The 72,089-nt window shown below is 44.6% G+C and overlaps 1 protein-coding gene across 4 annotated transcripts; it reads left to right on the top strand.

The window, feature by feature from the left end:
* The first annotated feature begins 43,377 nt into the window (after positions 1-43,377).
* On the top strand, positions 43,378-67,521 carry LOC120905940 (myelin transcription factor 1-like). Of its 4 annotated transcripts, none has more exons than XM_040317296.1 (14): positions 43,378-43,804; positions 55,440-56,146; positions 57,135-57,207; positions 57,284-57,324; positions 57,411-57,599; positions 57,693-58,827; positions 61,308-61,510; positions 61,609-61,816; positions 61,930-62,094; positions 62,176-62,238; positions 62,326-62,474; positions 62,537-62,626; positions 63,030-63,448; positions 65,401-67,521. In XM_040317296.1, exons 2-14 carry the CDS (start codon positions 55,558-55,560, stop codon positions 66,400-66,402), a joined length of 4,326 nt encoding a protein of 1,441 aa, XP_040173230.1. In that variant the 5' UTR covers positions 43,378-43,804; positions 55,440-55,557; the 3' UTR covers positions 66,403-67,521. The 4 variants fall into 4 exon arrangements, with proteins under 4 accessions (XP_040173230.1, XP_040173229.1, XP_040173228.1 ...); XM_040317295.1 differs by having other exon boundaries at positions 61,903-62,094; positions 65,404-67,521; XM_040317294.1 differs by having other exon boundaries at positions 61,903-62,094.
* Positions 67,522-72,089: the final 4,568 nt, after the last annotated feature.

Below are 72,089 nucleotides of genomic sequence, written 5' to 3'. Positions count from 1 at the left end.
ACTAGCTATGAATTTCCCACCTTTGAGAGGAGTTAGTGTTATGCCAAGCTACAGGGACCGTCGTTTGTTATAAGGTCTTCAAACGCTTGCACATCGGCAAAAAGTGAATCAAAGTGTGTTTGTTAGCAAATTGATAAATAATAAATTGGATGCAGCTCCTATATTAGAAACGGTTAACATTTATGCACCTGCTAGAACACTTTGATCGCTTAATTTACTCTATACACGCACACTTTATGGATCTAACGATCCTTTATTATCAATGGCAAGGCAATGTAACGACTGGATTGATCATTTTAATTTTAATCTCTCGACTGATTCGTATAAGTCGAGCCTCCTATTACTACTCAATTTCGGTGATAATAGTCGTTTGTATAGCAATCAGCCTGAAGCTTAACAATAAGTTCGTTTAATAAGTTGTCGCAGCACAAATATGCTGGACAATTAAATATGAATAAATAAATCTATTAAGAAATAATTGCAGATAGCAAAGCATACTTTTAGGCGCGGTACAAGCTCAACAAAGATACATTGTATACCTTTGGAACCTTAGAAAGGCCATCAAAGTAGAATATTTAATGACTCCGTTGTAATCAATAACAGATCGTATTATACGAGGATGGTAAATTACTTTACTATTGGCTGATGAAGTTTCAATCCTTTATTTTTTTGTGAATATTAAATATGAGTTGCACTGTTCTTTTCTTGTTTAATTTAAAAGCTAAAATGCTAACATATAAAATATAATGGCACGATTTCTAGAAAGCTTGTCTCCACTAGGCGCCTCAACCTTCGCGCCTAATGTCTTACCTGCTTACAGCTACAGGGACGGACCAGGAGGGCAGAGGTCAATTAGCTATTAGTCACAATCCAAAACGGCACGGGTCGTGTTTCAGCGCTGCCAGCATACGCTCTTCTAGGTCGCCATACTACGTTTTGATGAATTCGACCACATAAATTTGTCCCGCATTCTTACAACCGGCTGGCTGTCTGGCGGTGTATTGGCCCCATTTTAACGTGCGCCGAATGGCCGAGCGGTAAGCCGTACTCCTACGTACACCAATCACATCACAAAACGGGGTAGCGAACGAAAGGGGTAGTGTACGTGTTGGGTCGCTGTCATGCGTCCCTACCGGTCCCCTGCATGGGTAGAATTTATTTTGAAGAACATCTTGAAACTAATTACTTTAATTCCTGTGCTCTCGGGTTGCGTGCGTTTGCGGAAAATCGGATGGGTTTTCGGCAGTGCCGAGGGGTGTGGGTCGATAGCAGAAGTAGTTTGTTTTGCCTAGACCCATGTCCGATAGTGGCGTTTCTGTAAGCCCTAAAATTATACCCCAATCTCCACCACCCCTCCTTGTATGTGTCCGCCGCCCACAGCATCAGAGTGAAAGATGTTCGCAAAATACTTTAATCTTATTTCAATGAATCTTTGCCCCGGCGTCCCATGCCCGAAGACGTTGCGTGCTGGCGCGCTCCTGGATGGTGGAGGCAGAATAAGGACGGTTTTAAGAAACTCTCAACTCTGTCCAGAGACCAATGCAGCCGGGGAGAGAGCGAGGGAGTTTGAGAGGTCAAGTAAAATTTATGATCATTGGACACCTTATGAGCGCGGCAGGCGAACACGTACCGCAAGGTGATCAAAGCAACATGGCAACAACTGAGGCTCCCCCTCCGGTTCCGGAGACACATAGTTGAAGTTTGTGGCCTGGTACGCTCCAAGACGCCTTGGAATGTTGGAAACCGCTCGAAACTCGGGTAGAAAGATGCGTTATCGAGAGCGTCTTGACCGGACCGGGGACAGTTTCTTTCGGGACGAAGGGGTTGACCATCGTTAGGTCTAATGTCCACTCTACCGGCGTGCGTGTTGTATTCGGCTTTGACCTTTCCGCGGTAGGAGGGCGGACTGCCTTTGGGACCACAGCTGATGCTGAAGAATTTGATAAATGTCCATTCGGCCATTCTCGGTGACCAATTTGCCTCGGGTTAAGTTAGGACAAAGTTAGGGACCAAACCGCAGATCGAAAGAAGGAGCAAGAGTGAGGATTATTCTTCTTTAAAGCATCGCTTCGATGGCGTTCAGTAGTTTCCAAGGTAAAATCTATTTTATTTAAAAACAATCCCTTTCTTCCTCTACTAAGCGTAACGTTCTACACAGTCATTACAGATTTTCGAGACTTGTTATGTTTTCCGCGGCCGAACAGTCAGACGCATCCATAGGATGCTTGAACCCATGACGGGCATTTTTAAGTCGTGCTAGTTGAAGAATAAACCACCCAACCGTCCACTTTTTCAATGGAAATACCCACACGACACAGGTGTCAAGTGCAAAGTCGTTCTTAACCACGCGCCACTACCACCGTCATCATCATCATCAACGCCATCGAAAAGATATCGTCAGCTGCTGTCGGGTTTCTAGCATAAATTACACATCTTTATTGCTGTCATCACTTGCCGCGAGTGTGGACTGTCCCATTTGCAATATTTCGCTACCCCTTAGCGCAGAGTCGACTGCCGGTTTGCTGGCGGAAAAATTCGAAATTTGCCGACAATTCAGCGCGAGCTCGCGCGTTACGCACATTACGCTAAAAGTGTGCACGTCTACACGCAGCTTGGCTCCCCTCAGCAGACAGGTGTATTGCTTTTACCACCACTCTTAGGATACAAATGATATACTTGCAGCCAAAAAAAAAAGAGTGTTAAGCGACGGAAACCCATGGAAGATATTGCTTAAAACAAGTGTAGTGTGGAAGTATTTTCAGTGAAAGCTTCTGCACGACGCCACCGTTGTGTTGAGCCACTGTGTGAGGAGGTAGTATTTACAAGAGGAGAGTGTTTTTTTTTTATTTTTGTTGTTGGCCTCATTCGCTACGAGGTGAGTGTATGTGTCAGCAGCCAAGCACCCTAATATCATTAGCGTTTGTCGCCTTCCTGTCATCGCTTCAGGTGGAAGAAAAGCAGAACATATAAAAAAAAGAATATCAAATTTGTGTATATGAAAAGTACACCACATCTGACGAAACTGAGCAAACAGTGTTTTAATGCGAAGCTGTTTGAACTTCTTTTGTATTTAATGAATTTAATGAATCGAATTGGTTTATGTTGTGGTCAAAATTTCGCAGAAATTGTCATTTCACATTTATTATTCGGCCCATTTCTTTGAATTATTTGAAACCAATAATCTGGTAATGAATGGCGGAAGTAATGGATTTTTTGTCATTTTTATGGTTTTGTTTAATATGCTATATAAACATGAAGAAATTGAAAAACAAATTACTTCTTTTAAGCAAATCTATTAATTTGATAGTTCACGAGTCAAATTGATGCAATTTGCTCGAAGAGCGATGAAATGCCTAGAACTTAATTCATTCAAACTCACCAAAAGGACATAAGAATATGATCCTGTTTCACTGATGGATATTAAAAAAATCATTTTAAAGACTAAATTTCACTAACGACGTTTCTAACTGAAAAACTAAATATTCGATAAACGCTGATATTCGAATTGAACGTAATCTTCAGAACACAATAAACAGATAACTCGGCATCAGAAAGTACATTGCTTCCTTTATAAGTTTGCAAGTTTAACAGTTATTCAATACTCAGAAGATGTTTTTCAACAAAATAGTTTTTGCAAATACACTACAGCTGTTGAAAAACATCCACTAAATGTTGAATATTGCTGTCAACATTGAAAACTGAGCCAAGAATTAGTTTAAGCTGACCGTAATGCATACTATTAGCAATCTGTTTTTTATTGATATACAGGCATCTTCGCTAGGTGTACTTCATTATTAATTTTTAAGAACTGTTTGAGAACTTTGCAACTTCTTACACCTTTTGCACTCTGATAAATCGTTTTGAAACCATATATTTCCTTACGCAAACAAATATTTTATAAATGTTAACAAATGGAAGCCCTACTCATATTTTTGCACGCAAGTGTTGAAAAAGCGATTATCTTCTGCAACAGATTGAAATATTCCAGCATGCGTACACGAGTGGGTGAAAGCAAAGCAAAGTAAGTCATAATGCTTCACCAAGAAGCTGAGAGGCAACAAAACATTTGCGCTCAAAAAGCATCGCAAAAATCCCACCTCGTGGCAGAGCTCGTTAATTTTGAACTAATTCCTACCAAACAAACACACACACACACACACATATGCACACCCTTCCAAACATTCGAACCGTTGCTGGCTGTTGCCAACGGTCGGCGAGGGGTGCACGGAGAGTTTTGACAATCTATTTCGGTCCTCTCTCCACCCAGAGTGGCACAGATTTTCGCGTGAAAGTATTAGCATATCATTATGCGATTGCTTAATTTTGAAGGATTTATAGAGTGCACCGCGTGTGAGCCCGTGTTGGTAGCGGAGGTTCACTTTCTTCTTGCCAAGCTCCATGTAGGAGGCAGGTGAAATTCGACTGTTTGTGTAAGAGCGCGTAAGAAACGCTGGAGGAGCGATGGAGATGACGCAAAACAGAAGGGGGAAAAAACAAAGTGCAAATGGAACATAGTGTGTTAAAAATCCGATGGCATGTGGCAAGTTGTAACAAAAACAGTTAAAGCAAAAGTGAGGGAAAGGTTGGGCGGAAGAATTAAGAAGACAAAAGTGGTACGGTGAGGTGGCTTAATGCGTTTTTCATCATGTGTACATCGAAGATCGAAGATTTGGCTTCTGGAGTGCGGAAGGTACGAATTGATTTGCATTTTGATTTGACTGTTCTTCCTGGTAAATTCTGCCGGCGTTTGTTTTTGGTTCGATTTTTTTTTATTGTTTTCAAGTAAGCTGGCGCCTTACAGTATGCAATGTGTGTTACAAAAGTGTCTTTACTAAGATTTTATTTTTTATTTTTCGTTTGAATCGTTCATGGTTCCGGCCGTGATTATGCATATTACTATTTTCATAAATACAATGTCTTTCCGTTATGTTCATGCGAATAAGTACACATAGTCCAATGGTCCATTTAATTCTCTCACACAGCTCTAATGTTTCGTTAAATCCACTCCATCCCTTTCATTGCCCGACTAAAACGAGGGAGAAAAATCTACCTCCTATTCTGGCCCGCATAAATTCGCCAGCATCAGTGCTGGTACGTGGCAACCCTTTTTATGCCAACTCTCTCCATCGCCCACCCCGCTCTCTCCCCGCACCACCTTCATAGGTTGTCCTCGCACAACCGAGAACCGCATTTCTTTTGATGTTTTGATCTGCAAAAATCGGCCACTCCGATTACGAACGATTAAACCCGTTTCCTGGCCGCAACACGACGGTGACGACGACGCCGACAACGACGAAACAGAATCGTTTGGATAGGGCAGAAGAATGACAAAGGAGCTGCTGGTGGACGTGGTTTGCGTACTGGTGGTACGATAGAAAGGACGACACTGCCAGCTTTAGCAGGCGTAAAGGGGGCGAACACCAGTCTCACCGGAATTAGGTCCGATTACGTTGCCTTCGGAGAATGCTCAGCCACTTTGCCACCAGCGTCCGACAAAGACGTTTTGCGTTTGGTAGTAATGCTCCCGCGGCCTGTTCAAGACGCTGGCAAGTAACCCGATCCACCACCGCCGGGCAGTTCCGTTTTTCCCCCGTTTCTTGGTTTAGCGACGCGTCAGCACGGTAAGATTTACGTGTGCACTTGCGACAAGGCCGTAGCTATTGTATAGTTGTTGTTTTTTTTTTTACTTTGCTGTTGTTATTTGTGCCCAGCGACCAAGGCGGCATCTTCACTGCACGATGGTGTTTTAATTACTCTAATAGGATAGTCATTAATGGATGAGCGAGTGTCTTGCAACAAGGTGGCAAGCCGAAAGACGCTACTGCGAGGAATGGCTAGGGCGTCCGGGAACCACAGAGCTCTCGCATCCCATTTCCCAGCTCTCACTGGTGGTAATTTATCTAATGACTTTGTCATTTATCAACAATATTGCCTCGAGTGTGCTCACTTGCACGGGCCCGATTTGTTGCAGGGGAAGGAAGATGTTTTTTTTTCTTAGGCAAAGGACAAATATACAAAAAAAAACAAAGGATAAGGAGCATCCTAAGTAGAGATATATCTAAAGCCGGTCAGGATTGTGCAACCACCAGCATGGTTGCGCTTTTTGATGTGAGCAGCAGCTCAAATTCTGTATTGATTCGCTTCCTAGGCGTGGATTGCCTGGATTTTACATTACTGTGATTGTTCCTTTAATCGTTCGCCATTGCCACTTGAAATAAAAGGGGGGACACGGGCATCGTTTGTTGTAAATTATGCATTACGCAAATCCACTGCTACCAACATTACCTGCCTGCCGAGTTTGTTATGCATATGGTTTGCCTCTTTAGTTGATGAATTGTAGCGTATGCAACGAGTCGTCTGATGCTCGCAACTATTAGCAGTACTTTGAAGTTTTTGCTCTTTTTTATAGGGAGTATGAGTGTTTTTATTTGAATGGTTAAACTATTTTAATTTACATCACTACGCAATCTAGTCGGGATCATTACTAAAGAAACTGTTGCATACTTTTAGGTGACGATCTCCGATAGGCTAACATTTTACATTGACTTCAGCCTAAAGTTATGCAATCCGTTCTACGCTACTAATTAAAACATCCCGTTTTTAAGTACACTAAGTATAAGCTTAAAAACCCTATAGGAAGAGTTTATTGCATACTGTCAGGCGTTCAACACCGTCTACAAGCAACCTCAAATGCAGCGGAGGATGTTTTCCTTCTTTGCATTGCTCGGGCTGTTCTTCCTGAAACCTATTTGCAAAACAAATTGCCATGTTTTAGGCGCAATATCACACGTTTATCGGGTTCATGTCATCTATCGAACATCGAATAGTTCGAAATTGTTCGATCTGATTGCTTAATAGAACGACTACATTTTCCGAAGCACATTCAAACACAATTTCCCTCTTCCGGAAGCGTTTTGCCCTACCTCCCTTACCAACGGGGCTAAGATCGATTGCACCCTTCGTAAACGGCCATGAGATAAAATAATACATTAGCCCGAACACCCCAGAGAGCCGCGAGTGAAAGGCCCCCATAGCCACAGCAGGACGGAGACCCCATAAAACCATCCGCCACGGAATGGGTGTACGTCGAAAGAAAGGCCTCATAAACGGTTAGGAAAATCATGATTCGAGACACGCAACAAACACCATCCGCGAACCGTTCGCGCCCAAAGATGCAAAACCAACTGCACCCGATTGTCTCTTCCTCGCAGGCGAAGCCGCAGGTGAAACTTTCGCATGTTTCACGGTGGTTTGGTCGAAGCTGACGCGGCCCCACCAAACGGCTTCCCGGCCGTGGGCACCCTTTTGTTTGCAGCGCCTTATTCATGCCGTTCTTTGCCCGCTGATGCCATTCCGTGATTTGGACCCATCTTGTATCTTGTGGCGTTTATTGGAAAGCTCGGGGCGGTCTTTTTTTGTTGCGTTCCTTCCATCGTGCCCCAAGTGGACACAAACGGTTAAACCACGAAGCCGCTAACGGTGCGCCATTAAATCGGAAATTATATCTATTATTAAAATAATGATCGTAATTATAGAGGTCATAAATAAATCATCAATAAATCGTGCGTTGCCTTTCGCCACCTTTTGCTACCTCCATTGGGCTTTGTATGCTACGAACACGATACTAATCACCCGGGCGTTTTGCGAACGGCCAGGGGTTTTACCCTTCTTTCCACCCAACGCCCTGCAACAAAGGGTGGACCAGGAAAACCCAATCGCATCGGTGTAAAGGAGAATCGCACCTTGCTGCGAAGTTTCATCAATATTTGGTGCTAGTGTTCCTTTTTTTTTCGTCCTCCTAAGGAATGAAACCATACGCCCCTCGCGACATGAACGCGGCCGCCGAAGCACATAAACTCCCATAAAAATGTGTAATTTATATCGACAATAAAAATAATTGCTTCGCAGGGAAAGGGTTCAATCTTTTTCTTCACGCTGGCTTCGTTCTCGCGAGTGGGATATTGTCACCAGGGTTTAGCAAAATGAGCAGCGATAGTGTGTTTTTTTTTGTGAGTGGAGGTCAGATATACAGATTACTTTTTATTGGACTAGTATGAGTAGTAACTAAAAATAAAATAATTTATTGATGTAACAGATATTTTGTAAACAAAAAGTTTACAACTGTATGAAAACCACAATCCGCATTCCTTTGCAAATAATTTGATGACATACTTTCACGATAGCACCTGAAAGATATGCAATCTGCATAACAATTTAGTGCCCCCAGCCGCAAAATCGGGTTTTCGCCGCGATTTTCGACCAAGCGAAAATAAAAATTATGCCATTTGTATGGGGTGAACACACACACACGAATTATGGTTGTTGATTATGGGTGGGAAGATTATGGTTATGACTTCTGTTTCACTCTCGCTCACAGGCGATGATGTTCCGTCGCTTTCTCACCAAGTTATTGGCGCAAATCTGTGGTTGTTGCTGCTCTTTCTCGCACGTGAGGCAGTTTTCTTTGTCCTTGTTTTTCCCGTGTGTGACATTGGCTGCGAATCCTCTTGATGCGTTAAAGGAAGTTACGTTAATATAAGGGTAAATTGTTAGATGCAATGGCTCTGGCACACCAAATGATGTACCAATTCGTGCACGTTTATGTGCCACATTGCACCTAAAGCGTTTTGTGACTAGCACAACCACAAACACAGTATTATGATGTTTGTAGATTTGGGACATATTTTGGTAAACTTTTTATGCGGCCGAGCAACAATTAAATGCCGCATGTTGTATACCCTTTAAACCAAACGGCAATCTGCTGCAATCTTTTCATCGTCACTCTGGTGCTCTCTTCGACCAGCGCCCCTACTCATTGAACGCATGCTGTGATGAGACCGGTTCCTACGAGACCGAACGAGATCGATTCTTATCCGGACCATTCCCCAGATAGCAAGAACCGACTATCCGATAGCGTGATTTTAGTAAGGTTAAGAAGTCGTTTCAGCCCTGTCTACAGCATTGTTCGTTACGTCAAAGAAGAAGTAGAAAATTTGTACGGGAGGTTATGAGCTTGCAATGCCGCATGCGGCCTCGGCACGAGGGGGATGGCGAAATAACCTGTACAACAAAGAGAGCAGGGAGATGGCAGGGAGTTGTGGGGTCTTATCGGCCACGGGCTGCAATCGACCAAGTGGTTCCATGGAGCGCTGGTATGTGGTCAGCGAGTGCGCTAGGTAGTTCGGCAGGCGCCAATCCGACCCGTGGGTGCAACGAGTTCGAGCCGACACAAATGAACTGGATCGTTTACGGATGGTTCCGACAGAGAAGGATTACGCTGGATCCTTTCCTCGGGGCCCGACGCGGCCGCTTAGTTTGGTTTGGCCTCTGGTTAATCCGCCCCTGCCCGCACCTCACTATTGTTTGCCTTAAGGCTTACGGCAAATACAGTTTACATTTGTTATTCTAAACTATGCTAGCATTATTGAACAGCAATACGAAAGAAAAGGAATGGGAAGGAAAGAAGGGGAAAGCGAGTAAATAAATGGGGAGCTAACAAGAGCGGAAGGAACCGGAGGACCAGGAAGGGTGATAGTCGAAGAGGTGAGATGAGAAGATGAAAGCGGGGATTGCGTGTAGTAGCGTTTACTGTTCCGAAGCGACGATGGGTTCTAAACAATGGGGGACGAGCGCGAAGCGAACTGGAGGGAGCATACAGGAACGGGGAGGACATACAGGAAGGAATCAACATGCATTTTTTGAAAATCGATGTTCTTCCTTCTGTATTGTCCAAATTGTACACATCAATCTTATGAGCTGCGGATCGTACAAAGCTTCTTCATATTTTTCTTATTTGACACAGCAACCATTGCTTTTCTGTCTCCCTCAGCCACTCCTTTCTTCTTCTTGGCGCAACGACCTACGCGGTTATGCCGGATAGTTAACCGTTGCTACGAGAGACGGTCCATACGAGGCTTGAACTCATGGCGAGCATGTTGCTAAGTCGTACGAGTTGACGTGACCTGTTACTAATTAGTTTACCCATAGCGAGACAGGCAGTCCTGGGCCACTAGGATCAAACGGGGCTTGAACGCAGGACGGTCATGTTGTTGTGTTGTGTTCGGGTAGTACGACAACGAGGGGCAGCTAAATCTAACCAAGCCATCCATAAAATGCGGGGACGCGTGGAGCAGCTTTGTGCGTGAAAGGATCGGCTGCATCACCGGCATTTGAGGCTCCCGGGGGCCGTTCGCCACAGCCAATCCCCGAGCGCAGCCGCAGCGCTATCGACTATGTATGCAACATAAACGCCACTTACGCATCCTGCGTCAATCGCCAGGACAGTGACGGGCTAGAACACAACTTTCTATGCCATCCTCCAGGCAGCGACATGGCCGCGCAGCACCATCCGCAACGATGATGCGTCTCCAAAAAAGGCGAGAGCAGGAGCAAGCCAGGCAACGCGAGCGATGCATGCGTCAGCCAAGCCGGGACGGGTCGCTCCTCGCTTACAGCATCGAGCGAGAGGCGGGGGAGACGTTTCTTTTTCTCTTCCGAACAGTAGACCCCGGTAATTAGGATTAAAAGAGTACACCATGGTGGGTAAATCCTAACCTTCAATCCGGTGGGAGGGAGAGAGGATGGGAGGGAGGGGTGGGAGAAGATTGGAGGGTTTGTACATTATTAAAGAAAAAAATAATGGATAGACAATAAGTGTTCAATGATATCCCTCATTTTAATATTTGACCTTCTTTTGACTTTAACTAAACATTGGTTGGCTTAACATGAGCGGACTAGTGCATTGAATGATCTTTTGTTTAAATTGTTTTTTTTTTCACAAGTGCAACTAACTGCACTAACAAATAACATAAAACCAGTACGAAGCATGCATTCAATCGATCCGGAAAATAGCTCGAACGGTAAATCGATTCCATCCAAACGACAACTTGCGCGTTGATCAAATCCAGATTCGAACGACGGCGCTCTAGTCAACGCGCAATGCATCAGCAGCCAAAAAAAACGGGAAGGAAAAAAACAATAACCCCAAGTCAAGCGTGCTCACACAAGGTCAAGCATTTGCCAATAACTGCTGGGAAAACGAAGGAGGTGGGGAAGGACGTCACTGAAAACGCGTATGATCTGGTAGAACGGATAAAGAAGACAGCAGATAAGCGATATCACTCCCACCACCATCGTATGAACAGCTGGTGTGATCGCAACTACCGACCAGGAAGGAGTAAGGGGGAGGACAAGATTAATTTTTTTCTAGCCATCCATAATTTTTTTTTTGTGGCTGCTATTCGATACAACAACCCTGGGAAATCCGCCACAATTTTTGCCATAAAACCCGTCTAAAAAAGTTCGCTTGGTCGAGTAACCTCTTAAACCGGACGTCGTGTGGACGTCGGGTGGACGTCCACACGACGTCCACACGACGTCCGAAATCTTCAATTTTGCGGCTAGGGGCAATGCAATCAACGAATAATTATATACATTTAGGCGTAGTCAATATTATCTTCCGAATTAAAAATTAAAACATCCTCGTTTCTCTTGTTGTAGTAAAATTAAGTTATTTATTAGTGTTAGGCACTGGTGCTGCGGAATGCATACTTAGCTGCAACAGCTTATTCTAATTACAATTCTAAAATATGAACCCATAAACGACTACAAAAATCCAGTTCCTTTTGTCACGCAAGTTGATTGCAACCATTAAAACGTGCCGGTACGGAGGCGGGTGGGTCGGTCAAATTGGTGCAATAAAAAGTGTGTACATCAATCCAACCACAGCCACTGTACGAGGTGCGAACACATTAACGTGCCCTCTTAATGTCGCTTCGCTCCTAAGTAACGCTCTCCCATTACTTCTTACATCGTGCGCGCACTATTGATCTTCCGCGATATTGTTCACGCTTCGAGTGAAATAAATGTTGCCCGCACCAACCCTCCATAAGCGTCTGGCAACGGTAGAGCAAACGGTTTCTGGAAGGAACGTTAAACCAGCCCGAGTGAACAAAAAAGCAACAACAACAACAAAAAAACATCAACAACAATAACCCGGAACGGGCAAAAACCGAGCCAATTGTCTCCTCGTTTGCCCGGCGTTGGTTTAATAGCACTGCCAAGCAATTTTCATTTTCCGCTTCAAAATAATGCATCCACAGCGTGGGAGGGGTACAGTGTAAATTCTTCCTCTTTTTTGTGTGTCTTTTCACTGTTTTTTTTTGTTGTGTTGTGTTTGCATGTCCCACTGCATGCAACGGGCACTTCTGGACCACAAGGACCGCGCCTGACCCCGAGGTTCGGGAACCGTTTTGGCGTTTTCGGCTGCTGGAGTTATTCATGAAACGGTTGTATATTTTATGAACTCTACTACAATTCATGCGTCCCACCGGGGAATAAACCCCGAGCCGCGGACTGCACCGCTAACAAGCAAACGATAATTATGTTGATGCTGCTGCCGAGTCCGAGCCGCCGCAGTCAAGCACAGTGTTCCACCACACGCCGCTCATCTCAACTAGAAAGAGAGAGAGACAGAGAAAGAGAGAGAGATATAGATAGAGAAGGATAGCGAGAGAAGGTTGATGAAGTGAGGGTAGGGGTAAGAGAGGCGGCGGAGGTTTTTGCACCACGACGACGTCCAGGATTTTGTTACGGCGGTAGTTTTGCTTTGTGGCTACCCCGTCCTCGCTGGCTCGCTCGCTCGCTAATCCGAATTAACTTTCTTTCCCTCAGCTAGTGTGTGCGATGTGGGCTGTACAGTGATGTGGGGTAGAAGAGTGTTTGACGTCCCCGTGGGACTCATTCTGCAGCGTTATCGACAATAATGAAGAATTCCGGAGTGCTTCGCCGTTGCGAGACTGGCGGGAAAACGCTAGCGAAGTGGTAAAGCGTTAGTTTTCACCTCCACAGTCGATCGATTTGCAGGGCCAGCTTGAAGGAATGAGTTTCTTTTTTCCCCCTCATGATTACAAGAGGGAGACGAAGATGGTGTAAAGAGAAGCAGGGAAGGTTTCAAAGAGATGAGAAGGCGACAGTTTAACCGTTCAAAGCACAAGCACAACCCAACACAAGAAAATATACTTTCCGGTTGATTTCAAGCACTTTGCTAATTCAATGCTTAGCGATTAGCCTACCTTGCAGGCGAAAATGGTATCAACTCGTGTTTAACACACTGTAGGCCTCGAATGAAGGTTCCGTATTAGCAGGTGTCGTTTTCCACTTCTACCGACTCATTTGGTGGACTGGGCTGTATTGGTTGCCATCCGTTTGCCGTATTTTGACAGCAACAATCGTTATATTCCGCCGGTTTTTTTTTTTGTTCTCCTTCCTCGCCCGACTAATGGCGGACTGGAACTTGCCAATCCAAACCGTTTGGTTTATGATGCCAATGGGATGAATTACCGCTAACAGCCAGTGTGTTTCCCCCGTGGAAATGCTTCCCGTTACAGCGGCATTTCCCTCCCCCCGGCCGTACTCAATTTTCGTCCCTTTCCTTGCGGGCAGCATTGCTGTTTGCTTTTAGACAGGAGGGGGATACACATAAAAAAAATAAATCCCCAAGAGTAGTCAGCACCAGCAATGGAAGGTGTGCAGTGAGGAGCGGGGAGATTTTTTAAAAATTTCAGCAGCAGGTCAGCCGTCACACTGCTCACCGAGACGGCTGCGAACTTTACGACCGGTGCAGCTGTCGCGCTTGGAGGTAGCGCAACATGGGGCACTCGGGAGCCTGCTTTGCTGGCTATGCTTTTGGGAGGTAATTATCAGCGAAAAGAGTGGAGCCTCATATTTTTTTAGGGGCAAAACAAGTTCCGGGTTCTGTAGGGTGTTTTCAAGCTGCACGCAAAAGCGTTTTTAAAGAACTTACAAAAATAGTCCAGTGAAATGATTGCGTCATTTCAAACGGAATAGAAAAATTAATGTTCCCTAATATAACAAACCGATCGGCAAGCCGTATACTTCAACAGGGAGCAAAGGGCTTCTCCCCTTTTGCGAGTAAAATCTAGACGAGCATTGCGCGATAAGAAGTCGACCAGGTCGAGTGCATTTGTCGAGTGTCAAGTACACGCAAAAGCAGCCCCGCAGTACACATTGTCAAGCGTTGCGTAAATGCGCAACAGGTAGCCGCCTTGGGTGCGTGGCGTTATTGCCGTACGTATGGGTAATAAAATGATTAAAAACCGATTACGCGTACGCGTAGTGTGCTCGAGATGGATTCATGCATGAGGGGTTGAGGGTGACCTATTCTGTCGAGCACATCCTGCACACGCAAACTGCACCCGCCGGGACCGAACGATGGCAATGTGTACGCATAATTTCCTTTCTCGATACCACACATTTGAGCTAAAGTGCGTGTTTTGCAGCCAACGTATGCCATCGTAATGGGGTGCTCTATACGTAGAGTGCATTTTGTTTTCCTTCTCCCTCTCTCTCTCTCTCTTTCTATTTTTCTCGCTCTGACTCTCATGCTGTCTAAGCAGCTTAAGTGCACTCTGCACTCGACTGTAACAGTTTCGCTGCAAGCAAGGGCAATCGGTGTGCAAAACCTTCATCGGTTCATCGGTTGTGCGAAATTGATTGCTTACGAGGGTACACTTTCGTTTGATTTAAATGATTGATGTTTAAATTAATTACCACTCGGCTGCACTTAATCCGATGCAATGAGCTGCGGGAGGTGTTCGTTGGTCTGTTAAGCTGTTTGAAGAGCGGCACAGGTCACAGAGGGCATACACTGTAATGTAAACTGCATAGATTGTCCATGTACAATGTTGTATTTAAGCTCTTCAGGTTAGTGATTTTTATCTTGCTCGACAAGTTTTTATGAGTGAACAAAAAAAGCAAAATAAAAATACGTGTCACAAATTTGTTTTGCTTACGAATTTTCATAAACTGTTGAATTACCTTAAAGTGTATTGCATACTAAAACACCATACAGATATTACATTTTAAATTAGAATTTCTAAATTTATGTGTTGCGTCAAATCTTACCCCATCTAAATGTTTTATCCCTTTGCATACATTTTGGCGCTTTCTTCTATAGAAATATATCTGTGAGCAACGAACAGTGACAGATAAAGATACATCACCAGCCTTTGCAGCACATTGCTGCGCTGCAAGGCCACAACGTCGCTCGGTAATCGACAATTGATGATAAAACGGAGTTGATCTCCTGTTGACATGTACTCGCGTAAACTTCCCTACCAGACGGGCGCGCTGGCGGAGAGACTTAATATTTGCTTCGTTTTAATGAGTAGCACCCTTCACTTCGCTTCCCTGGTGCGAGTGCGAATCAGCAAGGGGGAGCCAGCAAGCGGGCAGTCCGGGGGCACACATAGCGTGTACGAGTTTCCATCATACACGTACCGCCGTAAGGAGGATGTAGAGTAGGAGTACATAATTCACACTTGCGTACGCCACTGCTCGTGGGTAAACATCCGCTAGGTAAAGCAGGAAGAAGCAGCGGAGCAGCTTTCTATATCCTCTTCGCCAATATTTCTTCGCCCACTGCTGCTAGCAAAACGTGCAAAGCTGTACAGGAAGAAATTTATTAAAAAACATAGAATAAAAATCAAGGAAAAATCGCTTCCAAAAACGTTACACAAGTAACATGCGGTGTGCGGCAAGCCAACGGTAGCAGCTTTGGAGTAGCATCCAAGATAAAGAGAGCACGGGAGAGTGAGAAGGAGAGGGGCAACCTGCTGGAAGTGAAATTACCAAATCGCCGGGGCGTGGAACATAAGTGAAACTCATAAATTTCCATTAGATCTTACTGCGCCCGGGAGTTATTTGTTTCATATTTTTCCTTCCATAAATTAAGCCCCGATGCGCCCCGGAGTCGTTTCAACCGCGCGCGGCGAGACGACGGAAGTGAAAGCAACAACAGCAAGAAAAACGCAGCGACGCCGAAAAAACATGAGTGCAACATCTTGGGCCTGGGTGGGGGGAATGTAAGGGGAGCGACATGCTCACAGCAGGCTCTCACGCATGATGGAGCCATCGGGCCCGGCCCGGATGCTCGTGATGTTTTTATTTCGCGCACGGTCGCTCGATACGCACTCCACGCCAGGATTTTCTTGGCCGCGTTACTGTTCGGCAGAGTTTCGACGGCGGACCTGCTGCTTGCCGATTTGCGTTGTATGGTTTGGAGTTTTATTTGCAGGCACCAACCATTATTGGCTGCCTGATGATGCGTTGAGCAGAGCATCTTCGCTAGTGTTTGGGATAGATTTATCGTTTTCGGAGCACAATTTAATTACGTTTAGTCTTAATGTGAAAAAAAAAAATTTGCACAATTTGAAATCTCAATCCACGATGATGCTGAAGAGAAAAAAAAACATGTCTAATCGAAAAAGAAAAATTATCAAACGATAAGCATACGGATTCTGCTCAATAGTATTCGAACGCTTTGGGAGAGCCTAAATTTAGGCCGTTTTACAAAAAAAAAATATTTTTTCTAAAAACACCTATAATACTGACAGTCAAATTTGCTTTTTGCTTCAAAACATTTTCCCCGGCTTTCCAGTTATTCTCATTGGCCCAATTTTGTTTAAAGCACTCGAAAAAAAAAATCAAATATCGACCACGCGGCCCGGGTCGGATGAGATTTTAAAGTCCATGAGTGAGTGAACCGGGCGGTATGGCGAAACAAACTGCAAAGCACCGCAAACCGCACCGAAACGCACCATCGCTTTCAAGGTCAGGTCGGGGAAAGTTGGACGGCCACCTTCATGCCGCAGCCTTGCCCGGAGTTTAGGAGTTTAGCTGGGACCAAGATTCATCGATTTTCGAAGTTAAGTCACCGAACGCCTACAAAGCCCCCCCCCCGGCTGCAAGGAAGTTAGTTTCGGGCGGCGGATCCAAGGCGCGCCGACGACATCGTGGAACGTGTTATGATGCGTCGCTGCGAGCGGGATACGAAACGGGACTTCAAAACGCATAGCAGCAATAACAACACAAAAAGGACACGTTTAGCACCGCTGGCCGTGCTGAGGGCTGGTAGAAAGTGAACCTTCACTTAAGAAGGGATACGGGGAGAGAAAGAGAGATAGAGAGAGAGAAACAGCAACATAGCAAGGGAACCATAGAAAAGTTGTTCGCCCAGACTTGGGCCGGGGATTTTCGAAGGGGGTGCTGGTGAAAAGTTTTTAATTTCATGCTAATTAAAGTTTCACTCCACCTCGCGCCGCCAGTGAAACCACCACACGTGTCACGCTCGCTGCTGTCGGTTAAGGTAGAGTGAGGCAGCAGCAGCAACAACAAAAAACTTACACAAAAACACACCGGATGAACACGTGACAGAGTCGTATTTGCTGGAGAGTGCGAACCAAAAAAAAAAAAGAAAACAAAACAAAACAAAACACAACTGGCCTCATTCACGTGAGATTTCGGCACCACGGCATCGATCGCGTATCTGCGTACGAAGGTGACGTCAGACAATTGGAGCCTGAACAGGAACGTCATCAGTTGCGACGTGGTGACGTGGTGATTATCCCTCGCTTCCCGCCTAAAAATTGCCGACCGCGTTGCGTTTGGCGTCCCGTGTCGCCTGCGAGTGCTGCAATCCGCACGGCGTGGTAAAAGTTTGCCCCTTGCACACACACACACAGCGGGCCAGGGACGGGGTGGCTTTAAGGGGTTTTGCGGCAGAATTAATTACATTATCTTGCCATGGTGCGAAATTGGGCCTCGTTGTTGAGTTGTCGTCTGAGCGTGGCCGTATTTTGTTTTTTTTTTTTTTTGCTTTGTTTTGTTAATGTTTTGATTCGCATCAAACATCAGACGCACACACATTCGCACGTCGAGAGTGCCAACAGCTGAGAGAAAGACAGAGCCGGGAGTGTAAAGCGTGTCCTTAATGTCATTTTTATGTTCACGCACTTTACGCACCCATACAGACTGCTCTGCCGCGTTTCGCCTTCTCCATTATGCGAGGAAGCTGGAAGGAGGCGAAGGAGAGGGGCGCGACAAAATATGAATAGGGAAAAAGAAGGCCAGTGACAAAAAGAAATGGGGTTTAAGCAAAAACCTACCGCTCGTGTTGGGGATAGCATTAAAGTTGCGATATGAATTGGTGTCGTTTTTTTTTAATTTTTACATTATTTTGAAAATATTACTTTGCGCGGCTGTACGCGTGGAACGATATGAATTTAGAATAAATAATTTAAAATAAAGATTTACACCAATTCATTCCACAAAAAAAAACACACACACGCACACCCCACCAAACACTCATTTCGAATCTCGTTAAACGCCCCATCTTCAGCGTCCTCGACCTTTCCCGTAAGCGGATTTTCTGCATGACATCAACACAGTGCGGAAAGCGAGTCGAGACCGATGCTCGAGATAATCTAATACGATGGTTCCGGGCTTACGAAAGATCATCATACTGGCGATGGTGTTGATGATGATGATGATGGTGATACCCTGCGCCAGGCAATTGTGCTGCAATTGGGACCGGCTCGACGGTAATAGGGTGCGAACAGTCAACAGTCCGTTGTCCTCGACAGTGTGTTACGGTGATGGTTTTTTTTTTTTTTTCGTTCGTCAACATTTTTATTTGCTTGTTAGCTCCCCGTGGACAAAAAAGTCAATCTTTCCCAAATAATGTTTTTGGGCGGCAATATGGAGCAGGAGAAATTTGTTTTTCTACTTACCTTCCAATTTGGTTTCATTTTTAGACTCTCTTCAAATCGCTTGTAACATACCTTGTGTTGGGCAGAATGCATACCATCAGGCGTTTGACTCATTGCGATTTGCATTTCAGCAAGATTCGCCTGACAATATGCAATCGCATTCAAAATCAAGCTCTCTGCAGGCACTCAACCGGGATTAAGAAATCATTACAATGTGCTCGTGTTTTCATTGTGTTTTATCGTAAAACAAACTCCTCCAGGAGCAACAATTACTTTATCAAAAAATTTTAATGCTTGTTTTTGCTTGTTAAAAGAAAAAATAACGAAGTAAAAATGGTAATTCATGTGGGCGCGTGTAAGTATATGGAAATGTATCCCATTCCCGTTTGATCCAAAGCAGAGACATCCACTTGGATTTCCTCTGCGTAGGCAACTTCTGCTTTAGCTGGGACTCATTGCCTAGCACACTTACTCCGTCGCTCCACATTCCAGTGGCTGCGCATGGTTGGCTCACACGAAGCGTAAAAGCATTTGCCGGCTGGAAAAGCTGATGGGATTTTTTTTTTTTTTGGTTTACTTCTGTCCATATCCTGGCATCGTTAAATTCATTTCGCTATGCCTGGGAAACGCACATTTTGATGAAACGACACACATAGAAATCACTGCAGAGCGGGCAAGCGGTGGGTGCTGGAGGAAGTGCAAATAAAAATAGCTAAAGGATAATGTTTGCGCTAAAAGTGACTTTTAATGATGTTACCAACTGAACTTGTCGCTCGTTTTGTTAGCGAGCGTGTTTGCCATGAGCGTGTGTATTCGTTCGTCGTTTGGCGTGGGTGCGTTTTCCCAGCCCTCGTTTGCATGCAAAGTGGACGAGAAAATCGCTTAAGCGCGTTCCCGTTTGCCACCCGCACACATACGTACTCGATCGAATGATTTGACAGTTTTACCAAGTGCAAAGGGTGCAAAGTGGCAGACATTTTGCCGAAAAAAAAAAGGAAGGAGAGTTTAAAAAATTTCAAACGAAGACAGCAACAGCAAAAACACCCGATTCGAAGCTTCCGGATAAATCTTCTCCCAAATGGAGGCGCCGGAATGGTGTTGGAGAGAGCAGAATGGTGCAAAAAAAAAAATCCCTCGACGTGGTTGCACGCAGCAAAGTTGCTGATGACACTTCCAGCTAGGCAGGAACGGATTCCATCACTGCGCGGAGCTTCATTGCACAGCACATTCAGCACTTCGCGAAGAATGGGTTTTCCGGTTGTGCTGGTTAGCTGAGTGTGGTTCGCAAAAATCTTTCGCAAATAAAAGAATAACACACTGGAATGCGATACGTTTGCGCGAGAGCGCCAGCGAAAGAGTGGGGGCGTACGTTGTAAAACACTTTTAAAATTACAATTTTCTCACAACCTCCCAACAATTTCTTCGAACAGAGCCGGGCTGGAATGAGTGCAATCGAATTGCTCCAGCCTCCCTACACCTCGGTACGCCGATGTCTTGGTACACCCCCGGCGGTGCACACGATAATCCTTTACCCCGTCGAACACGGTTTCTTGACGCTACGTTTCGGGCAACAAAAAAAAACCGTTTCGTTTTATCCTTGCAAGGAAGCAAACAGGACCTACCCGGATCGCTCGGGCGCTGGATGGTTTGTGCGAGACGGTGTAACATGTGTTACGCACGTTTATCCCTTCCTGCGAACGGAAAGCATGTGTCTCACAGAGTTAGCCTTTTTTGTGTGTGTGTTGTTAGTAAAGGAAAAAGAAGAAAAAAAAACATGTGAACAGAGGAAGCAGTGGTATATTGGACTGAAAGCAGTGTTTTGTTCAACAACACAAACAGCTAAAAGCAATTTCACCTCACCTCATTGGGTGCAGTTGTCTGCGGGCGCGTTCGATAATCGAAGCGGTTTTTTGTTGCGTCATGTGTGTGTGTTGCAATGTGAACAGGTAGTGTTGTGGTAGTGCTGCCTAAAGAATACATCAAATGGGGCGGTGCATTTTGCAAAATAGGTAAACCAAACATAAATAAGTATTTGATGGTACTTTAAACAATAAAATATTTACAAACGTAAATTAATAACTTTTGTACATTTCTGTTGAATAAAAGCTAGTCCTCGCTGGAATTCTGATTATTTTTGCTCAGAATCTTAAGTGCATAGATTGATTATATGTATATTTTTTTGAGGTGGGAAGATGTAGATAGATCCCGGACCTGAATGTAGATAGATCCCGCAAAAAAACTCCCAAACCATTAAGCTGCAAACTATTAAGTTAAAGAGCCAAATTTAGTAAATGATGGAGAGTAGAGATATGAGATCAGATCCGAAGTCTTTGGTATCGTCCTATGGGACAGCAATACAATTCAATCAAAAAAATATGGATTCATATGGGACTTATATGAATCGTGGAAACGAACCCAAAAACTTTGTAAAATTCTGTAAAATAAGTTCTTTTTCTATTATATTTTAGAATTGGTATTAGCTGACAGGTTTAACAGAGAACGAACGATTGAATGATTGTCCTGATTACATGATCCAAATCATTTAAAACCTCTAATACAGAGCCGCAGTCCAGGAAATACATCTTTTTTGCGTTTAAATTATTACATTATAGACATTAAGCATTTAAATAATAGGTTAAAGATATCAAGTATAGTTCCGTAGTACAGTTGTCAACTTGCACGACGTTAAAAACATGTCCACCGTGGGCTCAAGTGTAGAATGGACCATCCCAGCGTAGTAAGGACAGACTAGTAATAATAAGTAATAAGTCTCGAATGTCTGTATAGGTCGGTATGACCCCGTAGGACGTTTCGCCAAGAAGAAGCATTTTTAAACCTCTTACTGATGTTTCTACAACTGAAGCATTATTCTTGTACTGGTTCCTATTTTGAAAGCAACAACATAAAAAAAAACAAAAAAACATTCAATTGAATTTCTTGAATAATTTTATTTGAAATGTTTAAACAATTGAGTGTTGTGTTATTAAAATGAGTGTTACTTTTGAGTGTTTGAGTTACTTAAATGAAACAAACTTCGTTTCGCAACGACATTCTCCATAAATGCTCCGTCATATACCAACAAAAAGGGAAAACACCGGTAGGCTACCTGAATAGAAATTTATGTTATTTTCATCACCTCCCACTACTTCCACATCAAGTAGCAGCCTCCCTCACTTCTTTCCGTATAGTGTGACTTCTAGAACGTGTCCATTTTCAGCTGGTAGCCTTTTAATCCGATGTCTTTTCCAGATAAATTTACATCTTCCCCGTTGGCCCAGGGGTTCCTTCGTTTAGCGCTAACATCTATCAGCACACACACACACACACACCATCACACTCCATCACTAATCACTCACCCGCTCAAGCCGAAGGAAAGACTGGGCTGTGTCCCGCCAGTTAACCTCAGCCTTCGGTCATTGGTCTTGATCGGTTTTTGCAACGGGCAGCTACCCCCCCCCCACCGGCACCTTACCGGGTAATATGTTGCTGACCAATTACATACATAATAACAAGCGCAAGGGTTGTCGACGCCGATGGACGGAGAAGGGGTTTGGGGTTGGTCGACAGGTTCGCAACTTTTCAGGCCGGACCCCGCTCGGTTGCCTCGGTTCGCCATCCAATTTCATGCGGTTAAACTTTTCCGATTTTCACCGATCGATCCCGGGACTCGTGGTTTGAAGTGCTTTGCCCGGGTACGGAACGGTGCCGACAGAGGCCCGGTGAACGGGGCCAGCAAGCAGGGAGCCAGGGAGCGGGTACGTGTGTGTGGTTTGAGTTTGTTTCTGTGCGCTCCGGTGCATAAATATAAGATGATAAATTGATCCCGGCGAGTGAACTTTTTAAAGGTGAAAGAAAGACACAAACCCTCACACAGAGATACTTACATCGTTGCACGTTCGGTCGTCGGTTGGGCAAAGAGTTTGCCGGAGCTGGAAATAACGACCAGCGGACAAGACGTACCTTTCGTTGGCCTGTCGGAGGTGGTCCTGTGTGGTCCACCAGTGCTTTGGCTATTCGGGGTTTTCCCATGGACACTGGAAAGTGAAAGAGAGAGAGAGAGACAGAGAGAGACAGAGAAAGACAGCAAGAGGAAGCGGAATAGGGGGACAGCATTTGAATGCAGGTTTCAAAAACATGGAGCTTGGTAGATTCTGGCCGAGGCGCAACAGGGCCGAGGGATCCCTGCCATGTGGTAGATTGCGATATTAGAAGGTACAAAACATGCCGAAAGTTGGTGGCTTTTTGGTGGTCGAGTCTTCATGCTTGTCGACCGGTTGAAAGGATAACACTTCTCGTTCCTTCTCCTCCTCCACCTCCTCTCACTCTGAGGCAGTGGTTCATCCGCTCGACCAAAGGGACGTGACTCGCGTTGGTAAAGATTTTGCAATCCGGGAAGTTTACCGAGGAAGATCTTGGGCCGAAGATGTTCCACCGTAAGATGGTGGGTGTGCATGCAAATACGATACGGCCCGCTTTTTACGTCCAACACGCCATTAGTAATTCAGGCGTTGGAGTTGGAGCTCCAGAAACGAAGGAATGCTTCAAGAATAATGCTAGAAAAAAAAAAACACAGCCTTCAAGTGATGAAAGGATGATGAACATCTTCGCTTTCAGCACGACCTCTCGACCAGCTTGAGCAGGACTAGCGTTTAAGGGGACTTATCTTACAAGCTGCTCCCAACGGGGCAGCTGAAACGATGAAACGATGAAGCGACACCTGGGGAACCTAAGCGTTACTACGCTAAGAGTGCTCTGGAGAGTCGAGTCGCTGTGTTTGTGTGTTTGTGTGCAAGGGTAGAAGCATCAGCGATGCAGCGGGTGTTGAAATTATCCAGATTCAATATTCATAAAACATCATTGACGCTTTTTTGTCCCCTTCCTCACTGCTCTTTCGATTTCTTGCGCTAGAGCATGTTGAAATACCTTCCGCGTATTTCGGACATGCAGACATCTTCGCATCGTTAGATTGTATTGGCAGCATATTACTGCTTCCCAAGTTGTGCTTATGGTTGTATTCATAGTTGCAAATAATTTTGTACAAGAGCATAAGATGGTGCAGGCGACGAACGTCTCTGGGAGAGTAATTGAATGCCGCACAGCTCCAGTTCGAACGGTTTGAAGATTGGTTAGTTATTGGTAATGGATCCTAATGCAGATTCTGCCAAACCCATAACATCGATTCAGCAGTCAAATTTCAACAGTAATACGACTTCTAAATGTATTGACAATGGATCGGGTGTAAATTATGGCTCTTTTGATCTATACCACTTGCATCCCCTTTTTGTGGAATCCATTTTGTAGGGAACATGTTTCGAAAATTTGCATACTGTTTTAAAAAAATCCTCCCCCACCTCGCTTCCTGCTATTCCATTTACTACCTGTACACGTACACGCTCTGTTCTGTCATTTTTCGTCGTGTGTCGTGTCGCTAAATGTTCCGCAAAAGTTGCCCAAAGTCGTCAAAAGATTGTTGTTTCGGAACTTATTTCATGGCTCGAGACGGTGGGCGTTGTTTTTTTAATGACTGACATTACGTCTTGTGAGTTAATGTGTGTGTTCATTTTTTTTCCCTCGTGCTAGGAGCGTGCCATCCTCTCTCAACTCCTTCTCCGATGGGGCTAGGGTCGCACATTTGTGGGCTACTTGTCGAAGGTAATGGGCCACGGGCGCGGCCTGATTCAATAACGTGTTTTTACGACTTTACAATATTAATTGCCCTGCATGCTGCTGCTACTGCTGCTGCTGTAGGCCGTTTTGGTGGAACAGTGCAAACCATCCCACTGGCAAAATAACACACCACCGTGCAGAGGCGAACGAAAACCAAAAATCTGTTCCAGCTAATGGCATTACAGGTGGGTGAAGCGAAAAATCAGGTAAAAAAAATGACGAGCCTACTTTACGACTTTCCTGTTTCGGTTTCAGACGCGGAGTCCGCGGCACACACAGAAAAATGGCAAAAATAAAAATGCTGTTGTTGTTTTTTTTCTGACTCCCTCCCGGCCCCCTTTGTACCGAACAGTTTGGCAGAAGTAAATTAACGTACACTGTGCTAGCGCGATCCATATGGTGCGGCCGTAAATCGAACAGCAGGGACAGCTTGATGATTACGATGATAATGTGGTAGTAGTACTTCGCTGCTGGCTGCTGTTAAGCAGCCGGTGAGGTATGCAAATTGTTCCATATCAGCTAAAAGTGTACATATTTAGCTTACATTTTGATTACATATCTCATCTGATATAGGGGTCCTTTCCGTTTTAAGTTGGTGGCTGAAATTTCAGCCTGTCAGCTGTTTGCATTGTATAGCAGTTTTCGAGCAGCTATCTGAGTGGGTAAAATATACAAGTGGGCTTATCCCAAGGTGTATGAGTTTAGAAGGCTCATTTTTATCCCTTCTGCTTCTGAATGAAGATTTTAAGAGTGTTTTGTGTATTCGTCAAGCCTCCAGAAAGCTGGTTTGAACAAAAAATTTCACCCATCTTGTCGAAAAATGATGTTCAAATTTGGTTATAAAAAAACATGCTATGAGACCACCTGGACTACATACACTTTGATTCCAGATTCCACCACCTGATCTCTTTAATGCACCTTGGAATAAATGTAAACAACACCGTGAGTAGGTACTCGAATCTAATTCTAGCTTTGAGGCTAGAATAATCTAGACTGAAAATTGCAGGCTAGTTTTGTGTGTGGTTTTGTGTGGAATGTTTTCTTGATTTCAGCCTCCAACTGTCAAACTCCATACCAAAAACTGACTAGAATCGTGAAGGACCCCATAGATGTAGTTTACAGAATGAAAACGCAACGCTTACCCATAGCGCGAAAATGTAGGAAATCTTTCCGAAAAGGATGACAGACACTTAAAATCAAACACTTTACTTTCCTACGTGGTGCATTAGTTTTACTTCATCTTCTGTTTGAATAGAGCAATCAACAAATCAACAAACAAATAAAGTAATCTGGTCATATGGTCGAGTGGAAGCAATTTTTGTTATAGAGCCTGTGAGCCTATTGGTCTCATTCACCTCTTAAATGAGAGCAAATCAATAAAAACACCAGAGGAGTGTAGGCGAGTGTACATAGAAAAAATCACCTGATGTTTCTGCACCTGCCGCCTCACAGATGAAAAGGGCAAACCGATCCCTCCGGATACCTATTTCCATCGAGCAACGGTATAAATATCGACACCTCTCCAATTTCGATACCACCTCCAATACGTTGATACGGCATTATTAAACGATTACCCCTTTTTCTTTTCTGGACCACCAACACATCCGGAGTGGGCTAGGCCAATTTAACCTAGCACTAAACCCCCCCCTACCCAGTCAAGAAATATAAACCAAGTCCAAAGAGCCTCTCTCTCTCTCTCTCTCTCTCAATTACCAGCGGACTCCCGGATTAACTGGGGTTAAGAGTGGTATCCATTTTCGGTACGATCGGACCGAACCATACCATCAAAAAAAGGGGTCGCAACCCCCGTTCACACCGACAGGGACCGGACACGGGCTGGAAACATGATAATTGTTAATTACAGGGCACGAGCACGCCGCCGCATCGAATGTCGATTGTGCAAGGGCGATAAGCGATGGGCAGCACGATTGCACGGGCGATAAGCGATGGATGGAATGGAATGCTTGCATGTGGCACCAAGCTCTTTCTTAACAGTGCTCTTTTACGAAGGGGAATGAGAAGTCGGTGTGGGCAAACGAGAGAGGGAGCAAAGAAATGGGAAACGGTATGCCTATTACACTAAACGCTTTCCTTTTTTTATCTTTTCTGTCTCATTTCACAGTCCTTTAATGCGAGGGTGATGCGAGTTGCCTAAGCAGAGTGAAGAAGGAAATGCCTATCAATTATTAATCTTACTAGAATAGCAAAAGGGGTACTTGATCAATCGAGAATCGTTGCGTGTGAAAGCTACCTGCTGGGAAGGAAGCACTACCATTCGATTGCCTAACGTTTGGGCGCACGTTGCTAGCAAAACATTGCATAACGTTAGGCGGGTTTACAAAAGGAATTCATCTGATTCATTTAAAAATAAGGGCAATGAAGATTAAAACAAACGTTGAAATTGATTTCATTTTTCACGAACGTTTCTTGAAAAATTAAGATCAATGAATGGGCCTCTTTCTTATTCAAGACAGTCTTCAAATGGCACATTGCAGTAAAAACTCAGCGCCATTGTCAATAAAATTCTTCAGCCCCGCAGCGCAAAACCCGTTTTGCAATAAATGAAGAATGATTTCAATTTGCTATCGGACGCGCTCGCCTTACCTTGCCCTGCTGGCAGTACCTCGCCGAACGTCACTGCTTGATGGGCTTGATTATTAATCATTATTCAGCATGCACCATTCGGTTGGTGTCGTGAATAATTTTGCATCACTAATTAACTGGCACCTTTGGTAAATCTCTCCGTCCCTTCCTGCTCCCAGACGTTACTCCTACTTTGGGGATGGAAAATAATAATAAATTCCAAAACCACACGCACAAACCCACATACACACGCACACGTATAACAGTAAGAGTTCTCAACCCCAAGCGAACCAAGGATCTTTTATTTCTTTGCTTTTGCAGTCGGCATCGGAGAGGCGAGATGACACTTTTTGGAATACTCCTTTTTACCTTTTGCCACGGAAGCGACTGGATGGAATGAGGCGGAAGGCTGTGTGTGTGTGTGGTTTGGTAAGCACATCTTTAGCGGCTTTTGCGGGGTACAGATCTGCAGACCTCAGTGCCACTGTGTACGGGAAACACCGAAGCGATTAAAACTGAAGACGGTGACGTCCCGGACTGACGTTTCGCATTTTTACATCACTCATGGGTGTTTTTTTTTCTCTTGCACTTTTTCCTTTGCAGATGCTGCTCGCCGGAAGAGGATGGAAAGATTTAACCCACCCCCGCCCCGCTGCCGTACCGCCACATCACATTTGCGTCGTCTTTTTTGTCATATTTCTAAGACGTCTTTACCTCGAGACGGTTTTAAAAACGAGGAAAGCAAATACACACACACACACACACACCGAGCTATCATTCCTCATCTGTGGTTTGTTCATTTGTTCTATTGCTCCCGTTTCGGTGCCATTTCCTTTTGCTCCGTTTGCGTTCAGTCGCTTCCGGCTGCAGGAGGAACGCGTTCGTGGAGGGATGAGCGGAACGCTTCCGGCACCAAGAAACGTCGGAATGGAACCAGCCGACAGGCTCTGTGGCAGCAAACGTGTCTACCAACGTGTGCGGCGTTCATGTGACATGTTCGCAGAGAGTGCGGGGTCGGCTGCCCGATTTTCTCTGCCCGATGGATGGCGTCATCTGGGTGGGAGCGACAAGACTAGCGGGTTGAATTAAAATAAAAACTTATTTATCTCTGACGAATTTACATAATGACTAACTCGCGTACTCGGTGGATGTGATTCCGATTTTGGGAGTTTTTCTGTGCTGTTTTCCCTCGCACTCTGTCTCTCTATCTCCCTCGGCAAGGAAGACTACTGGAGGGTTTGCTGCTTTCTTACCCTCGCTCCACCTCATCCTCTCGATCAAAAACAGAGTAAAGTGTTTGGAGATGGGAGCCGATGCCGAGAAGACAAGGATGAACATGTGGCTTAGGACATGTGAATGGGTTTGCCTTGATGGGTTATCTTATTTATTGACAAAAAGAAGACAATGTGAAAGTGAGTTGAGCTTGCTCAAAGTAATTAAAGCTTGCACAGGCATACGCGCACGAGGTTTGTTTGAACATCATTTTCAAAATTATTTGCCTGCACAAATGAGTTTTTTGGGCTGAGAAATATATTGCAGCCACAAATAGCGGAAAGATACAACACTCCGTGCAATATTTTTGATGTCCACGGAAGCGATTTGGCGCTTGCAATGGTGCCTTAAAAAAACAGTCACAATTACTACCTTTTATTCCACCACGAAAAAACTGGAAGCTATTTTTCCCTGGAAGCCACTCAACTCACCTGGACCATAGCTAACACACACACACAAAACAAAACTTACTCTAAAGAAAGCCACACACAATGCAAAACTACAATGCAAAAGCGAGACGTCAAATGAAAAAGGGTTTTGCGGTGCCAAGGTTGAACAATAAGCGCGTGATTGAAGGTGAAAAAAATTAATTAAAATTTTTGTTTACAATGCCGCGTTCGACGCCGGGGCGCTGCGTGGCGTTGTTTCTTTCTTCTGGGCGGGTTTTTTTTTAGCCGTTGTTTCTTCTCCATTGTGCGCCAGCCAGGCAGCACAAAAATAGAAAAAAAAAGATGGAGAAAAGGGGTTCCGATAAGTGGACGAATCGGACGTCCGATAAACTCTCTGCGGGACGCGCAACGCCAGCCCACCCAAGCGCGGGGGAAATTGGTACTTGATTGCATGTGTTAAAAATTTATAACATTTGCTGGAGAAATTGGCTTCGTTTTTTTTTTTGGCCTGCGTGGAGAGCAAAAAATCACTCAATTGGGAGATTGTGGTAGATTTTGCTACAAACAAAATTGGCAACTAGGAGGATTTATAAGACCCTTTTTGATTGTTTTAAAATGTTACTTCCTGTTGTACATTCTATCAACGAAAGAAATTAAAATGTTACAACGGCTCAATAGTTTGCAAATATTACACTTTGGCTGTGCGATTTGCATAACCGTAGGCGTTTATCAAACGAAAGCAGCACTACTTTACATTCGTTAAACGATGTTTATGATTAAAACCAAAATTGAATAAATCCCTCACTACCAACAAGTCCATTTCATGCGCTCGTCCAGCAAAGTGACGCGAGAGAGCCATTAATTGGATTCATTTCTCGGCTCGGGGGAAAATACCCACATCGGTGTAAGTGAACATTCGGCCGCTCGACGCGCCCCATTACGTGGAAAGGCTTAGCAACCTGTCCAATTTCAATCATTCCACAGCACCGTTTCGCTAATGAAATTTCTCTCTCTCTCTCGCTTCAATCAGTTGGCCAGTAATACCGATGCCAACCTATGGCTTTTTTGTTGCTCTTCTTTTAGCTTTTAGACAAAATTTTTAAATGAATGCTAGCCACAATGAGCTGGTCGGTCGTCCGAGGATTAACACAACGCGCTGTATATAGAACTAATTAGAAAATGAAATCACATGTGATAGATTTGGATTTGGTAAGCACTTCCATGTGGACGTTTAATGCAATTTCTAAAAACAGGCATGATGCGAACTCATGTGGGCGGCGCTTTTCTGAATTATTTTTGAATTTTATGTTGGTTTGTTTTTATTTCAAATGCCATATTATTTTTGTTATAGCTATAAATGTTGTTTGAATTATTTGAAAACGGCTGTAATGACATTGCTAATAGTTCTGTTATTCATCTGATAGTTCTAACAATTGAAATATTTTTCAAAAAGGAAAACGTATGGTTGCTGATATGAATATTAACCGGTCGACCGCATGCGCATTGAACCAAAAAAATAACTTCATTATTTTTTGCTTTTGCTTGCGCTAAAATCAAATGCAAGGAAGAAAAAAAAACAAATAAACATAACACGATAAAAATCTTCTAACGAGCGACAGCTTTCATGTTGCTTTCAGGAAGACAGTTTTTAAACTCAAATACAGCAGAAAAAGTACATCGCTAACGCAGAGCGAACTCGTTTGCCTTCGAATGTAGCGTGAAATGCATTACTGTTAATGGAAGAAAAAAAATCGGATGACATCGGATCTGGCTCATCGATTTTCAAACTCGGTGGAAAATATTACACCATACGGAGAGTAAAGAAAATTCCCTGCGCTGACTCTCCGCACCATTCATGCACAAACGCACAGCTACACCGCACACAGAACCCACAAATGGTACAAAAACTCGGCATGGATAAATATTTTGCGCCAATTTACGAGCCACAGCCAAACGCGGAAACGATGTTGCGGTATGCAGCGAGATGGCAATCACAATTTGCGCCCCGAAATTCTTACAATTGCGTTGAGTTGTATATTTCTTTCTTTTTTTTTCTGCGAAGGACTAGTTTGATGCCGGATGGGATAGGAGGTAAAAGCAAATAGATGACAATCTACTAACGGGGTGAAACGGAAACTCGATGCCCCAGGAGCCGCAAAGGAAGCGAGTGGATGAACCAAACAAACAAACAAACAAAAAATCCCTCCATGATGTCAGCGTTCAGGCAAGGGATGCGCAAAAGGGAAAAGGGGACAAATAGCTGAAGGAGACCTCCGCGGGCAGAAGATTATATCGATAGCTAGTGTGTGCATGTTTATGGTGCCGATAATGGGTCAAACAGTGCTTCCTTCCGGGATGCCTCCCTGGATGTATGGGCGTGGGCGAATCGATGCGAATGATTTGGTTCGAACCGTTTTCTCCTCGCCGGTGAGATAATTTCTTCCCCCGGAACAGTAAATCCCGCCACAACCCTGCCGGGCTCGATGGGCCGGACGCGCGCGCAGGTGGAGGAATTTATGAGCGGAATAATGTACACACATATACATTCGCTAGGAAAATATTTTTCATTTCAATTACGGTAAGTAATGCCGCAGACGAGCGGCAGACGCTGCGCACGATTAGAACGGGTGAGATGTGAGGGTTTGTTTCGCGATTGCCCTTGCGTCGACAGTGTGCGAGAGTCCAATTTCATTTCGCTTCGGACTTGTGTAATGCCTAAGAAGGGAGCGTATGGGGGCAGCTTGTAAACGATAAATTGGATTTCGTCGCCACTGGCCGCGTATAATTACTTTTACCCAGTACTTGGCAAATTACACGCCGGGCCCCACGCATTGCAGAGCAGCAGTAGTTTGCACACGCATTAACGAGATTTGCGAGTAGCCATCTCGGTTCGGTGGAAAACAAACAATCATGGTGATGAGTAATGAAAGTAGCACTTAGAAATTCGTTGCATACCAGTAGGTGCCAAATATGTATTTGATTGGATTGAAGAAAAATATTATATCGTAAAGAGCTGACGGATATTAGGTATTCAATCAATTTATGAAAAAATGTACAAAGGGAAATGTAATATTGGCCCGTTTTGACTTAAACCAAAAAGCTGACATTTCAGTATATCTTCTTCTTCTTCTTTGGCACAACAACCGCTGTCGGTCAAGGCCTGCCTATACCCACTAGTGTAGTGAGCTTGGCTTTCAGTGAGTTATTTTTACCATAGCAGGATATTCAGTCCTACGTATGGGGGGCACGGTCTATTCGAGACCACGATTCAAATAGTCTTTACCTTTTCTTGACTAAATATCTATACGTCAGCCAAAAACTGCAATTATGAATGAGCCAATTTGTGAAGAGATATCATTTTTATTATATATTTTACTGACAGAAATAATCTTCCTAAAAAAACATCCAGTTTGCCGTGTGGTTTTGTATGAAATTTTGAAATGATTACTATCGCTGAATTACAAACTTCATATAAATAAGCGGGCTAAAACCTGGACATAAAACCAGCCAGTAATGGTGTTCATTTCAATTGGAGGCTTTTCCAGCGTAAGTTTACTTTATCAATTATACACGTATGCATTATTAAAAGCATTCAATTACATACCTTTAGACACACAACAAAACAGAGCTTGGTGCGTTACACTAAATATATATTATTTTTCAAACGCTAAACGAAAAAGTTTGATGAACTGCGATAAGAAACATTAGCTATGTCTTTTACACTTAAACATGTCTAAGGAATGCTTTTTTATGAGTATACTAAGCCACACACTTTTACAGTTTACAGTTGTAAATCCTTTAAAACGTCCTGAAGACTCTTATAAGACTGTCTGTTGAAACCAAAATTGGAGTTTTGATGGTTGGCTTTAATAGACTTGTAAACTGATTCGTAAGCACGTTTTAAGACTTTTAATTTGGACCTAAAGACTACTGATCAACTGATCCTATTAAATTCATATTAAGTCTAGAATGACGGGCACTTGGAACATACTATACAGGCTGTAGCTGATATGCGCTATTTACGCAACACGTGGAGAAGCCGGAGTACCTATGTATAATATCCGTGTTAGTTTTATTTCACAGTTTTCAGTCACTATATAATTAATTTTCTTTTCCTTTTGCTTGCAGTGGGTGGTTTTATCCCCTGTATAGCTTATTCGATTTGATCTCGAATGATGAGAACATCTTATCGATTTTAATTGATTTTAAAAATTCAAAAGAAACGATCATGTTTCAAAAACCATATCATGTTGGACTATTCTTAACAGTTGTTAGTCTCCACAAGTGCTTTCTAAAGGAATGTGCTGTTTAAAACTATATTAGCCACACATATTGCACTACAAATCGTCTGAACATGTGATCAGGAAAGCCCTTTCGACCCTAATCCAGTGGAATAAAGTTTCATTAATATAACTGTTGACTTGTGTCCAATATGTATCAGCCATGTTGATATTTGGATAAACAAATTCACAGTTTACATGACTAATAGAAAAATGGCGATTTTCAAAACGCTTTTCTCGCCATGGATATTATGGTACAGCCTTAAAATATCTGTAGGTGCAAATTGTGGGAGTTTACAAGCAATCTGCATCTTTTAAATCATATTTTAAACAAAAAAGGTGCATATTATTGAGACGCTTTGATAAGCGAGCAATTTTATCAGAAAAAAAATATCAATACTTGGCAAATAATTATCAACTATTGTTTTTTCTTCATACTCATACTTAATTACAATCTCAAGAATACATCCATGGTAATACGCTTTAATTTTGATAGTTTATTTGCGCTTCAAATCTTAAAGTTCTAGAAATGGTTTAAACTAGTAGTCTTAACAAAGTTCTGTAGTTGGATACTTTCAGTATCAAGTAAGCATTATTATATTTTTATTAGATCATACAAGACATTCAATTAAAAAAGAAAAACTTGATTAAATAATCGTATCAACATCGTAAAAACTATAAGATTAAATTGAAAATGTTCCTTAGGTTGTATAATTTTTTTACAAGGGGCTTTGCAACTTATTTTAAGTCAATTCTAAAATTGAATTGGGTACAATGGTGTAATATGTAGTGCCTATATCTAGACTAAACTATCCTCAATTACAGCCATTAAATTTTAGGCCATTTCTTTGCCATAATATTACTTTAGCAGCTGGCAGCTTTGCATCAATGAGCCCACATTCAATTTCCACCAAAGATAGTCGAACTTGATGATTTAAAATATTGATTCCGTTACAAAAAAAGCATTTTAAACCTCTCTTTGAAAGCTTCTACTCCAACATTCGTACCAACATTCTCGTGTCAGCGTGTGTAGTAGAAAATCCTGCAAACACCTACCGAGAGAAGCAGCTCAAGTGGAGTCTTTCCATAAATGCACATTTTTCTTGCCACTTTACGAGCGCTGGCCCGGTGAAGTGACATTCACGGGCGCTCAAAAACACTTACGTAAAAAGGGCAGCAGAAAAGACGCCCCCGATGCCCCAAATACGCACGGTGTACAAAATAATCCATCGATGAATGCTGTCAGTTGCTGTGCTGCTTTTACGAATCGGAATCGGATAGCACTTTGCGCGTGTTTCACTACGCTGCGTTTGCGGGGAAGGAAAATCCAGCTCTGAAGAAACACGCTCACTACACCTACTCGTAAAATCAACAACTTCAACTGTTGTTCATTTCTCGCCTGCATGGTCCCTGCCCTCTTCCACCAGCTGAAAATCTCATTGCAAAATTCCTTCTAGAATATGAAGGTCTGTGTGGGTGTGTGTGTGTGTGTATGTGTGAGTGTTTTATGTAGTAACCAGCAAATGGCACACCAACACACCGACTAGTTGTGCAAAAGCGTCACAGCCAATCTTTATCAACCCTTCGGCAATTCGGCAATAAAGGAAGCAAATCCCTTTTCTTAAGCGTCATCAAGCGGTTGAAAATAGTTTTCACTATCCGTTCGAAGAAGCTAGTGGGCGCGCGATAGACACTCATCTGTCCTCTCCCGCACTAGCAGCAGCAGCTAACGGCAATTGTCACCAGCAGCCGGGGGACGCGAGGCCGAATGGTTGGCAAGGTTACTTTAAAAACGTGGACGGGGACCGTGTGATCTGGTGCGAGGAAGGCTGGAGGCCTTGAAGCTCGTTGTTGTCATTTGGAGCAAATCGACCAATTGTCACCATCCACCCATCCTGTTCGAGTGGATCCTTCCATCGGAGGGTGGGGAGTGAGAGTTTGTGGGGCAAGATGAAGGGCAGTGAATGGGTGAAAGTGCCCGGGCAGAACAGATCTTGAAATAATTTAAATTGAGGATGATTTAATTATCTATTTTCAAGCTCTGGCGCGTTTTGTATCATCCGGAAAACCGGAGACGATGAACTTGAAGCTGGCACTGCGGGCACGCCGCTGCACAAACACTCTGCAAATCCGTACTGCTCATGTGTACGCCCCGGTACAACGGAACACACAATCCCAATGACTAAGCTCGGCTGCACACGATAAGAGATGTACGCTTTTGGTCGACTGGAATGGCAATGAAGTATGGGATGAAGACGATTGCCTCGGGCTGCGGTGCGATTTGAACTTATGTTGTGGTTGTGGCTTTAGATAAGGTGCGTATTTTTGGGAAATATGCTGCGAGTTTTTTAGAGAACAGGATCTACGAATTCAATTCGAATTCAATAAGTAAACAGCAAACAAACATAAAGCTATAAACATTAAAAATTAAATTGGACATCAATTGGATGTTAAGAAAAAGGACAAATTGATTAATAAAATCTTACAAATCTTCATAGATATACACATTTGATCAATATAGCCATAAAAGAACATTTGAAAAGAAGTAAGAAATCATTTGACGAAAAAGTGACTAAACATTTCCATAAAAGTAAACATAAAATAAAACAAATTTGACTAATTTAACTAGTTTCATGTTTTGAAATGATAACATAATTCAAAAAGCAAGATAATTTTAAATTAAAAATAAGCAAACCCATTATCGCAAGGGAATGAAAACATGACTCACATCATCATCACATAAATGGGGCGGAAGTAGAACTATCATAAAGAAAGATGATCATGAAATTAAGTATCGAAATCTTGCCTACATTAAGGTGAAATATCACACACAAAAAAGACAATTCTAATGAATATCTGCACCGAAATCAGCGTTCAGATTTTCTCTTCAAGTCTTTTCCGCATGCGCGTAGCGAAAAACTATTTTTTCCTTTATTTTCATTTTCTTGTCGAATAGTTCACTTGCAGACATGGTGCGTGGTTTTGTGAGTTCGCATCATTGCAAGCTAAGATGATTCAGAAAAATAAGAAACATGCTACTTGTTACCTACGGTTGTGCAAAGAAAGCATTGTAGTTCTTTACTAATCCAGCTGAATTTCATTTGAACAACAATTGTCATTTAATATTGAAAAGAGCAGCTTTTGAGATTTGAAACGGATTCCTTCAGCATGTATTTCAATCTTTAACACTTTAAGCGCCGTGTCATATAAATTCGCATGACGGTTTTGCTCACCGTTCGGCATTGCATCTGCCGCTCAGTGATTCTCTTGAGAACGAATGAGGTAGGAAAGAGAGAACGAGAACAACATATGTTACGCCGCTTATCGCAATGAAACAAAAGAGTGATAACAGTCGCACGAGAAATTATCGCTCTCATCGCTCTCTTGCCATGCGCTACGTGCTCACTCAAAAACTGTGACGTCAGGCCGGCGGTCAAAGTGTTAACATTCGCATACTCTTTTCAGACAGTTTTAGCTGCTTTCTTGCATGCTTTTACCACCCTTAAGCAAGACAGACAGAAATGAGGAGCACATTATCTTCGACCACTGGCACAGACAGACGGTACAGCTCGTCGGCAGCAGTAAACGGCACTAAGAAATGAATGATGGCTGGTAAAATCCCGCCGGAATCGTGTTTGATAAGACACCGTGTGTCTGGTGCGGCGACGTACCGCCGTACCGCTACGGCGGAAACAAAAGCGGCCGTGTTCGTTAGATTTTAACCGAATTTAAACTGCACGCAAAAATGAAATCTGCCCCCGGGCGGCCATTTGCGCTTTGCAGTGCGGATGGGACGGACGGGTGCCTGAATGCTCATCCACTCACCCGGAAGCCAGCAGCACGGAGCAGCGAGGACAGGGCTCGATACGGCCGGCCGGGCTTGATCGATAAATGATGTAGGCCCCGGACACTTCCCGGAGGGCTCTTGCGGACCGAAAAGCGCTCAGCAACAATCGCCCCGTGTCTCGGCGGCAGTGGTTCCTCCTTCGCCGGTGGTACCCGAAAGAAGCGAAGGAAACCACCGCCGTACGAAGGAGGGACACAAGAGGGTGGAACCGCACGCACGAAGGGAAGGAAGAAGTAGAAATGGGCAATTTTCTACCAACCGTTGCCTTGATGTTGAGTTTCCGGTCCGAGGTCGGCCCGGCGCTACGCTCGAACGCCGCCAAGGATCGCATTCGAACGCCTCACACACTTGCACACCCACCCTCGGGTAGTGTACGGGCTGGAAAACTCTTTAATTAGGTGAAATTTTCTCTTCCATTTGAAGCGACTTGCGTACGCCTAGCGCAGTACGCGGCAGAACGCACACTAACAGAGAGAGAGAGAGAGAGAGAGAGAGAGAGAGGCACGGTTAAGATAATCGAGCTCCGAAATGGGCTCACGGCGGGGGTTGTGGAAGAATGAAGCAAGCGGGGCAAACGGCTGCCGGCGCCACCATCCTCTCCCCGAGCCACCGTCACGAATCGACACGATTCAACACATGAATTGGTTGTAAACTATTAAGAAGACTGAAAAATAACAGTTTAAGCACGCATGATTGCCGACAGTAGCGCCCGCCGCCGGAATTTCGCTGACGATGATAATGCCGTGAGGGGGAGAGGAGCGATGGAAGAATGGAAAAGAATGTGCGATGAGACGATGTCGGTGTCTTCAGTCCTTAGGGGCTGTTTTGCTGCACACAATGGCTAGGCAGGCAGGGTACGAGATGTATGTGCCAAATGTTGGAAGCTGCTGTTAGAAGACAAATGTAAGGCGTTGTGCATACTTTTAGGCGACAGCGGTAGAAAATTAGCATCGTTTATCGGCAAGTTTTGCTACTTAAGTTATTATAAATTTTGTGTTCTGTACAATGCTCAAAACATAGAATAATTCAAAACATTTTTAATAATTAATAAAATACGTCATTTATTTTAAGGCACGACTCTGCACGTGTACAGTTTTAATAAAGCATAACATAAAAAATAGCAATATTTGAGGTGTAGTTACAACCTAGAACCTTGTTATATTTGCTATTTGTTAAATGACGCAGAACACGAACACGTAAACTAAAATCCTAAGTAAAGATACATTTGCATACATTTAGGCGCACTACTCTTAAAGCACAACTTAACCAAGTACCGAGGATAAGTACTTTCCCTAGCAGGCCAAAACTGGGCGCAAAGTGCCAAACGCCGCCAATCACACCCATCTTGAGACGTCGCGGTACCTAAATTGTTCCTCGCACAACGGTCCTCGACTTCCGGCTCACTGAATGCAGCAGCGTAGGCAAAACATTTTCAAGGGTACCGGTGAGAGTTTCCTTGTCAGTTTCTCCATCCCGCCACACACACACACACGCACACGAATTTCCCTACACATACGTGTAATTTTAGTTTGCAAAAGTCGTCGCGCCGAAAGTGGAGTGAACAACGGGGAAAAAAGAGATTGTAATAAATGTGTCTATATGGTTCGTGCGGAGCGCGTGCTGTTGTTTGTGGAGCCCGGTGGAGCGCTGAAATACAGGCAACGGGCAGGTACGGCCCTGGCCCGAAACCGAAATGGTATTCCGTGCAGTTTGGCGCCTGCTGCCGTACACCACCCACTTACATTTATAATTAGGTTTCTTCCCTACATTAAAGACAAGATGCTTTCGTCGGCTTTACCGATTGTTCGCTTAATGGGTGGAATTATGTTTTTTTTTTCTTCTTCTTTTTTGCGGAGGAGCAAGTTGTAGTTTCTGTAGCCGATTATCCTGCTGCCCGAGGTTAGCACGCGCTTCTATGTACTGCGTGTCACATACCATGCAGGCGCAAGAAGGGCAAGGGTTACAATCTACGCGTTGATTGGGTATTTCGTTCTTTCCCTGTTGTTTTGGTTTTGCTTTCTAGTGCATGTCTGCATACGGGACTGGCGTTGTGGCGACCGACGTACCCGCTCAGCACAAAGCAACCCCAGTTGCAGCCGTTCATGTCTTACGGCACAGGCAACGTTGTCACCGGAAATTGCATTACGCGCTACTGATCCAAAGCCAGTTTCGAAATGACATTCGGGGGCATTAGCAACGCGATGGATTGTTTTTCTTTTTACTGCTCTCACTTGTAGCAAAGCAGTAGCAACACTAACCGCACCGCACCCAGCACGGGAAATAGGAAAATAATGTCAAGAGATTAATACCCCGAGACCAGTCTAGTAGAGTGGTTTTGATGAAGAGAAGTGTGTTTCTTTCCAACCCCCTTTGCCGACTGCCCGTGCTCGATCGTTTGAAGCCAATCAAACACTCCATCAATCATATTGCCGCGCCGGTCCTTAAGTATACATTCGGGCGCGCTAGGTAGTGGTGCGATTATTCGTCATCGTGACGTAAGTGTAATTAGTTTTCGATTAGACTCCCCTGGCCGATGCAGCTGAATTAAGGCGGTTAAAGCAGTAGCGGAAAGAAGAAGAAAAAAACCTCCCGTGCTCGTGCTAATAGATTTACGCCCGATAGCGTTTCTCCCTTCCTTTTTCGCCCTTCTGCCCAAGATGTTTGCCTCCAGTGTACGTGTTTTGCCCTCACACCACCCCCGTCGGTCGACAAAATCAGCTCCGGAAGCTGGCGGCATTGATTTGAGTGCTCTGGCATAAAAATCGATCAGCTGTAATTGAAGGTGCGGGTTTAATAATTAATTATGCTTCCCGCTTGCTCCAGCCGGTCCACCCTGACAATTATTCGGGTTGAACGGGCTAGTGCTCGAAATGCTGCCTCCTGCCACATGCCTGAATCTACTTGCCCGGCTGGAAATTAATGGAAAGCGCTCGAAAAATTTACGGTAAATAATTAAAGTGATCATTCCATTAATGATGCTCGTTCGTAGGTTGCAAGATGCCATCCAGCTCCTGCCCGACGTGATAATGAACTATTGTGTCCGTTTTTCTTCCTGTCGTTTTGTCAAACTTGATTGCAGTTGAGTTATTTTCGCTCTTCATCATTTGCCCGGGCAACCCATTCGGGGTCCGCGAATGCTGAAGCGGAGCAGCCTGTTTGCGTGCATCTTCGGGCGCCATCTGTTTCAGTTTTGCGATACACGAAACGAACGTCGCAAAAAAAAAAACGCCCATCGATTGACGGTATTTATTATTAGAAAAACGGAAGAAGAAGAAAAAAAAGTAAATATAAAAAGGATGTGCAAAATAATGACCAACAATGTTCGCGACAGTATCACAGTAACACCAACAGCAATAGCAACAACAACAACAACAACAACAGCTAAAAGAAAGCAAAAATGTAAGAAATTATTCACAACCGACGAACAAAACGTCTGCTGCAGTCGAGATAGCGGACAGAAATTATAATTAATTACAATCGTTCGACCCCTTTTTTTCGCCCGCTCGCCCGCGACTCACTGTCGGCGTCGCACCGTGCATTGCCGTTCGGGGCAGGCCAAAAAAGCCAAGCAAACGCTGGGATTATGCTGCGAAAAGGGCTACAGTGTGTACTTTAACCCCATTCCGGCACCCCCCCGATTTGCCGATTTGCTTTAGGGCGCTTGGGGCTGGGTGCCACTGGCTGCCAATCTTTTAACCCTCGGTCCAGCAAGACCGATTCGACAATGTTTGACCCGCGTTTAATCAAATCCTGCTGATTGTTGTCGTACTCGCACGGGTGGGAAAGTGGGAAAGGAGAGGGAAAAGGGCTAGAAGATAAAAATTAATTTTGTGATGCGGAGCGAATTCCTTCTTGGCAGCAAATAAGCAATTCATGGAGAGCGAAAAATTGTTTATTGTGTTATTGAAATCATGCAGGAACACAAAAACACTCGATCGGTTCCATGTTGCTAGCGCAAATGTCTACTGATGCTTTCCTTTTGTAATGAAGATTGCATGCATGCTGGGGTAATTTCATTCTACTGCCTTATGGTTATTGATTGTATACATTCAGGTGCTTTATTTTTGAACGTTTCCTTTCGTTCTATGTAATTCATTAATTCAAATATTTTGAAATCTTCTCGTACATGTCACATTAGTGGCAACATATGCTTTTGCATTTAAAAAAAAACTATAAAGAAGAACCCTAATTCTGAGGCTTAAGATTAATACTTTAAAATTTTAACGATGTTTTTTTTTCCTCGCCAATGGAAACAATTGAAAACGCCTAGCCTTAACATTGTCTTTCCCTAGCCCTTGTAGATCCTATTCACCACGTTTTTTTTTTTTATTTTTTTTTTGCTAGTGTCTTCAGCTTTGCTTTTATGCCAAAATATTTCCAATTCAAAGGCACCCCGGCATCCGCCACCGGCACCGTTTTAATTACACCGAAAGCTAACCGTTGACTTCCTGGCCATTATGTATCCTTCGACCCGCTCTGCGAGCCGCACTGGCAAGCAGAAGGGGGAAACATTAAGGCCCCCTCCACACGCACACGCAAAAAGGGGGTGGGGTAGCGCGGGAAAAGGGGTGCGTGATAACGCGTGCGAAGAAAGAGAAAATCGATGATCGAACGCTAAGGGCTTGCAAATCCAAACCCCGTTCGGTGAGGCTAGTGTGTGTGTGTGTGTGTGTATGTTTGATTTATTTTTCATTCTGTGATTTGAGAAATAATGAAAATTGTTCCGCGCGCGGGGGGGGGGGGGTAATGAAGCAATATCTAAATAGAAAGTGCTGTACGCGAACCAGACCGAGGGTCGATGGGGCCAGCGGGACGGAGCAGCAAAAAGCGTTCTTCGTGCATGTAGAGCACGGGAAGAAAAAAGGGGTTAAAAGTTGCCCGGCGGAAGGAGGTCGATTTAAAAAATAATCTTTCAAAACCCAAGTTCCGGCCCAGACTGCAGACGGTGGCGGGCGGAAGTCGAGAAATATTTCGCGCTCGTCTCCGCCTAAAAGGTAAGCGCAACGGGCGGAGGTATGATTTAGTGGGGCTGTTTTTGCGTACGTATGAATGTATAGTGTAAAATTGGTGTTTTTGTTGCTTTGCTTAGCAAACGCTTGTCCCTCGGTTGAATTGACTCATTGCGTCATGATTTATTTATTATTTATTTATTGCACTATTTTGACTCTGTTCTTTTCGTTGTTCCGTTGTTTGTTTCATAAAGCTCTTTTTGGTAATTTCAGGTTTTATAAGTTTTAATTTTGGATGCTACTTTCTTCAATATTTGCAATTCACCTCTCTCTTATCAGCTAACTGTTTGTAATTTTCTCCTTATTTTTTTCTATCCTTACTTATTTTTGTTAATTTGAGTAAATCATGGTTTTTAATATAATTTTCCTCAATTTCACTACTTTTCAAATCGCCACAGCTACACACAGCATTACTACTACTCGTCCGAACAATACTTCCTGCTGTCTTAAAATACTCCCTTTTTGCATGCACTTTCATGCAGATGGAAAGCTCAGCCTGGCGCTAGAGACTTCATTCCACCTCGTGTGCGCTCGCATGCAACTGAAAATCCATTCCCTTCGGTGCGCATTGCACACAGACACACACACACACACACGCTCCACCCTGCTCGGAATGCCAGCACGCACTGCGAGAGCCCGTGGCGAGCTGCCTTTGCTGCCCGACACACTCGCAACGCGTTCCGTGGCGACTCCCCGGTATGTGGCGCGCGCGTAAAAAGGCGTATCCCAATTGGAGCCACCTTCGCCTGCCATTTGCCAGGGAGCGGGAGCCTTCGCCGTGCAGCCGGCCAAACAGCGGGCCCGCAACTTCCCCTTTTACTACAGGCGGGCGCCTCCCACGTGCGCGCCTGCGCGTATGCAATCCGTTCCGCCCGCAGTACGTGGGCCCAGGGTGGGCCCACCGTGCGCCACGTGTTGTCTCGCTCGTTCGCGGGAAAATGCATCAACGGTCCACCCACCCGCACCGGATCGCTGGCCATGGTGGTACGGGCGGGCAGGCACGGAACCTGTAGCTGGCGAGGACTTCGGGATCGTTCCGTTGGCAGCTGCAGCTCTGCCATCTTTCTTTATTTCTTTCTCAGTGTGCATTAAACCGACCAAAGACTGGTGGAGGAGATGCATGAAGGGAGATGCAGCCCCCTCCGGCAGGATGCAGTTTGTCCGTCCAGGAAGGATTTCGCTTCAAAAGCGTGTAATTCCTCTTCGCACCTAAAATTGCGACAATTCCGTTTGGAAAGGGGATGACTGGGGGGGGGGGGGGGGGGGAAGCAGCCCTGCATTGGGAATGTCTTCCTGCCACGCTCACCGTAGTGCACCGGTATCCCGCCGGTGCACCGAGCGGGAAGGCATCAACTGGCCAAACCAATCGCACGCCACCGCCCAGCAGAGCAGCTTGCACCGGAGATCGGTCCTCCCCACGCCGCAAAAGGCAACACCTCCCACTTGAACGGAAAGGGCCGTCCTAACGAGGCGTCCGCATCCAGCCGGTTCGGCCCCATTCCAGCGCAGGGGAAGAGGCGCGCGCGTGCCCGACAATCGGCCGTCGTCGGGTCCCGAACCCGAGACCTGCAGGATGCTGCAGTCGGCCGTTTGGCAAGCGACTGCTGAGACAGAGCGAGAGAGCGAGCGCAAGGAGTGCTAGCAAGCGGTACTTCACCTCCACTCCGCCCCGCAGCCGAGTGATCCGAGCGTCCGGGCGACGGCGTTCGGGTCGGGCGGTTTCGAGGATTCCTTCGCCCGCCTGGCAGACTGCAGCAGTACGCCTTCCGAGCACGGTGCAGACAGGAGTGTAGCCGTCGACGCGTTTGTCACACGCGTACGCGCCTGAACGCCAGCAGCTTTTGTGCCTACGCGCGTGATTGTGCGTGTGTGTGGGTTCTGGGTGTGTGTGTGTGTGTGTGTGTGTGTATTGGCAACGTGTAGGCCCCGCACGGTGTTGAACGTTTTGCCGTGTTGTGACGTGTGGGTGACGCTTTTCGGCCCAATTTCTGTGCCGCTTATCGGAACGGAACACGATAACGGGCACGGCCGGGACACGCTCTGGGCTTGGATTCTTTCCGGGCAGTGCAAAGTAGTGGCAGTGCAATAGAACTTGCTCGTCAAGCTAGCAGCAGAAGGTGTAGCAAGTGTAGCAGTGTGTCCCTGGAGGTGGCAAAACACTCGTGCACTAACGAGAGACGCGCACTAGGTGAGTAAGTGCTGTTTGTGTGTGTGTGTGTGTGTGTGTGTGTGTGTATGTGAGCGTGAGTGTGTGTTTGTGGGGGAGGGGGAGTTATTTGTTATTGTTCGTTCGTTGTGCCCCAAAGACTTAGGTGTGGTGCAGGTTGAGAATTGAAAAAAAAAACAACACAACACTTTCACATCTACCGGACAAAATTGACAAAATTGAGTGCTAGTGCACCGAGCAGTGCTTACAGCAGGTGCAAACTACAGAAAGGACATCAAGCAAAGGCAACCCGTAGCACGGCCGAACTGTAATTGTATCGCGTTCACAGGGTCGCTGCGTGTAAGCGACTGCTGCCCGAGCACCTATCAACCAGAGCTGCCAATGGCTTAATATCATCAAACAATTCGTGTGTACAGCACGCTCGACAGGCTCGTCCGTGGAGACACGTCGCTTGTGCCTGCGCCTTGCTAGTGTATGTGCATACTCGCCAAGCAAAGGGGGCTGGCTGCTCTGCAAGGAAGTGTTCGTAGCTACCTGCGTCACATACACACCTATCAACCAGTCGTTGGCAGCAGTCGTAATAGCGTTAAACCGCTAGCCAGTTTTTCTATTGAACCTCCTTTTTGGCATTCTTTCAACTGTGAGCAATCGCTAAAGTCTTTGCACTACTGAATTTATTTATTTTTTATTTTTTATTTATTTTTTAGGTCTCTGTAATTCCCGTTTGACCCATTATTCCGACTGATCGAGTCTGTAGATTGTTTGAAAAATTGCTTTACTGAAAAAAAAACCTACAGCCGACCCAATGTTCGCTGTGGATGTCTGCAAAACACGTGCTGGAGTGTCTTTCTTCGCTCGCTATTGGGCTCAAGCTACTACTGCACCAGAAATGAGCTGTAAAGTGAACATCCAGCACGTGTGGCATTGTGTTGTGCCCGTTCGGGAAAATTGCGCGCGTCTCCGACGACGGCAGCATGCGGGCGCAAACGTTTCTTAGCGACAAGCGCAAATGAGCCAAAATTCATCTCGTCGACAGCAAACGCTTCCAGGGCTCGCTCACTACTCTCCCGTCTGCCCTTTTTAGCATTCGGCATGTTTGCCCCCCCTTTTTATCCCCGACCGCACCGAGGGACGGGAATCACGTAGTTCCTGTTTGCAGTGATTAAACACAAACACACACACGCATACAAAGGGTTTGTGATAAAAAGATGCCTCTCCGGTAGTCGATTCTCCCCGTTCCCTTCCACTCTCTCTCACACACACACACACACACACACACACACACACACACACACACACACACACACACACACACACACACACACACACACACACACACACACACACACACACACACACACACACACACACACACACACACACACACACACACACACACACACACACACACACACACACACACACACACACACACACACACACACACACACACACACACACACACACACACACACACACACACACACACACACACACACACACACACACACACACACACACACACACACACACACACACACACACACACACACACACACACACACACACACACACACACACACACACACACACACACACACACACACACACACACACACACACACACACACACACACACACACACACACACACGCATACTTAGTGGGTTATTCATGTTGGGAAAATCGAAGACAATTGCCGGCGTGATTTTTATCTCGCACTGCCTGGAACAAAGGCCCCGAACCAATAATCCATACTCCAGTTGGTTGGTTTGACTGGTTTTGGCTCTGGTTTTTGTGTTTCCGAACAAATGCGTGCTATAATGTATGCGCGCTTGGGGAACAAACGGTAGGGAGCGGGAGTATAAGCAAGAATTTTGGGGAGATTTCATAACGAGTCTTCGACCGTCATCCGACTCCGACGGGCACATTGCCGACCCACGTTGCCGAAAGCCCAGTGTCACTCGAACGGTCGTCCTCCAGTTTGGAAAGGGGAATTTTGAAATTTGCTCTCGTTGAAACGGTAAAAACTGGTCCGAGCCATAGCACACAGTTTTTACCGTTGAAACGGTAAAAACATACCGGACAGCACACAGGTCAGTGCGCGGCATTCGGGCCCACTAGTCCTCTAAGGTTTCGGCTTTGGACATGGCTTTAGCACCTTTGTCCTGCACCACCTGTTTCCCTTTCGGCACTCAGTTTCCCGGTCGACCCACAGCAACCCCCATGGGAGGGGTGGTGCACTGGAATTACTTACCATTAGAGGTTGTGGTGCGTGAAATGTGTAGACCACCCGCACCCCCCCAGTGTTGTGGAAGAAAGTGATTGCCGCCGAAAAAACGCCCCCCTCCCCCCCTGGTTATACACCCTCGCCAATGACAAAAATCCCAACATACCTGCGAAAATGGTTTGAAAGGGGTTGGGAAGGGAAAATTAAAACTCCCACCCTCGCACATCCCTCGTACGAGAGAGCTAACACTGATTGACACTTTTGCTCGGGCCGGGGCTGGAAGCGATGCTGGGTGTTGCCGGGGAGGGCTACTGCTTTTCTTCTCATTATTTAAATTCACTCTGACCAATGTGTGTGTGTGTGTGAATGTGTTTATGTGTGGGATGAGCGCATTTGTGTGTGCTTTGATTTTAAAAAGGGATCAAAATGTATTTTAATATTACATGCACCGTTTTCATCGACATGCTTGCTCTAGGCCATCTGCTGGAATACCTCGTTACGGTCAAATATTTGACGACAGTTAGAGTGCTTAAAGAAGGTTGCTTATTAGTGAGATGTATGTATTTGTGTCCCTAATTCCACCCCGTTTTCATAGAAATTTGAGAAGAATATTATGTGATTGTTTTCAAATAGAATATACTGTTTAAAGAAACGATTTTATTCTACAAAAATTGATAAAGAATGTTTTGCAAAATATCCTGGCATTACTTTATCTCCCATCTCTCTGTAGAAAAATAACTAGTATCAATAAAGTTGCTAGCTTAAGAAATACATCGAAGTGAATTGCTCAGGTACTATTCGACTTGCGATCAAAATATAAAATGTAAAATAAAAAAATAGCTTTACAACGTTTAAACTGTTTCCTGACCATAACAAATCCAAGACTAAAAGTTAATCTTTATCTAGGCCGGTTGGCCATAAAAAAGATTTTTATTTTACACTAACAGGATTACTCCTGACTAAAGCTAAACTATGAACTACATCTTGCTGATGCTAGACTTCGACTTCGACTGCCTAAACCTAACGAGCTAATATTCTAACGAGGCCGCTGGTTGCTGGCTGCATTGGTCCGTTCTCACGATCGGTCTGCGTGTCGCATTACTTGCGCATGTCGCCGTTGTCCGCTCGTGGCCGGTGTAGCGTTACATCTTCGTCTGCTCGTAGCCGGTGTGGAATGCCAGCTTGCAGTCTGGTTTCTAGCGGGTCGGTCTAACTCCTCCCTTCTTAGATGAGTTTGCCCTCAAAGTCTGCCGAGAGCATGGAATGTTGTGGGTTTTTTCACGAAGGTTTCTATGTGGTGGACATCCTGTCGGTTGGTGTTGTTCGTTGGAATGTTGAGGCTTATTTTCGTTCTTCTTATACTGGTAATGAAATATAAAATTGCTATTGTTATCAGAACAATTGTCGTTAGCCCAATTGACCCAAAGATATGAAGTTTCCATGTGAGGGAATTATTAACCAGGCTGATGGTATGTAGTTTCTCTATGTGCTGCAATGTTATGTTTCGAAGATGTTCAATTGAAGGTTCGTCTCTGATGCCGTCTTCTTTAGCGATGAGGCCAAGGGTTGATATATATGGTTTACCAGTTATCGAAACTTCTGTGCTGGGAAAGAGTTCTCCGTTAATAAAGATATTGCAGTTGTGAAATTGTATGAGATATGATCCATTAAGAATGTGGTTTATATTGCTGCAGTTGGATGAAATTTCGGCAGTGGCATCATTCAATAGAATATTCGCATTGTTAATGTGTTTAACTAATCCCGTTGAATACACCTTTTCGTACATACATTCTGTATGCTCCCCTTGTACGAGTTGTCGTATGCAGCGTGAAGGCTCTTCCAGATCTTTACTTTCGCAAAGCTGGTGGCTGCTCTGATCGATACAGGACTGCGGTAATTCGAACATATGGGTTAGATTCCGGATTATGTAGTTATGCTTGATTAAGATTCTCTTATCATTTTGTATGATAGAGTCGATATAGTTGTACTCATAAGTTTCATAGGATAGACGTGGAAACTTTAGCATAAATATCACGTGTGTTGAATTCATGGTAACTTTTGCTGTGACTTGTGTTAACATTTCTTCAACTGATGTATAGTAAATGCCATTTTGTGCCAGAAATTCTGCAACGGTGTTTAAGTCTTCTATTGATAGTAGCTCGCTATTCGGTATCCCATGCTTAGCGGCAAGTATGGCTTCTTGGAGTGTTTTTATATGGGCTTGTAATGCGTCTAGGTTTGCTATCTTAATGATATGTTGTATCTCAGTTTGATGTTCCCTTTGGATCCTATTCTGAAGGTCGATAACATGATTATCAATATTGGTTGTTTCTTGGAATCTTCTGCTGAGACCATTATTGATTAATAGCTGCTCGTTGTTTTGTAGGATGAGCGAATTCAGGGTGGTGTTGATTATCGTTAGATCTTCTGCGTCGGGACTGCCAGCTATCCACTTCCAGGCGGTACCTTTACTGTTCCATCTTTTCGTTCGAAGTCTACGTGGCCTAATCTTAGAAATTGTGGCGTTAAGTTTTTCGAGCTTCAAATTAATTAAACTTTGCAATGGGGATTTTCCTGTACTGTTTGTGCTATTTTCAAAAACTCTAGAAATTATCTCTTCTAGCTCGGTAAGATCAATTGGATGAATCGTCCTCAAGTATCCGATCCTAATTTTTGCTTGTCCTAACGGAACAATAGCCAATGGGTTGTTTGTTATGTCGAAAATGTTTATGCTAGCTTGTAGAACACCATATAGGGTGAAAAACGCGATTCTGTAATAGAAAATTAATTAAATCATAATTATATCATTAATTTTTTCTTAAATTTATTTTGTGGATTTTTCGATTGTTCGAATCTATTATATACGTTGGATGATTTTCCTTAACTACCACTGTCTTATAACGACTGTCACGCTTATTCATAGTTTTATTTTTTTCATACGCAAATTGATTCGGTTCGTAATCTTGGTACTTATCATCTTTAATCTTTTCATTTTTTTCTTCAAATATTTTTATAATTTTACTCTCAATTTTTTCTTTTAATTTTGATCTATCTCTAAATGAAAGTTCTTCTGATTGCTCTCCAATATATACTTTTCTGGGAGTCTCTTTTGTAAAAGAATGAATAGTATTATTATACTTATACACGGCTTGTTGTATTAAGGTAATTAAGCTCATGTCTGGATTCAAACCTTTTGTACATCTTGCGATTTCTCTGATCGTGGAGTGACAACGTTCCACTTGTCCATTTGACTCTGATCTATTCACTGGTGTCTTAAAAATTGATACACCTAAATTTAGTATGGACTGCTCTATGACGTTCGATACAAATGTACATTCGTTATCAAATATAATTTGTCTAGGCAAATTCCAATCGTATAATAATTGTAGCAGTACTTCCTTAACGTCTGCTATGGATTTTGATTTAATTGGTTTTAATTTCAAATATTTCGAAAATTTGTCCATTGACGAGATGAATAAAAAATTTGCATTATACGCAAATATATCAACATGAACAATTTCTCCTGGATATTTTGGGATTGGTGTTTTAACTGGTATGTATTCAGGGGGTCTTCTTTCGTATTTTTCTACTTTGCAAGTTTCGCAGTTTTTAACATATTGTTCTATCTTGTTTCTCATGGAAGGGAAATAAAATTTTTTATAGCTTGTAATGAATTTTCCTTAGCGTTTCTATGAGCAAAGTTATGTATTTTACGAATTTCTTCTATCTGTTGTTCTTGATCACAAATGTCTTGAACTTGAGTTTGTGAAAATCTTGCTTTCATGGTTGATATATTGAATAGATTTTTAAAGGTTTCTTGAATGATCCCCATGGTTGGCTCATCAGTGAATATGCCATTTATTATACCAGGTATCATGAATCTCTTAAGTTTGTCTTTTATAAAATCGATTGAAAATTGTGGTTCTATGAAAGTGTGCCTTTTAAACTTAGGAAAGGGGTTTACAAACTCGTAGGAACTAATAGTACCTTTTTGAAAAATTAATTGGTTTCGGAAAACATTAATTGGAGCTTCGGTAGAAGGGATAAAAGAAAGATCATCTTCTTCGGCAGAGTGTTGTGTAGGAGTTAGTGAGTTAATTTGTATGCGTGAAAGAGCATCAGCTACCACGTTGGTTTTTCCAGGTTTGTAACTTAGCTCATAGTTATGTTCCTCTATGAATGCTTTCCATCGCTTTAATTTTGCATTGTTATTTTTTGGTGACATTGCATATGTTAAAGGTTGGTGATCTGTTAATATTATTATTTTTGCACCGTAAATGTAATTACGTAGAGAATGTAAAGCCCAAACTATAGCAAGCATTTCTTTTTCGTTTGTAGCATAATTCTCTTCTGTTTTTGATAGTGTTCTAGATATGAATGTTATTGGTTTTTCAACACCATTAACGTTCTGGGAAAGAACAGCTCCGATTGCTTTGTCAGAAGCGTCGGTAGTTAAAATAAAATCATGATCAAAATCGGGGTATGCTAAAACATCATCGGATGATAAAACTTCCTTAAGAGTTTTGAAAGCTCGTTTGGCATCATCATCAAATTTTATCGGAAAATTTTTAGATTGATTTTTTGTAATTTTGCAGTGGCCTTGGCCATCCTCCCCTCTTAAAAGTTTTGTTAAAGGTTTTGCTAAAGCTGCATAATTTTTAACAAATCTTCTGTAATATCCAGACAGTCCTAAAAATGATCTAAGTTCTCGAATAGTTTGAGGTTCGGGGTATTTTAAGATACTTTCTATCTTTTTCTCATGTGGTTTCAAGCCATATTCTGAAACAATGAATCCTAAGAATTCAACTTCTGTTCTTAAAAACTCTGATTTGTCTGGCTGTATTTTAAAATTGGCTTCTCGTAATGTATTCAAAACAATTTCCAAGTTTTTCAGATGTTCGTCGAATGTTTTTCCAAAGACTATTATATCGTCTATGTATACGTGACAAATTTTTCCAATATGTTCTCTAAGAACATCGTCCATGACTCTCTGAAAAATCGAAGGTGCATTTTTCAGACCGAAAGGTAATCTTAAAAATTCGTATTTTCCATTATTGATGGAAAAGGCGGTTTTTTCGATATCTTTTTCTGCTAAACGAATCTGGTGAAATCCCGATGCTAGATCGAGTGTTGTAAAATATTTATTATTTCCTAGATTGGCAAGTACTGTTGAAGTATCGGCAATGGGATATCTATCGCTTTTAGTTTTCAGGTTTATTTTTCTGTAATCGATCACAAGTCGATATTTTTTTTCGTTAGATGCGTCAACCTTTTTGGGAACTATCCACACAGGTGAATTATATGGTGACCTAGATGGTCGAATTATACCATTATTTAATAATTTTTTTATCTGTGTTTCCACTTCCTGTTTGAGGGACAAAGGGTATGGGTATGACTTACAGTAAATTGGTTCCGTATCATTCGTGGCTATGGTTGCTTCTACCTTTGTTGTAAAGGGCAACTTTTCGTCGGGTGGCTGGAATAAATCTTGAAACTTGTTAAGAAATAAATGTAATTTTTCTTTTTCTTGGTGGTTAAGATGTGTGTCTCTTATTTCAATTCTGTTAACTTCCTGTAATGGATGAAGTGAGAGAGGTATTATAAAATTTTCAAGAACTAGATTGTCTCTTTTAGCGTCTACAAATGCTCCCATTTCTTTGATGGTATCATAACCTATTATGGCGTCAAATGATTTTAGTCCCTGCAAATGATAAAATTTGACATTTACATCGGAATAAGGGGCAAATATTTGAGCTTGTGAATATTTTGTGATGAGTAAATCTCCTCCCACAGATGATACAAAAAATGGTTTTATAACGTCGTGAGAAATTTTCGCATGTAAAGGGTTGATGAAATTTTTATTAGATCCAGTGTCGATTAGAATTTTAATTTGTTGACCTGCCTTACCATGGTATATAAAATATGGTAAAGCTGATTTTAACCTAAAAAATTTAATTCTGCTTCGCGAGAAATTTCGTCGTAATGAGAATTTTCATTTAGTTTTTCTTCGTTATCTATAGATTTTACTGTGACTGAGAATTGTCGTAATGATTGAACTAATTCCTCCAGTTTGACTTAACTTTTGTGATAATGATTTTCTTTTCACTCACTAATCACTCACTTTAACACTGATTATAATGTTTTAATATTTTTTGTCGCTTTAATAAATGTTTATACTTACTATGATTGAAAGTTTTACTTACATTAATAAATTCATGCTTCACCCTTCTTACGGGGCTGGTTGCTTCACCTCCTCTGACGGGGTTGGTTTTCTGTTGCTCGGGCCTCCGGTGAATTTTTCCTTCTCGGTGTGTCGGCGTTGTCCCTTTCCTCCGGCAACGAGTTATTGGCTGCTACCGGCTACTTAGGTGCTCATACACACGGCTGCAATCTGCGATCGGGAGATGTTCTAAGCACGGTGTGATTACGCTCTTTCGCGATCACTACTCGTCACTTGATTTTCACTTCACTAGAGGTCCCTATTCGGGCGCCAGTTAATCTTTATCTAGGCCGGTTGGCCATAAAAAAGATTTTTATTTTACACTAACAGGATTACTCCTGACTAAAGCTAAACTATGAACTACATCTTGCTGATGCTAGACTTCGACTTCGACTGCCTAAACCTAACGAGCTAATATTCTAACGAGGCCGCTGGTTGCTGGCTGCATTGGTCCGTTCTCACGATCGGTCTGCGTGTCGCATTACTTGCGCATGTCGCCGTTGTCCGCTCGTGGCCGGTGTAGCGTTACATCTTCGTCTGCTCGTAGCCGGTGTGGAATGCCAGCTTGCAGTCTGGTTTCTAGCGGGTCGGTCTAACTTAAATATTCTAATTCAAGGCTATTGTGAGTGTAAAGTAGGAGCATATCACCAAACAGTCGTTTAATTTTTTACTCGTTCCGAAATACATTTACCACTTTGATTATATGTCAATAGAAGCATCGATTCAATATTAATTTAACAACCGATTACGAGTTTCGTGCAAGGAAAAAATAAGTAACGCAAAATTGCTTCAAAAATTCGAATTTTACAAAAATATCTTTGTTTTATAAAAGAAATTTAAATTAGTTACGTAACGCGCATGTTGGAGGTCGAGCTTCCGAAAGAACCAAATTGAAAACCATTTTTTCCAAAATACGGACCGCCAAGTCTTTCCTCCAGGTCGCAAAGAACTTTCGTTAGCAGTTTGAATGAACCTGGAAATGATATTTTTTGAAAAAAAAAAAATGAGTGTGATAATTTAGATTCGGCTAGCTTGAAGATGTCGATATGCAAACACTCGTTAGCGATTCTGTTGGCTAGTAAATCATTCTCTAAGGTCTTTACAAAAATTGTTCATCTCGTCAATGTCGTCGTAGGCAGCTAGATCTCACAATGTTCGCAATTAATATGCGTCTTATGCCTACCGCGGTTATAATCGCGCATGTTATGGCGCATACGGTCGGTCGGAGCTGTTAAGCTTTTGTCGGCAATTTTCTGGAATTTTATTCCAACTAGATTGCCGCCAAAACATCCGCACCACTCCCTTCATATTTAAAGCTTGGGTCGTCCACGGTCTGCAACTATTTTAGCTTTTGCACTCTTTTTGTTGAATATTTCGTGTATTTCTAAGGATTTCTGCTACCTGTGGTAATATTTCGACACAAGAGCTGTGCTATACCCCAAAAAACGTAATATATTGCATATTCTGGTAAACTCCAATTAGTTTTTAAAACAACGCGACAAAAATGCTAAATCTCGCTTCAACCCCTGGTAACCTAGGTGGATTAAAGAGATCAGGTAGTGGAATCGGGATTTTGACAATTCGTCACTTGACATAAGTTCCCCAGGATTCAAACCATTGTTTACTTTTTTTTAAACTTGTTCATATATTTTATCTACAACTTTTTTTTAATTATAATAAAAAACATTAATATACTTAATGTACTTATTTTGGGCTTTGCGTGTTTTTTATTTTACATTCAAAAATAAACTGAACACAGATATTGCAGTAAACAATAATAGTTCGAGGGTTATTTTGTAAATTTATTGTGCAGTTTATTGTGTTTTTAACATATTTAAGGATAAGAACTAAATTTATTCCTTATTATCTACGAGGCTCATAGAAGATTTAATTATGTGAGAATGGTACTTCTTTCTTACCTGCTTTTCAATTTCGTTTCCAAAAAAGAGTCAGAATCATCAATCATGCAAAAGGGTACTAAATAACCATGAAATATGTTCTCTTTGCTATGCTTTGTTAGCGAAACCCAATGTATAATGGTTTTAAACTGACTTAAGGTCTCTCACATGTGGCGATCCGCCAAAGGCCCTTTTGCATCATCTGATCTCTTTAATCCACCTTGCTGGTACTAAAAGGATATCTTCATCTGTTCTGATTGATTGTTAGGATGTCTTTGGCCCATTCCTTCCTAATAGTCTCCTTGTAATCATTTTGTAACGACTCGTTCTAATTTCTTAATTTGGATTTGTTTTTGTCTTTTTTTATAATTTCCTACAGTCTTGATTTGCGAGTCATATTTCACTTTAAAAACAAAGATTAACTAAGAGATCAATTTAAACAAATAGTATGTGTGTTTACGTGGTTTTCCCAAGGCATGATATTCAGGGCATCAATGTGGTACGATTTGCTACTTGATTTCGGTATTTAGTAAAATGGTTTCCATATTTTTTAACAACTTCCTGAGTCAATGTTAATTTGTTGATCAATGTCCTTTGTATTGTCCTTCAAACCAGTTTGTTTTTTACTCTGACGATGTTCAAGTATTTTTAACCCTTTATTAATATTTAATTATATCATCAACGGTGTACTTTTATGTCGTGTCACCCACACAAAAGATGTAGGTGTTCGGTTTAGATACTAAGCTCAGCTTTCAGGAGCATATTCTCTACACTGTCTTGAGAGCATACTTAAGAATAGGATTATTAGGACAAATGGCATTGGATTTTACCAATCTCACGTGTTCCAAAGTTGACGAATCGCTCAAACACCATTCATTGGTTCCATTCTAACCCTTCACAATGATATCTCCTCCCTCCTCTCTGATGCTGTGTTTTATGTTCCTACTTGTTCCCTTTGCTCCCGTCCACTTGTAGCGACCAATTTGCGCCTTACAGTTACTGAATTTAATGCACGACCAATTCTTACACTGCTCGTGCCTTTTATGATCACACACATTTGTTCGATTTCTATCAATTTCTGAAGTACCGCTCCTCCCTCCGCATTTTCCATTTAATAATTTCAATGTTTTGATCGCTGTTTGGAAACTCCTGAACTAAATTTTATTTTATTTTATTTTATTTTATATTTATTTGACTATAACTGCGTTACATCGAGAAAAACTCCACCAACAAGATTTTAATAATAAATAACGCTCCTTATTTTCCACTCACACAAAAACAAAACATGCACCGTCGTAACCGTTTCCAGCTTCCACCGAGATCACGTGTCGTGGCGCGTTCGGCATCCCCGGCATCGCGGAAGGATGTAGGCAGCCCGAGCGGGAGGCGAAACCTTCCACCCCGGTTCGGCGGGAGCGCACCGCGCTATGCGCCAGCGATCGTCGGCGACCAGTCGCGACCCCCCGCTCCGCTCGAGCGCCGGCCTCTATGGCTCTATGGAGTCAGTGTTGCCACGCAACCGTCTAACTAGTGCCTCCACGTCCAAAACCAGCGGCGGCAGTACGCAGTACAGTGTAGCAACAGCAGCAGCCCCACCACCAGCACACTTCCGGCCGGCAAGCGGCGGTGTTATGCATGATCACTCCCGCGCCGACAGTCGGATATCGCACCAGAGTCTTAGCAGCAGCATCGTCAGCAGCAGCAGCAGCAACAGTAGCAGCAGCAGCAGCAACAGCAACAACAACAACGGCAACAGTAGCGCCACCAACCCAACCCGAACGCCCAAACACGCCGGTCTAAAGTCGGTGGAGCAGCGCGCTCGCAACAAGATCAGTCCCGGGCCGGAGAACGCTGTCACCAGTTCCACCTCGACACCGGGCGCGTCCCATCGAGCGGGCCTGAACGCACCGAGCAGCGGCAGCAGTAGCGCACGGGCGCCTTCGGCATCGTCCGGCACGGAACCGGACAATCTCGCTAGCTACCGACGCTACAGCACCTACACAGCCGGGTTGAAAGGTAAGGTTTCGCTCCTCATTATCGCAGCAATTTTCCTGTCCCACTGTCGGCGCGCTGACAGTGGTTTCCCCCCCGTTGTCACAGCCAAGCAGTGCGGCGGCTCTCATAGCACAGGCCGTCCAAGAGCATCGCTCGAGAATGTGGCCTGGAGTGGCATTATCCCCACCCTCCAATCAACGTTAGGTTCGTAATCCTCAAAAATCCTCTCGGGGATTTGGCAGGTTCATTGCCAGTGTTCGGTCGGTCAGTCAAGAGGGGGCTCTCGGTGCCGACCGAAAACCCAAAACCCTCTGCTAGCCCTGCTGGACAACATTCCACCCTCTGTGTGTGTGTACATCCCTCACGGCACACGACACGACAGAGTGTGGAGTTGATTTTTTCTCACACATTTTAACCGTACCCCTAGCCGGTGGCCCATTTCTGTCCCTGTCCCTGTTTGGAAACTTCCTTAATAAGCTCCGACAACTCCGACAATCAGATTCCAGCAGCAGCAGCAGCAGCAGCTAACCACCCCCGTCCAAGCGTGCTCCGGAGGGTGGGAAAATTCCCTTTTTCCCGTTTTTTAAAACTACGTGCTTGGAATTTTTGCACACAGCATTCGGCAAAGCCAAAGGGCCTGGGGTTTCATCCCGAAGGGCAGACGGGGTTGGAGAATTTGTTGCAAAAATGTTTCCCGCATCTGCTGCTCGTAGCCGGGGGTTGGCGGGATGCCATGTAGTGGTCTTTTTCTTGAGCAATGTTCGGTAGACCGTTTTTTTCTTCTTCTCTTCTTCTTCTGTTTGTTTTGTTTCGCTCCCCGGCAAAGAGTCTTTTGCTGATGACTTGCCTTTAATTAGTACGGACGCGGATAGGTATCAAAGCAAACTTTACATCCTTGATTGCGATCGACGCAAGGAATCGTCGCGTCTCTCTCTCTCGCTCTCTTTTTCCGTGTTCAAATGTGACTTCTTTTGATGTTTACCCCCGGTGTTTTTGGCGATCTTTGCAGAATCGAGCAAGTGTCCCACTCCGGGCTGCGTCGGGCTAGGGCACGTTACCGGACTCTATTCACATCATCGCAGGTAGGTTGAGTACCGAGGCACTACTGGCCCAGACACTAATGCACTCGACTCCATATCCTGCCTCCTCCAACAACAGCTTGTCCGGATGTCCACGGCGTGATAAAGTGTCGTCTGAGTGTAAGTGTTGCTTGCCCCTTCCCAGCAGCTGCCCCGTTTCTGTTGCTTCCTAACACGCGCTCTTGTCTTTCTGTCCCGGTCCGTAGTATTAGCGCTTCACGAAACGATACTGAAATGTCCGACGCCCGGGTGTAACGGTCGCGGACACGTCAGTGCGGGGCGCAATTCGCACCGAAGCCTGTCCGGCTGCCCGAAGGCAGCGGCCAGCAAGGCAGCAGCACGCGAGCTCAAGTACCAGAATGGTTTGCTCTTTCGTCAGAAGCTACATACGGCAGGTTTGTAGCCATCATAACCACGCACACACACACACAAACAATTTTCCATGATCCCATAATTTTCTCTATCCGCCGTTGCCGTTGCCGGTGCAGTTTTAAACTATCAGCAGTTGGGCGAGTACCATTCGGCACTGGCAGTGTCGGCGGATGACGTAGTAGCAGCAGCACGCGACAGTAGCGTACCGCGGCAGCACGCACCGACCGAAGCGGCCAGAGTCAGACAACCCGAACCGGCCGCCGACAGCCGGCTGGTGAAGGATCTTAGCAGTAAGCATATCGGCGCGCCCGAACCGGACAGCGACCAGTCGCGCCCCAGCTCGGACGGCAGCAGCCCCCCGACACCGGTGATCAAGACGGAGCGGCAGGACGACACCGGCCACACTACTAGCACCGCTACCACCGGCGAGCAACCGGCCTCCGGCAGCAGAATGCTCGAAAGCAGCTACGGCCGCGATCAGGATCTTGCCCGGTACGGGCAGATCGGTGATGCGCGCCACCAGCACCAGCACCAGTATACGACGGCCCACTACGACGCGAGCCAGACACTCCCGGCGGCCAGCGGCTCGTACGATCTTGGCACCTACACGACCCGCGGCTACGATACCGGCGCCTTCGAGCGGTACGACACCGCCGGGTACGGCATGCAGAAGAGCTTCATGTACGGCTCCGTCTACCAGCCAGTACAGTCCACACTCGACGACTACACAGCGGTCGGACTGTCGGCCAGTACCGGACCGACCGTACCGCCGGTCGGTACGGTGGGCACCGCGGCTCAGCAGCAGGACGCGATGCTGCCGCCGCCCGGTCCACCGCTGCTGAAGGTGGAGATGCCGGACGAGAACAGCTCGTCGACCGAACCTATCTACCCGCGGCCCGTCTATCACTATGAGCAACCGGGCGGCTGCGCTGCCAGCCCGGTCCATCCACCCGGCTACTCCGCGATCAATCTCAGCGTCAAGGTGACGTCCAGCGAGGGCACGCTGCGGGCGGTCGGTTCGCCCGGTGCGACACCGCCCACCGGCGAGCGGCCACCGGCCACCGATCACTCGCCGAACGGTGTGTCTTCCTCGAACGGACAGCTGACAGTAAACGGCGGCAAGGACGAGTCGGACACGCAGCTCAGCCCCAAACCCGGCACCAGCCCGAACCACATCAAGGCGAACAGTCCACACATACCGAGCCCCCAGGGACATACGCTTGATCTGAGCGTTAGCCGACTGCCTAACAGGTACGTTTGATGCGAGATTATTATTATTATTATTTATTAGTTAATCTTCAACGGGTCATATGGCTTAATTAAGTTGGGTAGTTTGGGTTCAAAACATTGCACAGCAAAGCTTTTTGTCACAGTTCACTCCAGTTTTATCCCAGTTTTCCGGCCACGGCAGCAGCCGGAGACGTTCTTTGAAGCACTGGGTTGAGATGTGAAAGTCAAAGCAAACCGAAACAGCATTAAACACAGCCGACATGCGGAACATACGGTCCCAGAGATGCATTTTGTTTTTGATTACTTAATTTGCGCATTAACTAATTTGCATGTCCGCGTATGACGTTTAAGCAAAATAGATGAAGAAGAAGAAGAATGCGTGCAAAGAATTTTTGTATGAGCAACGCAAATTCCAGATTACTTTTACTTTTACAGATTACGTTTAATTCTAAGGGATGCATTAAGAGAGACTAATTCAAAATTCATAGCGATGTTGGGACTAATCTCGAACCCATGTCAATCCTGGAATTTTACAGAACTCATTCTGGTGCTTGAACTGATTTCAATCCAATGTAGGTGTTTCAATCCAATGTAGGTCTCTGGAACTGATCCTAACCCTTTACTAGCCGTTTAACTGATCCTGACACCACACCGGTCATGGAATTGATCCCGAAACCACAACGGTCGTGGAACTGATCCTGCCGTTACTGGAACTGGTCCCAAACCCATACTCGTCCTTGAACTGATTAAGATACCATAAAGGTCCTGAAACATATCGTGGCTTCATTCCAGGAATTGATACTGCTCTCTTTTGAAATTCGGGCCCAGAATAGTACCTTAATCTCTTGAGATCATGGAAGTCCACCCAGTTGTGTTCCTATTAGATTTCTCAACTCAACTCGGACGACTTAACAACATGCCCATTCTGTGTTCAAACCTCTCATGGACCGTCACCCTAAGCAACGATTGACTATCTGGCTGCGTGATATTTGATAAGCATCAAAAGCCTGTATAGCCCTGTTTCGGATACTTTTTTGTATGAATGTTGCCGCGACGTTTTCAACCATCTAGATGCGCAGTGGCGGCCAATAAAATTAGGACACCTATCTTCTGACTTTGAGGATTCCTGTACAGTTTCGTGGACCACTTGTTGGAAAACTGTCCTCACACATCGTAGTTGAAATTCTTTAGCTATGCTGCAGCCACAAATTAGACCAATATATGGGAAATTCTCAAAGAACCACACAACAGCATCCATCCATTGAAATATGAGTGTAGTTTGTATCGTTCTTTCCATACTTCTCGAAACACTCAAAACGTAGTAAGCTTTGCGTTACCCATAACCAAAGTGATTGCCATTGTATGGATGTAAGCTAAGCAAAAAGCATCCAAGCAGCCGCTGGAAAGTAATACTGATCAGCCTTTAGTAGAGTAACCCTACATTAGCATTAGTAAATCTACAATGGATCGATATGATTCGGTTAGACCAGTGACCTCCAACGACCACAAGTGGTGTGAACATACGTGGTCCGCGAAAGATTTGATTCTATAAATAGAAAACCTTATTACAATACATATCGTTCATTTTTGCCATACAGGGTTTCCCACGATTTATTGGTCAGTTCCCATATTTTTTTGAGGTCGTCTCTCGATCTATTCATCGTATTCCATAGATTTTTAGTTCGTTCCTATAATTAATTGGAACGAATATTGGAATATTGGATTAATTAATATAATTATTTAATAATTAACCGTCCGATTGGATATCAATTCAATTGTCCCAAAAAATTCTGGGAAACGGCCAAAAAATCATGGGACAACACCTAAAAAATATGGAAACCAACAAATAAATCTTGGGTAACCCTGAATCTAGGGAAATTAAAACAGGTATGTATAGAGTATTAATATTAAACATAGTTTTGATCAAAAAGCTTTGAACTTAGGTTACTAAACATATACATTTAATATATGTGGGCCGCGGCAAATGTATCCTCAAACACAAGTGATCCGTGATCTTTAAAAGTTGGAGAGCACTGGCTTAGACCATGTCTCAATGGATGAGGTCCAAGATAGAGTGAGTTGAACTTAAGAATAGAGCGAACCAAAGATGAGAAAAAAAACTCCTAAACATAATGGGTAAATGAAGTATTTGGCATTCCTGATGATGAGTCGTCAAATACAATTGGCCTTGTCGATTACAACTGATTGATAGTAGTCATCAAAGTTGAGCTTAGAGTAGCGTTCCAAGAACTTGGATGACATAATTACGAGCTACCTAATTATTGTTAAGGAAATAGGCGTATACTACTGGATACTGTTTGCGATTAAAACAGTTATCGACACGGTTACAGCATCAATGCAATTAGTTTTGCACAAATAGTTTTACAATACCATAATTATTGAAGCTATTTAGACCCATTTAGTCACTCCAGACCCTATTATACACCTTTTAATATCGTCAGCAAGTGATATGTATGCTATTTTGTGTGTGTTTGACGTAGCTCCACGAGTCCACAGTACCACCAGGATGCCGGCACCGCGGCAACGAACGCTCGATCGCCCCCAACGGAACCGGTCGACTTCAGTGGCCCCCCAAGGCCACTCAGCTTCGGCTTCATGGGCCCACCGGGGCCGGGGTACAGCCGAGAGTCGACACCGGACAGTGCCGCTTCCCACTATCTCGACGGCTACCGGGATCATACTGGTGAGTTTTCGTATACTCGCGTACGCCTAACACGTATGCAATCTGCGTAACAAAAGCGGCAGCTTAATCGAACGCGCGCGCCCATCGTTCACCCACAGGCTACAGTCCTCATCCGGGCTACGGGATGGTGGAGTACGCAAACGGCTATCCCGGCTACGGTTCCAACTATCAGGCCTGCCCTCCGTACGGTGCGTCCCTTGGCCCGTACTCGTCCGTGCCGGGCGCGGGCTACTCGTCGAGCGGGTCCTGCTACGCGATGCCTCCACCATCGCACATACCGTCGCACGACAAGCTGCTAAAGGATGGGTGAGTAGCCCTCGCACAGGACAGTGGACACATACACACGCTTACTAACACGCCAGGCCGTACCAAACTTACGGGTTTCGTTCCAGCTTGTCTGGACTTTCGCGCACCGACAGACAGTACCACTCGAACACGCAGGAGCTCAAGTGTCCGACGCCGGGCTGTGACGGTTCCGGACATGCCACCGGTAACTACTCCTCCCACCGCAGCCTGTCCGGATGCCCGCGGGCAACCAAACCGAAGAGCAAGCCCCGCGACGGCCAAGAATCCGAACCGCTTAGGTAAGGCAGCAGGGTGACGGGGATCGTGATTGGAGAGGATGCTACCGTGATATTTTCTTTCGCTTCTCTTTTCGCTCCCAGATGTCCCATTCCAGGCTGTGATGGTTCTGGACATTCCACGGGAAAATTCCTCTCCCATCGCAGGTACGTAAAACGCGGTACGGTAGTGCTTTCCTTCGTGTGCAGTGTGTGCTCACTCGAACGTTTGGCTCTTTTCCTCTCCTCGCACAGTGCGTCCGGCTGTCCGATAGCGAACCGGAATCGTATGCGCGTCATGGACTCGGGAGTTCCCAGCTCGGCGGACCTCCAGCCACAACACTCGGCCAAACTTGGCTCGATGAAGTTTGATGGCGTGTCGAATTCGACCAACGGCTGTGATGGTGAGTTCGCACACGCATAAACCTTCTGCTAGGTATCTTTATTTCCTTGACCTTCGTTCCAGCGCTCACTAACTCGCTTGGTCAGGGCATCAAGAAGGCAAAATACTCGGAGGAACATCTAAGCGACGGTGGATATGGAAAACCATTTTCCGGTAAGTCGGAAGAGTTAAAAAAGTAACAGTAACAGAGTTGTTAAAAAGATTTAAGCATGCGGGGCATTATTTTACACATTTGATATGGTTTTCGATTTGTCAGCTCGAGAGCACAAATACTACCCAACCGATAAAGATGCCCTTAACACTTTGAATGCTATGGCTATCCTATATGATAGCCAGTTATGTTATGTAGCCAGTTATGGCTATCATACACCTACCATAATAATATGGTAGGAACTTCTCCCGATTTTCCGCATATGGGCACTAAATATACCTTTTAACATATTCTATGAGAAACATCTTCTGATGCAATTTGCATACTATCGGGTAGACTTTATTTTCCTCTCGTTCTAAACTCGTTCTCACCGATTGTAAATTTCTCTTTCAATAACACACACAGCCATGTCCGACCTGGTGATGACGCACTCGCCCGATCACGACACGCGCAATGGTGGCAATACGGCGAACAACCTGCCGAACGGAGCGATCGGACCATCACAGGGCGCACTATCGCCCAGCTCCTCAATGTCCCTTTCCCACCTGCGGTCCGGCACGCGTATGCAGGACCCGACCGCACAGCAGCAGCAGCAGCAGCAGCAGCAGCAGGGTGAACAGCGAGTCGGCAGCGATGGGACGGCGGGCGTGGGCAGCGGCGAGAGCGGTGGTGCTGGTGGGTCATCCGGAGCCGGCGAAGACCTGCTGTCGCTCGAGGCGGAGATATCCGAGCTGCAGCGGGAGAACGCCCGCGTCGAGTCGCAGATGCTCCGGCTGAAGACCGACATTACCGCAATGGAGACGCAGCTTAGCCACGCCGAACGGGTACGTAAGCTAAGGTTGGTTGAAACGAGCTTGATTCGTTAAACACGACTTTCGGATCGGTGAGTGCGGGATGCGTAAGACAGATTTTTGTTTTTGTTTTTTTAGTGTTTAGTTATTGTTTTCATTGTTATTTTGGTGCGCGGTTCTCCGACATTCCTTTCCTTTTGCACTTCCACCTCACTCTTTTTTTTCGGTGTTTTGCGGTGTGTCTAGCACCATAACATTCCCTCACATACCTCCCCCGTACGCTCGAGTCGAGCAAAAGATTTGTACTCCGACAAACAAGCAGGCAACCAACCCCTTTCGCTCGTCCGCTGACGACAAATCAAATTCAATAAAGCCATAAAAAAGCAACCAACATAAATAAACGTCCCCCCATTGATACGATCGCTCATAAAACGGTTTTCGTTGCCCATGCTCTGCGCCACGGGGTCGAGTGTGCTGGATCGTCGTGCTGGTTCTCCCCCTGCCAGCGAGTTTTGTTTTTATTACTCCATTCGTTCGAGTTTTGCCGGCACCAGCTCACGTCACACAGTGACCGCTATTTTTCCCCCTTCAATTTGTCTTCCCGCCGCCTTTGGTTCGATACTAAATGCCCAAACATTCTCCCTCTGTGTGCTATGTGCTTGTTTTTTTTTTCTTCTCTCTTCTCGAGAGGGCAAAATAAAGCAAGCTACAACAAAGAACTCATTCCATTCACGGCAAAGAGTTGGCCGTATGAGTGAACGGTTGAATTCACTTTTTTATCGTTAATATGATGATTTTATTAGGATTTGTATGGAACAAGATAGGAGCAATTTTTTTTTCTTGCGATTCTGTTCAGTGTTATTGCGACAGAAGGAAACGATGAGTTCGCTTTAAAAAGCTAGATTAGTAATGTGGGTTCGCATATCTTAAAGGCAGATAGAGTTGAGCACTCATTCTTTAAAAAAACTTTTTAGAGGATAGCTCAAAATGTACAACATTCTGTAGGTCAGGATATTATGTTATGTTATTCTCATTCAGAAAACACGGTTGTGAATACTGTAAATTTATACGGAAGGAATTTAAAAAACTGTGGGGAAACGTTAATGAATTATTGAATTAATAACAACAAATTGGGGAAAAACATTGAATTATTTATCAAACAACAACTTAAATTTTGTTTTATTGGAAATACTTTCTCTAAACCAGACTACCAAAACGTGACACATTTGTACTTCTAACGATTAGTGGTGAGAGTTCGGAATCGGAACTACCCGAATCCGATTCCGGGTTCCAAATTAATTCCGGAGCTCACTCTGATTCCGGAATCGGCTCCGTAATCGGAATTGGTCCGGAAATAGCTCCGGAATCGTCGGAATCGGAATCAGAGTCAGTTCTAGCATTGAAATCAAAAGTTTTAGAAACGAAATCAGTCTCGGAATCTCCATGAGAATGGATCGTTTACAAGTAAATTTGAGATCTTAGCGGCTATCGATTCAATCGTAGCTACATAGGACCCAAAGACCTATTCTCATGGAGATCGAATTGATTCCGGAGCCGATTCCGGAGCCTGATTCTAGAACCGGTGCCGGAGCTGATGCCGATTCTCGAGCCTATTTCGATATCGGATCTGATTCCGGAGTCGATTCCGAATTCGGGATCAATTCTGACTCCGGAGTCGATTCCGATTCCGGAGTCGATTCTGAATCCGGATCCGATTCCAAATCCAAAGTCGATTCCGGAGTTGATTCTGATTCCGGATCCGATTTCTGGAAACTGATTCCGAAAACCCGCCCTCTTATCCGGAAATCGATTTCCACAAACTAGTTGGAATCGCTTCCAAAACGAATACTTTATTCTTCCCATCACCACCAACGGTCCTGTTAGCATTGAAATCCTTTCGTTTGGTTCGATATTATTTAACTGGAACGTCTTACGCATGGTGCGGTGCGGGAAGAGATTAGTAAATGTTCCAATCCAACCCCTAGCAGGAAAACGAGACAGCTGCAGGTCGTGGCAACGTAACGGGCTACTACGATCATCTGCGCAACAACGTCATAACCATGCTCGAGCACGTCAAGATACCGTCGGCCGCCAGATGCGACGGTACGCTGGCGACGCACGAGCCCCCCAACGTCCGGCTCGCCAATGGTGAAGATCCGCGGCTGGCCAACACCATCAATAGTATAAACGATAAAAATAACAACAACACCACCACTACCATCGGGACCGGCAAGCACACGCTGCACTCCGATACCGATGGCGACGGTAACAACAATCACAGGCGCACTGAGCTCGGCCAGGATCATCTGCTCGCCTCCTCCCATGGTTCCATCTGCTGCGGTGCGCTCGACAAGCGCGGGGACGAGCTGACAGGCGCCGACCCGCTTGCCAAGGATTACCAGAGATCGCTTCAGTCAGCAGGCGGCGGTGGGCACGAGCATTCCGACCTGGCCCGAACGCCGGACCGCACGCACCGGGAGCCCCCGGCAGAGGAGCCACCGTACGATAACTACCTGTCCAAGCTGCAGTCTCTCTGTTCCTCCCAGCCGCTCACCTCGTCCACTACCTCGCCGTCAACGGCGTCGTCCGCTGCCAACGGCGAGTCCGGCAGCCACACCTACACCACGGCCGTGTCCACCTGCAGCCCGATGGTGACGCCCCAGCATCACCACCACCATCACCACCAGCATCACCATCTGCACTCGCACCATCATCTCGGGGCGCACGGTGCCGGTGGCGTCCCGCCTGGCCCGGCGGCCGTATCGGGCATGATGGCGCCGCACCACTACCAGCCCCAGCCGCCCCACCCGATGCACCATTTGTACGATGGGAACGGGCCGATCTACACCAACCTCGGGCCGGTGCCGGAACCGCATCCACTCTACGATACGATGAAACTGTCTAGCGTGGGCGGTGCGGGTGGTGGTGGCCCTCCGGTTGGGGCTGGTGATGGGTTCATGGGGATGGCATTGCCAGCACCGATCTAAGCGGTCCGATCGGCTTGAGACTGTTCGCCAAACAACCATCCCAAGGCGATGGATTTATTGTATACGTTACGTTGCGAACAGTTCTCGATTGCGTTACCTTTGTGCGTGTTTGTGGGTGGGTGGGTGTGTGTACAATTTAATTGATTCGTAAGGAAGGCTGGTGAACGGGAGCGAAGCATGATAATAACAATTTGTGCAATAGATATTTTTGTGATGTAGATTGCATACTTCTAGGCGGAAATAATGAGCAAAACGTCTTGTTTTTTTATATACCTATAAAACTCTTACGGACCTTTATTCGATGTGTAAGTGTCATGCCTTCAGGTGCTTCCCTATGTTCATTTGTTTCTTCTTGTGTTTCTTTTAGTAAAAAAACCCCGAAAAGTATGTAATTTTGGTTACAACAAGACTGAGTTAGTGGCAGTTCCGTGATGTGGCAACAAACATACACTGAGTTACCAAAATATGCTTTACAGAGCTGCCTGATTAGCGGCTGCAATGCACAACATTGTTTTACCCCAGGGTACGAAGCGACGCTCCGCAGGATCAGTCAGACACATATCAAAAAGCGCAGACAGACATTTAGTCCATTTTAGCGTGCCGACTGACAAACAAGAACACACGCGTTTAAAACAAAATAAACACATACACACACTCACACTAATACATACATAATTGTAGCGCAAAACAGGGCAAAGATATCATTAGCTTCCGGTGGGTCTCGACTAACCAGCAAAGCCCAACCCATCAACGCTAATGAAGATACGAATAAAGCGATACATGTGTAACAAAGGTAGGAATGTTAGGTGCGTAAACAGAAACAAAGATATCTTGAAAATATGCTAGTGCTTGTGGTACTGTATTAGGCAAGCGCGTGTCGGTTCCACCCTGTGCGGTGTGGAAATAGAAATCTATCGCCATTGCACATGCACGACCACGCACGGTATGGATACGATTTTATGCGTGAGCTCGCCGCGGTACGGTTTGCGGCGAATGTGGTGTACCGCGGAGTGACGCTCTACTTCACCAGGAAAAGGGTAGTTGTTAAGGCCAACCGGTTTTATGTCATAAGTTAAAATAAATACGAGTTAAAATAAAACTGATTGTATTTGTCCCATACAGCTGTGTTTCGATACATATGTAACGCTCGGGCAATGAGAACCCATTTTTTGTTTAAAACAATTGGAAAGCTTTCAAAACATGCTAAAGCTCAAGGGTGTTTTGGTGTTTTCTTACAGCTTTCAATTAGAATTCCAGAAACTTGTTTTTGTTCATATTTAACGAAAAAAGGACTTTGTAACTCCCCGCTGCGCAAAGCGACGGAAGAAATCAAGGCGTTCAGAAAATGTTATCATGCCTCACGCTGCGCAAATTCGAGCAGTTTTCTGCGTAGTTTTTTGCGTCGTTTTGTGTCAAAAACTACGCAAAAAAATGCGCTAGACTTCAGCCAAAACTACAATAGCCAGCGTCCCGCTGAGCAAATTCGAGCAGTTTTCTGCGTAGTTTTTTGCGTCGTTTTGTGTCAAAATATACGCAAAAAAATACGCTAGACTTCAACCAAAACTACGTAGTTTTGGCTGGAGTCTAGCGTATTTTTTGCGTATATTTTGACACAAAACGACGCAAAACTACGCAAAAAACTGCTCGAATTTGCTCAGCGGAACGCTGGCTATCGTAGTTTTGGCTGGAGTCTAGCGTATTTTTTTTTGCGTATATTTTGACACAAAACGACGCAAAAAACTACGCAGAAAACTGCTCGAATTTGCGCAGCGGGTCGCAGGATTGAAGACATTCGTCAAATGAGTACCTGAGCTTTTTTGTATTGTTCTAAACATATCTTTTCTGGCTGACGCCGTTGAAATTTAGACCAAGACCATTAGGTGTGCAAGTTGTATGCAAGAAAAAAGTCCATCCGTGCGCCCAGACATATCGAGGCATTTTCTCGTCGTGAAGCGTAAAAAAGTAGCCAAAATCAACATTGCTGAAACATTTCACGTGCATGTACCCAACTGTCAACCTGGGTAGAAAGTATTTAATTTTTTTTTTTACTCTTCTTGCATCTTTTGTTATTCCCACACTATTCACTATAAAAACTGATAATTATTTCTGTCTGATGTAAATTAAGTGCAATAAGTGCAAGTGGTGTTGAGCCGGTCTCGTAGTACAGTCGTCAACTCGTACGACTTAACAACATGCCCGTCATGGGTTCGATCCCCAAATAGACCGTGCCGCCATACGTAGGATTGACTATCCTCAATCAATTAGTCACTGAAAGCCAAAGCCCACTAGTGGTACAGGCAGGCCTTGACCGACAACGGTTGTTGAGCCAAGGAAGAAGAAGTGCAATTATTTAACTAAATGTACAGTAAAACTGTAAAATAGAACACATCCAAAAACTCTCAAAAATCAAAAATTGACAATAAGCTGTCCGTTGTCCGGTTGAGTCAGATAATGCAAATGCTTTACAAACATCGTTCGTTTAATTTGAGACGTGAAGCAAGAGACAAATCAAATTGTAAAGCACGCATCAAAATACAAAATCAAAGTTTTCTACACTTCTTCTCTTCTTACGCCGAACACTGATTGCTTCGAGACGAAAATTGAACACACAGGGGCAACATTTGGTGCCTCAGAGACAAATATTGATCACCTAGAGAGAAGCTTGGGCCGGTCTGGTGGTACGTTGACGACTCGTTCGACGTAACAACAGCGGGGTTCAAGCCCCGAATAGACCGTGCCCCCATACGTAGGACTATCTGACTATCCTGCTATGGTAACAATAAGTCACTGAACGCCAAGCTCACATTCGCTAGTGGGTACAGGCAGGCCTTGACCGACAGCAGTTTTTGTGCCAAAGAAGAAGAAGAAGAGAAAAGCTGAGCGATAACTGAGTTAAGTCGTACGAGTTGACGACTCTCCCATTTTAAGATACATAGATTATCAATAATAGTTATTTAATTAGTAAAATAATTTAACTTGAATATCAACCAAGATTGTCTGTCTGATTAACCTGGTAATAAATTTCCCACCGTACTAAAGGACATAACACCCGAGCAAGTGATCAAACTTAGCCAATAAAGCAGTCTTATAATAATTATAATTTTTATTATTTTTCTGTATTGACCGCATAGTCATATTGCCTACAATTTATTCATGAAAATTTATTAAACCCTTGAAGATGTCCAGAATGTTTTATTCTATAATATGAAAATAGAGCGCTTGCATAATCCATCGAAATTTACAACAGCTTGCATGCAGGAAATATTTCATACTAGACCGCTCCACCGCTGATTTCTTTCCGATGGGCCTGTTAATTCTAATGTATTTCATTGTATTTATTTCGTTTTCTGTTCCCTACATTCTATTACCTTAAATGGACCACCGAGGTGTTTTTTCCTAAATTAAATTGCGTTCTTTTTTAGTTTCCTTCAAGCCCGTTCCAGAAGCAAGGAGGCATCATTCACCGGTCCTCTTGATAAAGTGGTTATCCCAAGCAACAACAAAAAGAGAACGACCGAAAAAAGTCCCACAAAACGCAAATTGCATTTGCATTTTGATGGCTTAATTAGTTGATTTGATGCGACTTTATTGGAAGCGCATTGTCACCTTCGGCTCGGTGCGCATTCCTAACATGGGGGTTAAAAAGGAAGGCGCAAACGCGCAAAGGAGCCATCCGAGCACCACCGTGATGGTGGTCTGGTAATAAAAAAAAAATGCGATAAGAGTGCACAGAATTGCCTCAGCCGACGGGGAGTCCAGAGTAAGGAAAATAACCATAAAATCTCAACGCGAACGGGGTGGATGGCATCCGATGGCGTAAACCTCGAAATTCCTTTCCCCTCGAAATGGACCGTAAAATTTAGCGTGAAAAGCAAATCGACGGGATAGTCGCTACCGGTATCTGCGCTCGGTGGCTAAGTTTAGTTGCCATACCGACCGTGTGGTAATGCATTGGAAGCGAGTATTGGCTCCCGTAGCGCCAACCTGGTGATGATGTATCAATTTTCCACCAGCAAAGACGCAGAAGCGGCAGAAAAAAGGGTTTTATTCGCCTTCGTTTCGCGTTTCATTCGTTCGCTGGGAAATTATATCCTACCGATGGACCACCCAGCATAACGCAACTGATCTGACTTGTTTTCTACCACTCTCTAGCCAAGCAAAGCTCAGTTTGAATCCAACATTCTAAATCTAAGTTTTGCGCACTTTGTCTGCTGCACTTCCGATGCTAAAACGATAATAACATACGAAGGGAAGGAACGATTAGCTCCCAATTGCAGACAGGCCGACTTGTTACAGTGTATCCAATGCATCATCGCGATCTCTCGCTACCATTTGCACACTCTAAATCAATTTTAAACCCGGTAGCTGGCGGCAGATTTCCGACTGTAGCCCACACCCGGGTGGCCAACTGCACTGTCGATGCGTAGCGAACGTGAAAATCAACCATCGGAAGTAAACGTCCATCAAGGACGCACCGAAGAGCCTTCGAAGCGCTTGGTCGTGGGAGTGGTGGGGAGGAGTTCCTGCCCGCATTTTAAGGCATCTTTGAAACGGGCCGCCTCGATTGAACCGATCCGAACGGTTTGTGACGCGAGTGATGGCTCTCTTAACGGTCCGCCGCGTACCGATAAAGGCATACTGATCCTGCAATTTTCTAGCGGCTTCGAGTAATGTGCTGCATCATGCGGCCGTAAGCGGGAAACCCCTTCCGCGTCTTCCTTCTACGATTTTGAGTGTCTCCTGCCAAGCAGACGTTCTCTCCAGCATTCCACACATTCCTAGTCACATGCCGAGATTTCGTACCCCTTACTCACTCCATGGTGGAATGTTATCTTGGACCTTTTTTTCTCCCTCTCTCGTTGGGATGGGAATAATTTGCTTGCACCCTTTTTTTTCGGATAGAAACTGAACCATTCGCATTGATGCAGGTCGATCGGTAGGAAGGAACCACAAACACAATGTGGAATTCCACTCGAAAAGCTACGCTTTGGCTAAGGATTCGAGCTTTTTAGAGGCCCAAAGCCCTCGTCGTACGCGCCGTTATCTTCGACGGCGATCGCTTCCCCGCTCACGAAATGAGTTGTCACGCCAAATGGGCGCGGTAGAGAGGGATGGGGACCCCTATTAAGCAGAAGGAAATGCACTTTTGGACGGGCTGATGATTTCATTAGGACGCTTTACCTCCTGCGACGCGACCGCCCCTGCTGTGTGCTGCCACGGAAGCGCATCGAACGTGCAGCAGAAACCCCACCAACAGCGTCGACAACAAAAACAAACTGGATCGCTTTTGGAAGATGTCTCGGACGCTTGCCAGCAACCGTGGTGCGATCCGGGACTGATTGCCGCACGCTGATCAAGATTCCAGTGGAGCACTCCACTCCCAGTGGCCTGGCGGGAAGAATTTATGCATCTCAATCTCGACCGACCTGTTTCGGGGTTCGGCGGGTCCGTCGGGGCAACCGAATCGCTTAATTTAGCGCCAATTTGCTACGGGGGGGCTAGATTTCGATCTGCGAGCGCTCGTCGCGTGGTGGTGGTCTGCTTTTTTTTGTATTGTTTTTTTGTGTGTGTTGGTTGCATGGCGAGACCTTACTGATCGACTAACGAGGCCCGTGCAGGGATTTGTTCTACACTCCGCGCACGGCTTGCTTCCACGTGCCAGCGATAGGATGGGATAGCGTTCAGCG

The sequence above is a fragment of the Anopheles arabiensis genome, chromosome X (genome assembly GCF_016920715.1).
Source record: "Anopheles arabiensis isolate DONGOLA chromosome X, AaraD3, whole genome shotgun sequence".
Classification (NCBI taxonomy): Eukaryota; Metazoa; Arthropoda; class Insecta; order Diptera; family Culicidae; genus Anopheles; species Anopheles arabiensis.
This window is presented reverse-complemented; position numbering and strand designations above follow the sequence as displayed.

Coding starts and splice junctions, on each gene's coding strand:
- LOC120905940 (XM_040317294.1), top strand. CDS start 55,558: ATGCGCCAGCGATCGTCGGCGACCAGTCGCGACCCCCCGCTCCGCTCG. Junction 56,147..57,134: donor CTACACAGCCGGGTTGAAAG/GTAAGGTTTCGC, acceptor CGATCTTTGCAG/AATCGAGCAAGTGTCCCACT. Junction 58,828..61,307: donor GTTAGCCGACTGCCTAACAG/GTACGTTTGATG, acceptor TGTTTGACGTAG/CTCCACGAGTCCACAGTACC.